General features: G+C 35.1%; 2 protein-coding genes across 2 annotated transcripts in view; both read left to right on the top strand.

The window, feature by feature from the left end:
• Positions 1-5,927, top strand: part of LOC138693449 (glucose dehydrogenase [FAD, quinone]-like) — an 18,985-nt gene extending 13,058 nt beyond the window's left edge. Inside the window, exons 2-3 of the mRNA XM_069817418.1 lie at positions 3-78; positions 1,487-5,927. Coding sequence (XP_069673519.1) covers positions 1,498-3,369 — 1,872 coding nt within the window. The 5' untranslated portion in view covers positions 3-78; positions 1,487-1,497 and the 3' untranslated portion in view covers positions 3,370-5,927. The remainder of the gene's footprint in view (positions 1-2; positions 79-1,486) is intronic.
• Positions 5,928-38,604: 32,677 nt separating this feature from the next.
• On the top strand, positions 38,605-63,448 carry LOC138693328 (glucose dehydrogenase [FAD, quinone]-like). The gene is made up of 2 exons (XM_069817227.1): positions 38,605-38,736; positions 54,950-63,448. Exon 2 carries the CDS (start codon positions 54,961-54,963, stop codon positions 56,830-56,832), a length of 1,872 nt encoding a protein of 623 aa, XP_069673328.1. The 5' UTR covers positions 38,605-38,736; positions 54,950-54,960; the 3' UTR covers positions 56,833-63,448.
• Positions 63,449-72,089: the final 8,641 nt, after the last annotated feature.

Raw genomic sequence — 72,089 nt, 5'->3', positions numbered from 1 at the left:
AGATAAATCCGTTCAAGATTATAAATTCATTTCACTAGGCTGCGGAGCAAACAGACGTCCACACACCAGACGCTCAAGGTAAGCGTTCACTACATCGTTTCGCACTCATCGGACGAATCGCACGGATCGGAAAAAGACAAACTTTGTTGTAATTGTTACGTAACCGCGTTCACTACATCGCACAGTACGCATCAGCTCTCGGCAAATCCGTCCACGTTTCTGGGATGAGCAACTTTTCCGATGCGTGCGATCATGGCCTTCTTTGATAAATCAATTTTAATTGCTCAACTGTTACTATTATGTTGTGCCAAAATGGCAAACGGAAAACTTATTTCGCTTGTAGAAAATTGCGAAGAATTATATAATCTGAGGCGCTCTCATTACAGAATCAAGTCGTGTAACTAATATCTCTTTCGTTTCTTCCTCTTCAATTAAGACGCATGAAGGAATTACAAATTCTTATTCGCTAACACTCATAACTAATAGACCTAACCTCAAGCTCCTCTGTTTTCAGCAATGTCAATATCGTACGACGACATGTTTTAAACAGCTAATAGGGAATCCGATGAGGCGATGAGGTAGAGCCGTTACAGTGATCGCTCTGCACTTAAAATATCCGTTGTGTGCAATTCGCACAAGGAGTGCGATACGATGTAGTGAACGATTACCTCCACAGTTCGACTTCGTTAATCCGGACTGTGGGGGTACGAGTTCACCGAATTAACTGAAGTCCGGATGAACTGAAATAACCTAAGTACCAGCACAAAGTGCAATAAGAATCCGTTTGAAGTAACAAAACACGTCTAATATATATTTGAAGGGCACATACATAATATAAATAGCATATAAAGTAAATTTCACACGATGATGTGCCTGACGGACTTGTCTATGCATCACTCGAAACGCTTGAGACAGAAATTTAATTACAATATTGGGCTATATTCAGTGGAGAAATTTTTAACTGGCAGGGATATATTATGTGAATTATGGGATTTTTTACTTCCAGCTGTTTTTAAACCTCGAATTCTAAATTTGTAAAAAAGTTTCTTTTTGTTTGGATTAACAGTCGTGCAGTAGGACTCAATAAATACGCGATTTACGGTACTACTCAGCAAAGTCAAATTCCTACGTGGAAGATATTTTCAAGAACGCTGTGACGTCATCGCATCGTAACATAAACGGATATCTCGTCCACTACAGAGCCTTACCATACAAGGCCAAGTAGGAAGTCCCACTTACAGGATAATAAAAGGGACCCCTAGCTTTCGTAATTAAAATCTGTAGTTGTGTTCTGTAGTTATATCCCTTATTCTACATATACGTAAATGATCTGCTAATAAGACTTTCATATGTAAATATTGGAAGATTTCCCTGTTATTTATTCTAGGAATTTTCAACTAATAATGACAGCTACAGTTAGCCGTTTCCCATTTTGTTCCAAGGGATCTTATTCAGAATTATACACACAACATTGTTTTTGTTTCAGGAAACAAAATCATGGAACGCTGGACGCTACTGCTGATAAGCATATGCATTCTGAACATGTGTCAAAGCAGGAGCATGAATAACCGCACATTGGGACTCACAGAAGGAGTAATGAAGTTTATCAGAGAAGGATCAAAACATTTCGGTCAAGAGCCTCCGGACACAAAACAGCTACTTCCAGAATACGACTTTATCATCGTGGGGGCAGGATCTGCGGGTTGTGCTCTGGCTAACAGACTCTCTAAGATTTCAGACTGGAAAGTTCTTCTCATTGAAGCGGGACGACAAGAAAACTATGCAATGGACATACCTGTATTAACGACTTTATTACAATTCTCCGAAGTTAATTGGAAATACAAAACAGAACCATCTGATAATGTTTGTCTCGGAATGACGAATAGGCAATGTTCGTATCCGAGAGGGAAAGTTGTTGGCGGCTCTAGTGTGATAAATTTCATGATCTATACCCGAGGAAACCGTAGAGATTATGATAATTGGGAGAAGCTAGGTAATCCGGGATGGGGATTTAAAGATGTTTTACCATATTTCCTGGAGATAGAAGATATGAACATACCGGAACTTGCAAGAGACAAACGTTACCATTCTACAGGAGGAGAAGTGACTATCAACTACAATTCATATCGAACTCCAGTAGGTGAAGCTTTCGTTGCCGGTGGAAGAGAGCTGGGACACCGAATTGTGGATTATAACGGCGAAACACAAACTGGGTTCAGCTTTCTACAAACTACGACGAGAAATGGAACAAGATGGAGTGCATCCAGAGCGTTTCTACATCCTATACGAAATCGAAAAAATTTTCACTTAAAGAAGAATAGTTTAGTTACAAAAATTCTTATCGATCCTGTATCTAACTCTGCTTATGGTGTGGAATTCATTAACAACAATAAGAAGTATATAGTTCGTGTAAAAAGGGAAGTAATATTGTCTGCAGGTGCGGTGAATTCCCCTCAGCTCTTAATGTTGTCAGGTATAGGACCGAAAAAACATCTGCAAGAAAAGGGTATCTCAGTCATACAGGATCTCAAAGTAGGTTATAATCTTATGGATCATCCAGGCACATTAGGTTTATCTTTCTTTTTAAACCAGTCAGTTGCGATGTTGTTTGATGAAGTAATAAACGATGGTAAGCATACAGTAGACTATTTGTATCGTCACGAAGGCCCTTTTTCTGTACCAGCAGGATGTGAGGGAATAGCGTTCATCGATACAAAAAACCCGTCAAGTATAGACGGTGATCCTGATTTAGAACTACTCTTTTTCGGAGCTAGCATTTCAGCTGAGAAGACATTTCATACATCTTTAGGAATTAGCGACAGTTTATATAACTCTGTTTATAAGCAATACGAAGAGGACTATGCTTGGACAGCAGTTCCGTTGACTCTAAAACCAAAAAGCAGAGGTAGAATATTACTAAAATCTACAAATCCATTTCACAAGCCACTTATATATCATGACTTCTTTGAGCATCCTGAAGATTTAGAAACTCAGGTTGTGGGCATTAAGACACTTTTGAGACTTAGCGATACGAAAGCATTTCAGAAATACGGCTCAAGAGTTTTCGATGAACCTTTACCCGGATGTAAACATCTGCCTTTCGGTTCGGACAGCTACTGGGCATGTTTTGCCAGAAATCTAGCTACAGGGATATGGCATCTGAGTGGCACATGCAAGATGGGTCCTACATCCGACCCTGATGCCGTCGTGGACTCTAGGTTGAGGGTGTACGGAGTGAAAGGACTGAGGGTTATAGACGCTTCGATTATGCCAGTTGTCCCTGCAGCACACACTAATTATCCGTCCATGATGCTGGGAGTTAAAGGGGCAGACATAATCAAATCAGATTGGGGAATGTTTAATATGTGAAGAAATACCTGAATTAACAATGAAGTGCTGCAATTTCATGGGAGTTATGTGTTTTTATATCATTTACATTCACAATTTCCACTTATTAGTGCAAAGAAATTAAGCAAATTATTTCGATTAGTGTATAAGCCGACACTCTATACATTGTCACAGTTTTGGAATTAAAATGTGCTAAACATAAGGCTATTTTGAAGTTCACTTCAGATTCCTTTCTTAAATATAATGAGGAATTTGAATCCTGAGGAACCAAAGACGTATTTAAGCTTAATAAAAACATAATAGGCACTAAACCAAAACGACAGTCATTTATAGTTCTCTTTGAAACCATTTTTCAAGAGAGAATTCTATATACTCGTATTTCGAATAATTGTTTCACATAGGGGTAGGTGCCAATATCACAGCGCCACCAAACCGCACCACTATGAACTGAAGGAGAATGGTAAATGTCAGCGAGCTCTAACGACTTTATTATAACCTAAACGAGTTTCCTGCCACAAGTCCTGAGTTTTACTGCCATCCACCGAACGGCTTTGTTGTTATCTTTTTTTTTTTATTACAGAATGAATATTTTGATGTAATTTTGAGCCATCGACGTAAGTCTCTATTCTTTCTGCCCTTTCCCAACTTTCGGTCCTTTATTTAATAATTAAAAACTGTCTCACAACGGAGTTAAACTTTTAAGCCCCAATTTACTAACATATGATTCACAAATATAAATACAAAATAGAATAAGAAGAAAAAAAGAAATTGATAGAGAGAGAAGAATCCAAAAAGGATAGCTGCCCTTGAAAAAGGGGTACCGAGCGGTAACAGCACCTAAATTAATTGTAGATCAAGAATATTCTATTTTAAATTTAAATTTTATTTTTATTTTATTTTAATTTAATTTATTTTTGGGGGGCAGCTATCCTCGACATGAATAATTTATTTTTCATATATAGAGCTGTACAGATGGTTATTTATAATTAACAAGGAATGTCTTAAAACATTAATGGCTATATCTTGAAGTTCCAAAGGATCGATATGGAAACGATGAAAGAAATTGATACAAAATCTTGATATAGTGCCCCTTGCACCAAAATTTAATTTAATTAAAATTAAAATTTAATTGAAATATACCTTAACAATGTAAATAATTATTTAAAATTTGACATAACCTTTTCAAAACTGTTGTAACAATGTCATCTATTTGAGATATAGGTAAACCAAATTATTTCCTAAACGTATTGTAGAATTTTGGAATAACAGCACCGTTAAAAGGATCAATCACGTATATATGTTTAAGATGATATTTTTCTTAAAAGTACTCAATGTTACAAGACTAGCATCAAACGAAACATTTTCTATATCAATAAAAATAACAACAACCGTTGGTTCATAGAAGTCTTTATTCTCTTGAACTTCCTCAGGCTGGGCAACGCTCCGTTCATATTTAATTGTAGGATCTGTAGCAATTAAGGACTTCACATAATGATGTCGAGCATTACGCAGTAACAGTTCATGATCACATTGGCCTTGGACATGTGCAAGAGTTTCGTTCTCCGGGCATCCATATCTGCACCGGGATCCGTCCAAAGACCTACCAGGAACCGCCCTTAGAGCTGCAACGTTTACATTCATCTTCAAACAAGATACCCATTCTGAAGTAGATAATTCAGATTTAGTGGTGACCCACTTATTGGCTTCTGGAACCTCACTATATAAAGAGACACCCTTACCCTTGCCAGGTAACTTCATAATTCGTATTCTCCATTACGTAGTTCTTCACTGAGCTTCATTGTTACAGATCTCTGAATTTAAGAATGACAAGTCAGACCAAGTTGTTTGCAGGATGATTAAAGTTCAGCTTACAAAGGTCGCACAGTGTTTACATAGAGATTGTCACAAATCAATAAATTAATTACAATGATACAGTTTTGAAGAAATGCATCCTAAAAACCTCTTACAAAGCCCATGCCATGAAATTTCCTTGACGCATATACCATTTTGTTGGGTGTATCAGGTGGTAAAAGGAGCATTTCCTTAACAGAGCTAGGTATTAATGTCTATATCTTCTAAATATTTCATTATAAAATTATGAACATGTGCCATTTGCAAATTATATAGGCCTATAAATTTGGGCCATAAAAGATATTGACCAATTATGTTTAGTGTCTCGTCTGAACGAAACATAGGAATTAACACTAAATTTCGGAGATCATTTTTAAGACAAGATATAAATAACTCACAATCAAATATTATGTCTGAGTTAAAGGAAACTCCTAATGATTAATTTTTTTCTCCAGGTGTAATGCATCTTATAACTATAATAAAGAATTAGATCCTTATATACCAATTTGCCTTTTTCGATATTGATGGATGTCGATTTTTTAATATTTATATGGAGACCTATTGTCTCGATCAGATTTTTTTTCATCATTACCAATTCCAGTGTAGCCGACATATATTTCCCTATAACAACCAGGTCGTCAGCAAAAGAAAGTACGGTTAATTTTCCTCAATTATTGAAAATTTCAGAACCATATTTATCTGAAATTTGTTTCTCTGACAATTCTTTAAGAAGAAAATCTATAGTTAGTTTAAATAGAATGGGGGAGAGAGGTGACTCTTGAAAAACACCTCTTTTAAGCTCAATGGGATATGAGATTTTTTTATTATTGTGAATTCTCGTAAAATTAGACTTATTGTCAAATTTTTAATTACATTCCGCAATCTTATTAAGGATAGGGACCGACGGCGGCGGTCTTATGTGAGGACGGCAATGAACCTCCGGTTTCCTTAAAAGTCGTAAGCAAGTAAGTAAGTGAATAAGTAAGTAATGATGTTGGAATGCACTGATAGTCAAGACATTTATCTAAATTATGAAAGCTACAGAATCAAAAGCTTGTGACACATACAGCATTACAACCGAAACATGTTTCTGCTCATTTTTGGCTCTCTTTAAACACCCATCAACCAGTGAGGTATTGATAAACGTACCCGGCTGGGAAATAAATTCTCTTTGATTGTCACTGAGAGTGATAAACAGTCTGAGAATTGTATAAAGTGCTCTTTCTATTAACCATCAGATTACCGAACACACGAAAGTAGGCCGCCAATTGAAGGGTTTAGAGCCATAGTGGGCCAAGCGCCATTTATTAAAAAACGGAGAAAACAAGAGTTAAAATTAAGTGATTACCATAATTTAACGAAACATATATCAAGTAAGATAAAGTGTGCACATTAAAATTAAATGATATGTCAATCATCATTAAATTATAGCATTTACTTCACTTTAAACCTTGCTTTCCCCGTTTGTAATAAATGGCACTTGGCCCACTATGGCTGCGAACCCTTCAATTAGAAGCGTCACATTGCTCATCCTTATCCTTGTTTCTCCTTTCTTCAAAGGTTCATGCCACTGAATACATATTATTACGTATACCTAGTCAATACTAATCGAGTTTGTCAAAAAGATATAAATATATACTGCACAATATCTGAATATGTGTGTTTACGTAATCTTCCAACAAGGGTGCACTCAGTAACTATTAGCAACAGTTTCTTTAAAAAACTTACTCATTGCTGATATCAATTTTCTATGTGGAGAAAAGAATGAAATTCAGAGGGCTTTATATACGTTAAGCCATGTTACTGATAAAACAATTTAAACATATTTAACTTGAGTATTGACGTTCCAAGCGCTAAAACATACAAGCTAAAATCGTAGTAGATGCGAAAATAATGGAATAGATGAATGACTTTGGTCATCTATGACATCATTTCGTTGAAATAAACCGAATACAGTGAAACTTCTCATTTACGGACATCGAAGGGATGTAACAAATCTGTCCGCATCTGGGAAGTGTCCTTTATTAGGAGGTAAACTCCCCAATCTAACAATGAATGTATAATAAGCATTATGTATCTCTACACGCTTTAAATGAAATGTATTACTGTAGGCTAGTTTAATTCTAAATACAGTTTACTGTACTACAGTAAATTCTTTGCAACTTTGATCTTCAGTAGATAAGACCGAAAAAGGAAAATACAGTACTGTGCCATGCAATTTTGCTCTAGGTTTACAGTTATGCAGTACTGTAATTTATAGTTTTCAACTTAACTTTTATGGTCAGGTGCCATGTACCTCGAAACAGAACAACTGATTGTAGTGAAGAGAATATTCTTATTAACCCTATCATGTGTCGAATACAATTTCACGATCGCGGAAACCTTGGACCCATGAGAGAAGTCAAATTTTATGACTTTGTTTATTCATCCGCTTCTAGCTAACAAGGGGTAACCTGCTGGGCTAGTGGTGGCCTACGAGACCCTTATTGTCTTCTTTCATGTTAAGGAATTTCTGTACAGTTTTAAAAACTAAATTTTCCATTTTTGTAACACACTAGTGCCCGTGTGCACCATTCTCGATTAAAATTTGACCATGGTTAAGTCGGCACTTGATCATCTTCAACGCCAATTTGCGGAGTATCAATCTCGATCAAAGTTAAACAAGCGAGTTGATGATGATCAAATTTGATCACGGGTGTGGGCCCGATTATCTTGAATTGAACATGGTCAAGTCGAGAAAACCAAAATGGCGGCACGATTTGACGTGCTTGATGCAATTGAAGATGAAATTATGTACCTTGAACACGCAAATCACTGCGGAAATAACAGAATTGGTGTTATTGTAGAAAGAGTAAGTTTGTAGATGAATAATAAAAAAGGCCTTTTCTCTCAAAATAGACTAATATTTTATATATGTTTCTGCTCTGGAAAATCGGGATTTTACTTGAGGACAAAATATTATTTAGGCCTAAATGTCCAATTTTGTTAACATAATAAAGTAGTTATTCTATGCCAGTAATAACATAGCAAAACTAAATGACCATTTTGTAGAATGCGAGATTATCACTTATTAGCTATAGATTTGCCGTTTGAAACTATTAGGACCTACATGACTTTTGGACAATTAGGCTATTTATGCTTGAATTAAGAGAAATTCCAACCTTGTGAACACAAAGTAAATGGATAAATTTCAGAACAAGGAAACTTTCCTTTTCCTCTTAGTCCAAAATTCCAACCTTGTGCACACAAAATAAATTGACACTAAAAACTTCCTTTTCGTATGCATGTTGATGCGTATTCGACATACACAGACTAATTGCTTGTTGTTTTTTTTTTTTTTTTTTAATTTTAAAATAATTGTTAGCGAGGTATCCGTAAACTGAAATTTTCCCAAATAAATTATTGGCACTGAAATGTGTCTTTTCGTAAGAAAGATGATGAGCATTCTACAAACACATATAAATCAGCTCTTTTTAGTAGCCTATTTCAAGATAATTGTCAGTGAGGTATCCGTATACTGAAATTTTCCCAAATAAATTATTGACACTGAAATGTGACTTTTCGTAAGCAAGATGATGAGCACTCGACAAACACATACAGATCTGCTCTTTTTAGTAGCCTATTTCAAGATAATTGTCAGTGAGGTATCCGTATACTGAAATTTCCCCAATTATTATCAAAAATATGAAATAACCACTGTATAAATTATGTTACAAATTATGTGGAATTATGTAAACACGTATAACTCATGTGAATTGTGAGGTTAAATCCAACCAGGTAGCCTGCTTTTCTCTTAGAGAACTTCCGTCAGTACTTTTATTCTGTAATATGGATGCATAATTGCTGACGAGTTCTAAAGGAATTCCCACTTCGAACTGTGAGAAGTTCGGTGCTCTTTTCCTTTTTATTTTCCATAATTATTGAAACTTGTTATTTGAAAACTGCGAAGATGTTTGAAAGCAGTCCGGCAAACAAAAACGAAGCGATAATTGACAGAGTGCGTTCGTTCGCTGTTTTATATGCAGTAACCTAACGCTCAGATGATTCTTCTCAAGCGAGCGTACCGTCACCTGACGGTACTGAGTTGATCGAGGGAAAATGTCGGTGCACTGCATCTGTAACTTGATGATTGTCAAGAATTGACTATGTTTCCGTGATTGCTGATAAACGGGCTAGATGATCGAGAATGGTGCACACGGCCATAGGTCTTGAAATCCAAGTTCAGTCCGCAGTCAGGAGGTAAAGCAAGCTTTAGGACTGTGAAACAGCTGTCCGTGTCCGTGTCTGAGTGTGTAAACGAGAGTTGAATTTATCATTATTTCTATATTATTTCACTTGGGACATAAAAATCTGTCCGTATATGAGGAATGTCCGTATTTTGGAGTTGTCCGTAAGGAGAGGTTTCAATGTATATTGAAAGGAATCTATTGAACAATACAACGAACACGAAAAAAAGTGCGACAGCAAACATTACTAAAACTGTCCAAAGTCATCGCATTGCCATTGTTACTGCATGTATGCAAAAGTTGGATATTAATTTCACATCGTATAAGGAGAAATGAATAATTATAAATTAAATTTCTCCGTTTTGTAACAGAATGCAATTCAGTAGCTCATAATATAAGTACCGATATGATAAGGGAATTGCATTTCGAATTAATTGCATTTACAATAAATTGAAGATCTCCCCGAATAAGCGATGTTTTTGTTGAAGTGGTGGTTGTTCAGTCAACTGCCCGAAGAGATGTCTGAAACTCACAAATGATATCAAATGGCACCACTTATGATGCAACTAGTCCAGGAGATAATGGAGTAGTGTGTCCAGTTCCTTTCCCCCTCTATTGCATACATCGCCAACTAGCTGCACGTTACACTTATCTAACTTCAGATGTATACAATTTAATTTAATTTACTGGTCTGACACAATATTTTGGGTTTGCCCTGCGACACAGAATAGCTCACAATTAAATTAAAAATGAAAAATTATATAAACATGTTTCAGAAAAAAGTGATTAAGACATAAGAAAGAAAATAGAACCAAGTTCTTCCTCTGACACATATCGTCAAGTGAGATGTACTGCCTGATGAACATATAGATTTTAGCCAGAACCTCAATCAGAGATAAAAAGCAACAAATTATTTAAATTTGTGACTTAGGTGGAAAAATAAAATTGAAGCCTTCACTTATACGAATAAATTATTACAATCAATAGTTGAATAAACGGGTTAAGTCAAACATCCTGTGTAGTGTATATGTTAGTAATTATTTAGTATAAAAACTGAAGGAACAAGTGTTTGACCAGGGTAAGGCAAGGAGAGCAGGCAAAACTCTCTCAATTAGATTGGGTCGCCAATTAATAGTAATGGAGCCAGTCCTGTGCCAGGTGTTACAGAAGATCCTTGACCTAATGGGATTTCATGGGCTGTTCTTACTCTTATAATGTTCAACTTACTTAAAAAAATACAAATTATGCCTAACAACAAAAATTTTAGCACAATAAAGTATACCTTTCGTACACAGTTCAGAAAAATAAATTTAATTAGGCCTATCCGACTTGCTTTCATTTGTGTACGCTTTTCCAATAACAATTAAACGAAGTAAACTATAAATAGTGGCTTTAAAATCATTCGTAATATGATAAAGGAACTGAAGTTTGCAGAAAAGCGTTAGAAACATAGGTTGAGGAAGTATGTTTTCTTCTTGGAACGCACTTTTATATATCACATTATTATACCAACTGAAATATCCATCAAGAAGTGGCGGCTGACTCTAAAGAACTCTAGGACGGCGCCCCTCCGCCCGCTGAAGACAAAGAAAATGAAGTAAGTATAAAGATTCATATTATGAAGGTAAAAATATATATGCATACTTTCCTATTTTAGTTCTCACGTTTTGGTTAAAATGTCTTCACAACGCTTGATATAAATAATAAGTGAATGTTTTCAGCATGTAGGTCATGCGGACTCCGTGAAATCTGTGCGGGGCGCGGAGTGCAGAGAGCAGCGTATAGCATTGATGTCAAAGCAAGCGCATTTTATGACCTTGACGTCGTGCGCGGGCATTAAGCGCTAGGTATGCTAGGAGGAATAAGCAGCCTGTTGGATTAAGAAAACAGTGTTGCACAAACTTCAAACGGAACGTGAAAATTTATGTCGTTATTTTTATATGGCTTCTTCGTGTTTGTTATCTTCTATATTGTCTGTAAAACAAAAGTACTAACACCTATTTCTTAGCCTAATATTGCAGTTGTGTTTTAAACGTTAATAACATAATAAAGAATAAAGAAGGGATATTCACACAAATCCCATACTAACTAGTAGCAGCAGTAGTAGTAGGGTTTAAAAAAGTGCGCGTCAGCTACTATGGCTATTTGCGCCCTTTCCATACTAACTACAACTATACTGTACTACGTGAATTAAACACATCATTCATAAAGAAAGTGTTATCCCAAAGAAAGACATTCAATATGACGTGATTAGTTGAAATTGATATTGATGGTATCCTTAGCCTTATAAAAGTAATCAAAACAATATTCTAGTACAAAGCAAAGTTGTCTAGGTATATGTTTTAACTGTAACTAATATTAGAGGGTCTACATAATAAAACTATTATCGCATTATGCTTTTAGCCGATATTGATGCGCAACTTTCTGTTATCAGAATATTAAATTTTCCCGAAATCTGCTGAAGCTATAGGCACATATCTTTTGTTTGTGATGTAACAGTATTTCCTTTGTTAATTCATTTCCTTACACACATTTTCCATGCGAATATTTTCAAAAATTTTAATACACTATCTTCAGTAATACTTATTTACGATATATTAGATTTACGAAAACATTGTTTTAGTACCTGTAAGGCTACTAAACAAACATAGGCTATCTGAAAATTTCACTTTTCTGCAAAAAAAAAAAATTGAGAAAATATTCCTTTTGAATAAAAAAGCAAACTTGTGAAAAATGAGCATTTAAAAAATTAAAACTTACATTCTTATAATGCACTTATACGTCTCAGACAAATCTAAAAATTAACATGAATACAATTTTAATAAGTTCTCTTCCCTTTATCCATTGAATCAGTGCTGGCCATCCCTGTATATAGCTCGACCAAGCGGCATATACCACCTCTTTCGTCTGTGTCTTTCCTTTCCGCTGTAAAGCGCTCAGGCTCTCCTGGGCTCTATAGCGCGCGCTTGCTCCTATGGGCATCAGTTGACATCACTGGTGTATAGTATTAGGTTGAGAGAAAGGGGACGACATACTTAGGCGGCAGAATCCTAACTCTAAGATGGCTGGTTCTTGTTTCCTGCTGGTTCATTTCTCATTACAGATATAAGTTTAAATGTGAAACTAAGACAGGCTTTACACCACTGTCATAAAAACATTCTCGGCCCAATCTAAAATATAATTTATTTAAGCTATATGAAAGGAAAATAACATTAGATACAATGTTTTTAACACTTTAAATACGAGTAACAATATTTTTAATTACTAGTTTGAAGTTACCATTGTATATTTAATGTTAAGGGAAATAATTCATAACTTTAACTGAGTTGGTGGTATTGATTCACAAGTGATGCTTAATAATACTACAGTTTAGTACAGTGGTCGTCGGCACTCGCTGAAATGTGCAAAGGGTAAGCGGAGCCGTCCCGTGTGCCCCGTCGTGTAGCAGCAAGAGGTAGAGAGCATACCCGCTAGCAGCTACGAATGCACCATGGTGCACTGTGTTCTTCGCGGGTAAGAGACGTTAGCCCCAGAGTGCTCTGTGCTGACGACCGCTGGTCTAGTATATAGTCACGAAGCTTGAGTTTATGAGGGTACTAGGAACAATAGACTGTGTAGGTACTATTTCGCATTGTCTGTAATCAGGCGATGTAGCGATCATAGTGGGTAGCAACTATCTAGGAATGCATATTTACTACGTATTGAGCTTCGTGACTGTATATACTAGACTGTGATAATACGGTAAGTCTGTCAGTATCATGTGGCTGTGGTATGTGCTTGTAGAAACTAGTTTGTGTAAATAGTAAATTGATTTTTATAATGAATTTTGGAAGTACAATTTTGAATAGGCTACAGGTGCTGATAACCTGGGTTTCGAATAATTATAGGTTGAAACTCAAGAGCCTCGGGCCTCCAAGATCAAACCTAAATATAGTTAAGGTTCAAAATGCTGATAAAACAACAGCGGTTATACCAGGAAATTTAACCCTTCATTTTACAAATGTGCAGATTGGCTGTGCGGATGTCATTATAAAAATGCCTTTTTCTGTTATACGTGTTTAGTTATGAATGTTAGTGAACATGCGTGGACTTCAATTGTTGTTTCGGACATAAAACATCTCGGTAAAAAGTTATACCAGGAAATTTAACCCTTCATTGTACAAATGTGCAGATTGGCTGTGCGGATGTCATGATAAAAATGCCTTTTTCTGTTATACGTGTTTAGTTATGAATATTAGTGAACATGCGTGGACTTCAATTGTTGTTTCGGACATAAAACATCTTGGTAAAAAAGTTATACCAGGAAATTTAACCCTTCATTGCACAAATGTGCAGATTGGCTGTGCGGATGTCATGATAAAAATGCCTTTTTCTGTTATACGTGTTTAGTTATGAATGTTAGTGAACATGCGTGGACTTCAATTTGTTGTTTCGGGCATAAAACATCGTGGTAAAAAAGTTGAAAACATAAACTGAGTGGAAAACATATAAATGCTGGTATTGAGTTCGAAATGCTGGGTAAGGCAGATATCACTTTGCCTACAGGTTACAAATAAAACAATTTAATGAATAAGTGTCAAAGAACCGCTACATTCTTTGTAAACTAATAGATTGCATAAAATGTTGCGGGATATTTGAGTTCGCATCAAGGGGGCATAATGAAACAGACATCTGAACAGTAGCGGACGGTGGGTTTGAGAGTTGAGGAGGCCAAGATGAGAATGATGAGAATATAAAAATATAAGGCCTGTGACATACCTCATTAGCAAGCGCAGAATTTATAGATTTTAAGAAATTAAAATTAGGTTTCCCAATTTATGTTTTAGGATTTTAAATCTTATGTTTAGGAATTTATATGATTTTACGGGGAAAAAAAATAAATAAAAATAAACAACATTACAACGGCTTGGTAAAGATTGCTACTCTTTGGGACACTAAGTCGTAACCTACGAATTAGGTCTTTTTAGGTCATATTACATTTAAGAATGTTACTCTTTGCTACATAAAACGAACAAGAAAACCAATATTTCGAGAGTACCGGTAACGAGATAGCAACAAAATTGATTCGAACCTAAGAATCCGGGGCTTGCTCATTACTATTACATAGTCTAATTTTACAGCAAATTAACTCGACGATCCTCTTTCTTCCCAAACCGATCAAATAGGTCACAACATACTGAATAACTGCTACTAGAAGAAGCTAGAGACAAATCTGAATTTGTTTCTAAACTCTCGTTGTAATTAAAATACTGTATAAGTAAATACATCTCGTAACACAAAATAATAAAATAACAAGAACACCCGCAAACAAGAGAAAGAGAGAGAGCTTCCCAATACAGCCGAAACCGGCAGTACAGTTGTCAGCGGTGGGTAGGACGTCTCCAAATCGGCTCCCTTCGCGCGTTCTAGTCAAGTTTATACACTCTTCTAACCAGCTATCTTATTGGTTGAACTGCTGTTGTCATGGTTACCGGGGAGTAGCGTCATGTAGCCGACTCCTCTCTCCCGCTCTCGCATAGACACTGCAAGCTGCTAGATATCGACTATACAGGTTACAGAGATATCGACTATACAGGTTACAGCGCTATCTGTTATTTTTCAGTACGAATTATTTGTACTATCTACAGTATAGCGAGCGGCCATCACCAACTGAATGTGGTCGACTTTACGTAACTTACTTCTTAGTCGTAGTGAATAGTCAAATTAATATAAAAGGAAAAATGTTCATTTGCTGTAACTTGTCTGTGATCTTAATTCAGCTAAAATTATTACTTACTGCCATATTGTGTTCTGGTAAAATATTATGGGAGGCTCGGCCTCCCTTACCTCCCCTGAAAATCCGCCGCTGCATCTGAAAATCGTGGAATTTTTCGTGTGTTGATTAATTTAATGGCTGAGATTGATAGTACCTTAAAGCAATATATTATTGTGCCCAATGATTATGATAAGAATCATAACTTTGGTATGACCATAAGCAATATATTTTCACTTTATTTGAAAGTAATGACATCGTACTTATTAAAATATTCAGTTGAAAACATGCCTTTACATGCGACAGAGATCGCTTCCTGTTTCGACAGATTACACAGTACAGTTTAGCTAACTCAGCAGTAGCAGAGTCCAGTCCTTGAACAAGACCAGAAATGCGTACGCTTGCATTTTTAGCACGAAGTCAGTCTTAGCAACAGCTGACATAATATAACGAAAGATATATAGATTATGCAGCGACTCTCGCGAGACATTTTAATTGGCGAATCATTCCGAACTCTAACTTTCTATTGGTCAAGTCCAAAACAAAGATTCAATCGTGAGAGTTCCTTAAATCTGTATTGTTCTAAGTGACTACTGGAAACAACGATCTGAAATAATGGTTAAGAATCAGAAGCGTGGTGTTTAGTGAATGCAATACCGTCTTTTTAGAAGATTCGCGGGCAAAATAGCGTCAGTCTGTTACGTCACAAAGGACGCGGTTCGAGAACTTACAAATGGACATGAAACGTTTAAATCGCGGTCGTTAGTTATTGGTCAGGACAGCGATAATGCAGTGGCAGTCGTAACTTCCCGACAGCACCAGGGTTCGCCCTACAGCCAACTGTAAGTAAAGTCATCAGTTCAATTCCTGTACTTTATATTTAACTAGTTCATTTCAATACTTTAAAATTAACAGCAAGTTTGATTCTTCTTAAATCGTTCAATTTCAATATTCAATATTCTATCTGTAATAAATTGATATCTTATTAATAAACTTAGTATTAGTGAATTTCTACACTTGTGATTATTTTGAAAGCCTGAGATCACATTCTAAGTAGGAATCCCTCCTATCCATTAGCAAGTACTGTTTATAAATTATCATAGAGTTAGGAAGTATAACGCAGTGTATGATTCGTTTGTGTTGTCTTAATGGTAAATTATAACTCGCGATTATCTCAAAGATAAGCCATCCGCCCTTGCCGTGGCAAGTGGTACAACAAAATATTGGTAAACGTTAAATGTTATGTTTTATTTAACGACGCTCGCAACTGCAGAGGTTATATCAGCGTCACCAAAATATTGGTGTCAGATATGGTACAACAATATTGAAAAAACAAACAATCGAGTTTTTCTGGGATTTTCTAAGTCTGTACACAATGAATTGTTAGAATCTATCAATTTTGTGTGTTTAAAGTTCATTCGCGAAGAAACATCTCGGGCAGATTACCTATCAATGAAGGTACTGTAGATGAAACGATGGACTGCACTACATTATCACAACTAGTGTTTTTCGGTACGAGTTGTATGGTAAAATACACGATATGTTTATTATGTTCGTTGTGCCACAAGATCACGTAGCCGAGGGAATTACGAATGCTATATCCAGTGAGTTAGATAAACTAGAAATAAATAAATCTCCTAACAAACGGATTGCCCAGAGCCAGGGTTGCCAGATGATTCCAGACCAATGTCGCCAACTAAACACCAAGAAGGCGCCAGAAACTAGCCAATTATCTCTGAAGTTGATAGTGAAAGTAGTAATAAACTTGGAAAAAAACCACAGTGTAATTATGAACATAACTATTTATGCAAATCTAGCTTTCAGGTAAAGCACCCTGTGAAGCAGACTTAAATAATTTATTTTCATTCCTAAATTTGTAATTTTTTATTGTTAATATTATTTAAAACAAATATACAGGATCATTAAATGGCATTATTCGGCTATGATGTGTATCTTTGATACTTGCATTTTGCTGTTTGTTTAACAGCTATTCTGTTGCTTACAGAAATTACGAATACATACTTTACAAATTGCTTCATTGGAATTTTGTTTAAAATCTGTAGTCCTTGAAGCCAGCCTGAAAATATTAATTTTCTGCTTTAGGTGTGTCTGTAGTCTAATAGTTCATTTCTTAAAACTGTAGTGATTGGTAGAGTCGGGCAGACTGCCTCATATTATCGCCCGTTCTCGGTTGCGTAATCTCCACAGTCTCGCTTAGTGCGCGCGTACCGAATGTAGCCAAATGACTCATTGATAGAGAACACGAGACTCTCTTGGTCCCGAGATTACCGATACTAGATCACTCCCGACAGTCTCGGAGGTCTAGACGGGACTGTAGTACTGATAAGCAAGCGATATCGCTCGGGCCGCGCTCCTATAGGAAGCATCATGTCATGTCGTAGCTCCTATAATACTTGATCAATCGCGCTGTAATTTTTTGGATTGATAGCTCAATGTCTAAGGAAAACATAGGAAAAAAATCGAACTGAAAATATTTTTTGGAAAGTGAGAAAAAAAATATTAACTTCGATGGAGATTGATGTGTTCAGAATAGACATTTGCAACTTCACCTTTGTAGGCTGAAAACTTTTTTTGTTTTTCACGTTAGATGGGGGGTCAAAGCGAGAGAAATGTTGAGAAAGGATGGAAATTACTTTTAAAAGTGATGGTCACTCAAAATTTTTACTGGTTCTCGAATAACGGCGAGTTAACCTGTTAGCGCAGGACTCATGACTCAAACGTTTGTTCCGTAAAATTTGTACGGAACCCTTCAACGCATGAAAACTCGTTATTGTACGGAGAGTATTAATTGGTATTTTAATAAAGGTAGTTGAAAATGAGGCTATATAGTCCAAGATGGTTTACACTTTATATTAATTAGGTTATCTTTTATAGCAACTAAATAAAAAAATTGTTTGTAACACAATGATATGAAACATGAAAATATTAAAAGCTGGTTCACAATAAACCGAGAACGGAAACGGCAACGAGAACTAGAACGGAAATATTTTTAAAATAAATGTATTTAAAGGTAAGCATTCACAATTAACTATTCTGAATGCTCACATTTAAATACTGCACATTTATTTTAACATTATTTCCGTTCTCGTTTCCGTTCCCGGTTTATTGTGAACCAGCCTATACTATAGAAAACTACACTTTCTATTGGTGTGCACGTTATAAATTATTGTTACAGAACACTCATTATTGTATTCTAGCCATGTTACAATATAAAATTATATAGGCCTATATGATTTACAATAATTATCCTATGTTATAGGAACGAGAATAACAAATTAAGAATTAATCAGATTTCTAATACTTGTACCTAATGATAACTTACAAGACCGTAATAAATAATAACCATCATAATAATCCTGATAATCATAATCTTAATCATCCTAATGATTACGATAATGATGATGATAACAGTAATACTAATAATAATAATGATATAATAATGATGATAATAATAATACTAATAATAATAATAATAATAATAATAATAATAATAATAATAATAATAATAATCGCTGTAGAGTAACGGTTGGCACACCTGACTGTGAAACGATCGGCTTCCGGTTCGAATCTTGGTTGGGACAAGTTACGACTGGTTCACAATAAACCGAGAACGGAAACGACAACGATAACTGAAATATTGTTAAAATAAATACATTTAAATGTGAGCATTCACAATTAACTTTCACGTTCCCGTTTCCGGGCTCCGGCAATCTTCTCGTTAATTGTGAATGTTCACATTTAAATACATTTATTTTAACACTAGTTGTACCCGTGCGCTCCGCTGCACTAATTAGAAATAAATATAAAGTAATTACATAATTAAAATAGAACATTGGGTCCAGGGAACATTCGTGTTTGATAGAAGAATAAATCGTTTAATATGTTACTTAATTTAAATTGTATTTAAATAATTAAAATGCTATCATTTTGGTCCAGAGACCATTCATTTGGTGCAAATAAAACTCGTTTAACATTTTTCTAAATTAGTCTTGAATGCATCCTTTAATAAATCACTCCAAATTAATAGAGTTGATTGTGTAAAAATGTAAGAATTCACGATCTCCTATGCACTACTGCCATAGAACGAATAAATTTGTTTTTCTTCCTACTAAAAAATTTAATAGTTTGCACATAGCAGTTACGGAACAACGACGCTATAATCTGAGGCGGCGGTGAAAATGTATTGTATTGTTATTTTAAAACTCTTTTATATTCTTAAATATCAGACCTATCAAAATTTTGCCTGGAATAAAACTTATCGACAATCATTTTTGAAGAACCTTCTGTTATGTAACATTTTTCACAAAAATCATAATAAGCGAGATATTTCGGTTTATTTAATTCAGGCCACCTTACAACCGCCCTTTTAAATAAAGTATTTTGAATGCTACGTAGCCTAAAATCTAAGTTACAACGAACTTAATTTATATTCCAATTTTCACTGAAATCCGTTCAGCCATTATCGCCTGAAAAGGTAACAAACATCCAGACAGACAGACAGACTTAAATATCAGTTCTATCAAAATTTTGCCTGGGATAAAACTTATCGGAAATCGTTTTTAAAGAAATTTTTATTATGTAACATTTTTCACAAAAATCAATAATAAGCGAGATATTTCGGTTTATTTAATTCAGGCCCCCTTATAACCCCCCCCCCCACCTTTTAAATAAAGTATTTTGAATATAGCCTAAAATCTAAGTTACAACGAACTTAATTTATGTTCCAATTTACATCGAAATCCGTTCAGCCATTATCGCGTGAAAAGGTAACAAACATCCAGACAGACAGACAGATATACAAACAAAAATTTCAAAAAAGCGATTTTCGGTTTCAGGATGATTAATTAATTATATATGTTAACACCAATTATTTTTGGAAAAGCGAAAATTACCAGAAAAATTTCGCTTACAGATTTATTATTAGTATATATTATTTCTCGTTGTCGTTTCCGTTCCCGGTTTATTGTGAATCAGCCTTTACCTGGCTGAGGTTTCTCGCCTCAACCCATTGAGAGCAAATGCTGGGTAACTTTCGGCGCTGGACCCTGGACTCATTTCACTGGCATTATCATCTCATTCAGACGCTAGATAGCTATAGCAGTTGATAAAGCGTCATAAAGTAACTAATTTAATAATAATAATAATAATAATAATAATAATAATAATAACCCTCTTTTATTCTCTGTTGTTATGATAAAGCAAATATAAATGACACTCAGGAGGAAACGCAGAATAAATATGAGGGGAAATGCCTGTTATTATTCGGTAGAGAAGCTTTTGTCATCCAGCCTGCTCTCAAAAAACTTGAAAGTTAGAATTTATAAAACAGTTACATTACCGGTTGTTCTGTATGGTTGTGAAATTTGGACTCTCACTTTGAGGAACAGAGGTTAAGGGTGTTCGAGAATAAGATTCTTAGGAAGATATTTGGGGCTAAGAGGGATGGAGAATGGAGGAAGTTGCACAACGCAGAACTGCACGCATTGTACTATCACCTGACATAATTAGGAATATTAAATTCAGAGGTTTGAAATGGGCAGAACATCTAGCATGTATGGGCGAATCCAGAAATGGATATAGAGTGTTAGTTGGATGGCCGGAGGGAAAGGACGTTTGGAGAGGCAGAGACGTAGATGGGAAGATAATATAAAAATGGATATGATGGTAGAGACTGAATTAATCTTGCTCAGGATAGAGACCGATGGCGGGCTTATGTGAGAGCGGCAATGAACCTCCGGGTTCCTTAAAATGCATTTGTAAGTAATTATGATCAATTTGTGAAAGGATCTACTCTGTTTCGTAATTCTGTCCTTCCTCTTGCAAAAGTGTTTCCATTTCACATGCAGCATTTTATCAGTTGGGAAACAAAAATATCTTTTGTCAGAGTCTTTGGTCCTTTATAATAATATAAATAAGTATTAATTATTTTATTTCGTCCTTACACAGCACAATAATTACCCATGCTGATGAAGATGCCCTTGCATTACAACGAAACATCCAGATGTGAACGCGCAATATAATAATACAGTCGTGTGTTATCCATTACTATAGCGTATACAAAACACTATCGAATGATTAAATATGCAATGTCAACGAAATGCTGATAGCGAGAAAGTATATCATAGCTCCAACCATAACTTGTTATTGTTTTAGACTAGCTTAGGATTAGGTAACGACTGAAAGTGCTGCATTATTTTGCTTCTCCAGAAAGGCAATAAGTAGTTCATTAAAATAGTGTGCCTTCTGTAAGAATGTCGACAATCATAATGTGCTGTATTATTGCATACCACACTGCTGTGCCTTCTTAAATTACTTCATGAACATTAATATTTTTCAGAAAGAGTCACGAATTTCAGTGATGAGCGGCAATTAAGCCGGCAGTCAGTGTACGCATTTCGTAACGATAAGTCGGCCGTGCGATAACAGGCCGGGACCCGGTATTCCTCGTTCCCGAGAGTGCCAATCTCGAGAATACGATTCTCGGAACTGGCGTTATCGGCCAGCCAGTCTCGCCTACGAGACGAGCGGGAGTAAGAGGCTGTTTGCCCCACTCTAGTGATTGGAATTATGACTAAATACCGGTACCGAATTTTGAAGCTTGAATATATAATTTTTATTAAACTACAATTATCATTAGCCCAGGGCCGCTTCTCCAACTCATTGTTATACTTTCTGCATCTCTCATATTTCAGCATCTTCTACATAAACGTCATCACAGTTAAAGACAGCAACCAAGAGAAAGAATCTGCTAAATGCTATGATATCCAGTAAATCGCTGAATTCCCGCTATTATTACGCCTAATTAACATCGTTTCTATTAATTAATTAACGAAGTTTAGAAATAAAGCACAGAAATAATTGCATGTATTTTAAACTAAAAGTTTAATTGATAATAAAATCCACTTATTTAATCCATTAATGTAATATATTTACGTATATGCATTAATTCTACTTAATTATATTATAAAAACATCATTGTAAATCACAGATCATACACATTGTAGATTCCCGTGCCAGAATGTGGGGAAGTTTTCTATGCAACCTTGAACGTTACTCCGTCATATTTTGAAAAATAACGGGACTACAATAACTAACGAATATTTACGTTCTGAAGAATATTACGTACAAGGGATCACAGTCTTGTGAAAAAAAAATGTTTTAATTAAATTATTTTTCTAATTTTAACATTAAAGACGCCAGAAAAATAGCCACGTTGCCAAGTGGAAATTTTCATCGCCACAAGGAACATAAAAGGCGCCAGAATGGCGACAAGTAGCCACATCTGGCAACTCTGCTCAGAGGCGTGAAGGAACCTCTGTCATGAGCGGCAGGCAAACAGTGAGTTGTCCAGGCAGAGTTCGTGCCGTGTAGAACAATGCTAACTTTAAACATTGTTATGCCCATTAGCTGAATATGATAGTAGAGCGCTGTACGATTCAAAATATGCAAGTAAAATATTTTTCTGTAATCTTGAAGGATTCTCTTCATTTTTTCTAAATCGACAAAACGGAAGGACGTCCTTCGGGAAGTAGTTAAAAAACGTATAAAGTTACCTAAGAACCACGTGATTACGTGAAATCTTAAGGGCACAAGGTAGGCTAGTCAGAATTATAAAAAATTGAATTTTTTGTTTTTAACGGAAATAAGTTCTCTGAATCTTCCTGATCGAGATAACTTATGTAGTTTTATAATGTTGTGATGTGTCTAACCTACCAAAAATAGTATTTAATTGAAGCAGGTGTCTCATTAAATTAGTGCCACGCCCCTTCACTGAAATGTGAAAGTGAAAACGTTGTGCAGGATTTAAATACCAGTAGTGATAGTGTTGTAAGTTAACAGTAATCATGTAGGCCTAAATAGTAATGGTAATATTATATACTCGGCCTGGGTAGCGAGCTGGTATAGCGCTGGCCTTCTGTGCTTGAGGTTGCAAGTTCGATCCCGGCCCAGGTCGATGGCATTTAAGTGTGTTTAAATGCGACTGGCTCATGTCAGTAGATTTACTGGCATGTAAAATAACTCCTGCGGGACAAAATTCCGGCACACAGGCGACTTTTATATAATCTCTGCATTTGCGAGCTTCGTTCAATAGAAACCGTAATTAATAATTAATTAATATTTTAATTAGTGTAGATTTGTAAGTAAGTCAGGAATTGATGTTAATTTTTAAACGTGGTTTTCTTAAAACAGAAACTATTAGTGTTACAGAGCTGAAATTTTTCACGCTCATTGTACATCATATAATGACTTAATTGTAGCACTTTTACATTAATATAATATCTATTACAAGATTGAGATATATTGCTGTGTTAAAAATTTCAGGTTTTCCTCGGTAGAATTTTTATGAAAGTATTTTTTTAATTGATAAAATCGATCCAGATCTATAATTTTGTTAGTGGACATAGAAAGTATATTGCAAATATGTATAAAACATTTTAGCCATGTACATTAACCAGTTTTCAAGAGAAAGTTGCATGAAATTAACAATTTCTTCTTTCATTCGAATATAATTTTTTAAAACTCAATTATAGCAATTAATACAACAAACTAACCACCAATACAATCCTAAAGGCATGTAGAGTAACATGTAAAAATTTGAAAATAACACCTTGTGTACTTTCTGAGATATAACCACTTAAAATCAGAATTGCGCACTATGAAAATACCTAGACTACCTTGCCGCCTTAAAGAAAGATACAATATTTGAGTACAGAAATGAGATTTATGATTGTCTACAAGTTATTGTCGATGATGAAACTAGTGACTACTCAACAAGCAGGAAAGCAACTGGTCTTCAAGATATTTTAAAAGATCAGAATATTGTGCTTTGTCTACAATATTTAGTCACCTTGTCCTCTCAAGTGGACAGTTCATATATGGAAATCCAGTCATCATGCTATAAAAAATTGGACTATGCGCAATTCACAAAACATTAAATGGAGTCAAGAACAAACAATTAGACTCTTCCAAACAAAAAAACATAATTCGTCACTGAAAGCGTTTTATGCTCTTCAAAATGTCATGCACTGTTTCCGTTACATTTGAAAAATCGTGCGAATTTGAAACATCCATCTGTTGGTGACATCTTGCAAATATTCAGAGAACTACGTCTCTGGAGAGGACAGCGTGAATGAAAGGATTAACCAGTAGCAGCTTCCCCCTACTTGCTATCGTGCTGAAACACGTCACAAAATTATTTTCGAAATTATATTTTGAACAAAAACTTACATAATACAAATTTTACTTATAATAAGTCACTATTTTCGATAATTTAGTTCTATAAACTCAATGGAATCCGTCCTTAATCTCAAACGTTTCCAACGTGCTGATTCCCAATTCATTACCTCTATCAGTGTCTGCTCATGCGCAGAACAGAACTTCACCTTGCCTTTCCATGATATTTTGTCCTGATTTTTCACACAACACCGTGCTCAGTATTGTGCACAACGAGCACAGAAGACATAGAGTAGGCACTAGCACAGAGGTCTCCAAGAAGCGTATGAGCTATTCCATCTCAAATCGACCGAAATATAGAGAAAATTGACCTTACAATTTCCAAATACAATGAAACTTTTTTTGTACGTAGAGAACTCTGATACAATGCTTTGTGCAAAGTTTGAGGCATCAGAACTTCATAGTGTTTAAATTAAAAATATTTAAATGTATCGTATTTTCATAAAATTAGCAAATTTAAACTGTTGTAGCTCCGAAACCCTTTCACCCAATGATCAAAATCATGGTTTATTTTGATGCTGAGAAATTAACGTTTATATTGACATATAAACAGATTTTCTTACTTTTTATGGAAATGGAGAAATTTGCCTTTGCCTAGGAAAAAATATTTTAAAAATATATAGTTAGATTCCGCATTGAAAGTACAAATAAACACACATTTTTACTGATGGTATGGTGATAAGAAAGTATTGAAAATATCAAATAAAGAAAATAAATAGTACGCACGTGAACTAACCAGCTGTCTGTGAGACGGGAGCTAGCCGAGACAAGCAAGGCCAGGAGACAAACACTGGGCTGGCTTTATCACAAGTTTTCATAAACACAGGAGTAAAATGACGCCCAACGCTAGCTTATCTTCAGCTCTCGGCCAGTGCGTGCGGTACTGCGCCATTCAAGTCCAGGCGTGTGAAAATAATCTATTTAATACTCTCAAAACTCATTGCCATACCACTAAGCAAACAATACCGAATCCCTCTTAATAACGCAAGGTTTTCCTCAAAATTTTTTTTACACTTTTACAAATTGGCAAAAAGCCTAAAAGTAAGTAAAATCAGATTATCTGTATCTCTGTGTACAATAAAAATAAGGATTACTTCTTAACATAACCTACCAAATGTCAGCTTCAAAATGAGCTCCCGTTCAATGTTCTGCAGTAAATGGTTCCAGAGGTCTGAGCGCTGAAAGAGGCTTGTTTTTATAAAATACGCCAAATTTGTCGCTCAACAATATGAAAACCGTTTGGCTTTCGATAGTATGTTTTGAAAATGCACTCTCCTCAGCACCTTGTATAAATAGGGAAAAAATTAGAGTATAAAAAATGCGAGATTTTTTACTGATCGATTTCGTATGGAATAGCCCGTATAGTCATTCGTGATCCCGATGCTGTCCGCCGAACAGAGTGTGCTGTAAGTCTAGAGAAGGGGAGAGACTTGTATCTGAACAGGTGGGAGCGGTCAGTGAGGGATTGCGGCATCGATCTGGTTATGTTTACAAATAATAACATCAAAAGAATAAGAAATATCATACGATTTTATATTATTTTGGCATACTATGAACCTTCTGCTTTTGATTGGGGAATATTCGTGAGCGAATGCAAACATGGAAAATGGAATAATTCATTTCGAATAAGCTGCACTTTTCAAACATCTAACACTACCACAAAACGTGTAACACGATTGTACATGTCGATTATATTCTGATTGTGTCCTTGCAGATGACAATTCAAATTTTTGAAATGTTCCGAAATATCAACAAGAAATGTTAAATCAGTAACAAACATTTCATCTACCATCTTCTGAATGTTCTTCCCCTGTAAATTAAAGGAAACAATCAGTTGCAATAAACAATGTAGATATACTAAAACAATATATACAATAAAGCATATGCATAAAAAAATTTACCTAATCTTCATATTCCTCTCTTAGGCCTAATTGCCCTAACAGCTTACGAAATTTGCGATATTTTAGGAAGGAACCATTAATTATGTTGACCGTTCGTACGACCACATCCATCACCTATTTCATATTTACAACTTTACTCCACAGTGCTTCCTGGTGAATTAAACAATTCATATATGTTACCTTTACAGACACTCCCTGATCACTCAACCATTTGTTTAGCCTGCCCATCTATCCTTTCCGTTTACCAGACATGGCTGAAGCCCCATCTGTTGCTATTGACATAAGCCGTTGCAAATTCAACCTTTTCTGTTCTATGGTGTCTTTCAGTACCTGGAAAACATCTTCTCCAGTTGCATTTTCCTCCAGAGTAATTACATCTAGAAGACATTTAGACACAGTAAAATTGTCATTAACTCCTCGGATGAAAATGGCTAGGTGAGGTTTGTCATTTCTATCTGTGCTTTCGTCCAATGCAAGTGAGAAAGCTACAAACTGGTTAATTATGGTTTCGACTTCAGATTCAATTACATTTGCAATATTGCAAATCCTCCTCTGAACTGTGTTTGGAGACAATTTAATTTTCTTTAACTTGTGACTTTGTTCTGGACACAGTATTTTAGTAACGTCCTGTACGCACGATTTTACAAATGCTCATTCAACCACCAGTTATACAGACGTCCCAAAATAAATTATTTTCACATGTTCAGCATACCTGTAATTGTATGATATCCTTTGTGAAGAGTCGAGTAGTGTCGTTGCATGTTGAATTTTAACACACCCTTACGAATTTTCGAACAAATTAAACATTTCACATTCTCCCCACTAACACAAAAAAATATATTTCTCTTCCCTTTCATCCATGAATGTACTACGTCCATGCTTAGAAAACATTGTGAAACGGTCAAACACTCCGACCAACACAATGATAATGACAGTCCGCCACTGCTCTTCGTTTGCGCATAAACATTGAGTACAGTTCAGATCGAGATGGGTGAGGCGGAGAGCGGTCATTACGTACTGGCTTCGGTTCCGTTTAGGGACTTACTCGCGAGAAGGCTTTTGGAGACATCTGATGGACTATTTGAATATCCTGAGAAATAATTTACATAGTAGCGTAGAGAAACTAGATATAAGAAATATTTTCCGTTTGTATCAGGACAACGATCCGAAACATAGGCTTATAATGTGAGGGCTTGGCTACTTCATAATTGTCCAAAAGTGATCCCCACTCCACCCCAGTCACCTGATCTCAACCCTATTGAAAATTTGTGGCAGGAACTAGATGCCAGGATCAGGAAATTTGAAAGAAAGAACTCAGCAGAAGATTCAGAGAACAATGGCACAAAATTGAATCGTGCAAATATGAAAAAATTAGTCGCCTTCATGCCGAAGAGACTGGAAACTGTGATAAAACAGAATGGACATCACCAAATACTAGGGCTTATTTCTTTGTCACAAGTGTGATCTTGTATTTTATTTTATTCAATTTTGTCTTACATTTTGCCCGAATATCAAAGTGGTGTGATAAATATATAGCAAAGAAAAAAACCATTTCAGTATGTATATATTATATTGTAATATAGAATTATTGTTTATTATGTTGTGAGGTGCATCACAAACAGAAGTTACATTTTATTTCTTGTGATACAATTTTTTGTATTCAATTTTTGTTTAACCCGTATAAAACTGATTAAAAAGAGGTTGCCCGAATATTCAGGTCAGCCACTGTAAGTAACTACCAATCTTAGGGTCTTGAGTTCGTGCAAGAAGGCAGTGATCTCGTATTCTCCCAGGACGAGAAGTTATGAAAGCGATAACAGGGAAAACCTGTTTGTTTTCTCCTTCTTTTCTTTCATTTTTGTACAAAATGGCAGGTATAAAACCGGAATGGAAAAGTTTCTGCTATATAGTATATTGTCTCGGCGTGACGATGGAAATAGCGGCTATGCACTAGAGTACAAGTTTCAAATACAACGTAACATATAAATGACGATTATCTTTAGAAGTGTAGATTTACATATCAATTTTAACGAGTGCTACTTGAAAATATTTCAAGCTGTTAAGGAAAGAAGAGGAATCATTTCGATTGAAACTCATTTATACATCAGTGTTCTTCGCTGGAACTAACATCACTGTAATAGTGTAGTACCAATATTATTATAGAGAAGAAAGTTATTTCTTTCGCCTTCTTTTCGTGCAAAGTGTCGAATATGTTTACGTTTGGCCCAAGTTCCTGCCAGCACTTCGTCTGGATCTTGCCATGGAGATACCCACTTCAAACTAGAATAAGTATGTATTACAGATAATATATTAATGAGGATATAGTAACTACAGATTTTGTACTGCATAGTGATAATTTAGTTTCGTAACAGATGTGTGATACTGAATTAAGTATTCATAATAGTAGAGAGATAAATAAATAATAATATTAATATTAATGACTACAGCTCGGAAGTTGAACATATGTCACCTTCTGTTGAGTCAAAACACACAATGCAGGTTGTCATATAAACTCGTTTCACTTCCACACGTACCAATATAGCCTAGTTTTATTTTGCATTTCCTTTGCATTTGCATTTTTTGGTCTTTTATTATATATTGGTCTCTTTTTTTTTTTTTAGAAAATGTTCTACTTTTGTCGCACTTTTAACTCTTTTCTGCTTATGAGCGGATTTTCTCTACTGTGTAGTCGCAGTCTGCATATATTCCAGAACCTACTGCAGATTGCTTACAGCAGCCGTGGCGAAAATGTAATCGTGCGCCGAGCCACTGTGTAACCTGCAACGTGCATAGCACCTATGGAGGGAGGCGGACACCCGAAGGGGAAGTGAAGTAACTGTCTGACTTATTAACGGATATTCCTCTTCCTTACGTCAAGTGCTTAAATATAATTTTATACAGTACAAGGCTACAAACTAATGTTTAGTACATGTAACGAAGAAAGAAATGAATAATAAATGAACAATATCACAACCTAAAATTAACTGTCTTCAGAATGTCTCTGCGACAAAGTTTCAAAATCAGGAATTATGTCACTTACTGCCAGTCGTAGTTGATCACGAAGGTATTTGTCTGTCAGTCGTGTTCTAAGTTTGGTTTTTACTATTTTCATTGTTGAAAATAATTTTTCACAAACGTAAGTTGTAGCGAACATGGCTTCAACAGAGCAAGCGAAAGAACGAAGCTTCGGATATTTATTTTTGACAAAGATTTGAAAGTTTTGTAAAGTCCTTACATCTAGCTCTCATTTGACATCACATAGTAAATCAGTGAGTTCAAATTGAAGAGCTAACCGCATTATTCGTACATCAGCTGAAAGAGGTTCGACGTACAGAGATATTATTATTATTATTATTATTATTATTATTATTAATATTATTAACACCTAACTTTTAATGTTTCATGAGTAACATGTAGTATAATGCCGTTTTATGTTATACAACCGTTTTCCTCGTAATACTTAATACAAATCATACATTTAATATTCTCATCATATTGAAAGCAAAAAAATGCGTCCTCCCATCCTATTTGAAACTTTCGTTTTTGTAGAGGTACATGGTTTCGAGAGAGCCATTTGCCACTCGCAGGTCAGGGACAAATACAAATGGAACGGAGTTTGACTCCAGTGAGTGAGAGGGTGGGGGTTGGTGGAGGTTAGCAGCAAAAGAAATGCATAGCTCTCGCTGCGAGCCACAATGTCTCGCGAGTCGCATTCTCGCCACGGCTGGCTTACACAATTCAATTGCATCATACACGAATTTTCCTTATGGTTCTATTAGTCCTGACAGAACAAATAGGTACTACGCTCGCAGTGTGCGCTGTCAGCATACTGCATCTCACTTATGAAGACGTAAAAATACCGAAAGTAACGCAATCGGCCATCCTTCAAATCCGACACTCCACAGATGACGATGACTGTTTACTACAATGTTGAATATGAGGTAGGGTAAAGAATGATAAATTATGATACTATTAATATTATGATAGTTATTTTTGAGAATTTTTTATAATTTTACTGAGCGAGAGGAAATCCGGTTTTTTTTTCTTACTTCAACGTATTAAGGGAATGTTCGTCGACAAGTTTCTGCACAAAACTGGTCCTTCCCTCGCTCAGAAAAACTGTAAATAATTTTCAAAATGTTCTATCATAATATTATTAGTAGGCCTATCACAATATTACCAACCTTTATCCTATGTGTAGGAATTTCATTTCCTCCAAATATTCAAATGTGCACTACCGTGATTTCGGACACATTCAATATATATGAATATTTTAATTAAATGTCAAGATAGGACTGAACCTCAGAAGTGTTACCAAGAAGGCACCATTTATGAGACAACTAGGTCAAGAGATAATGGTGTAGGGTGGCCATTGCCTTTCCCCCTCCATTCCATATATCGTCGACTAGCTACATACATTAATAATAATAATAATAATAATAATAATAATAATAATAATAATAATAATAATAATAATAACAATAATAATAGGAGACGAGCACTTTTGCCACGTTTTGGACCTGAAATTTGGAACTAGTATGATCTGGAAATAAATAGACGCAACGCACAAACATCTATGTTTATGGTTAACATTCTCGTTTTCAGAAATGTTAGTTACACATCACGCATTTGTGTGGAAATTTCTAGAACACATCCAGAAAGGTGAAAGGGGTAATTGAGGAGATCTGTTTCAAACCATATTAAGTTCAGTAATGCAATTTTTGAGGAGAGAAGAAAACTGTTTATGTGTTAACTAAGGAGGGTAGGCCTACCTAAATTAAAATAATACAATTATTAATTACTGGAAGAACTTAATTTATCAGAATCAAATATATTTATTTACTTATTTATTTATTTATTTGCTAATAACTGTAATATAAAACATAATAATATCTCGCCCCTGAAAAAGTGGAACTCGTGCTCAGGGGCGGATTCCTGAATTGAAATTAAGAAGTAAATAATACAATTTGTCTTATGTTTACTACACAATATTTATTTATTTATTTATTTGCTAATAACTATAATGTAAAATATAATAATAGCTCGCCCCTGAAAAAAATGGAACTCGTGCTCAGGGCCGGATTCCTGAATTGAAATTAAGAAGTATTTAATACAATTTGTCTTATGTCTACTACTCAATATTTATTTATTTATTTGTTATTTATTTATTTAATGCAGAGCTGTAGAGTTTATGTTTAGCCGTGATAATAGCAACATACAATACTCATAGTCTACAACGCAATAGGAATATATAAATTTAAATTTACAATTTTTCAATTCTTATAAAATCCATACGTAACTTTTTTAATTTAACGCTACGACTATTTGAATTGACATGATTAGGATATTTAAATGTAAATTTGTTTTATATTCTTGGACCTAATTGCTACTATGATTAAATCTGTATCAGTGTTGCAATTTAGTTCAAACAATCTTAAAGAATTCAAACCTTTTCTTTCATAACTATGAGAATACAATTCAAAATTATTTAGATTTTTATGTATGAAATTTATTAGTACAATATAATAAATTTGTCTAATTTTTAAGAACATTAAAGTCTAAAAACAATTTTTGAGATGGAAAATGAATAGGTTTATGAAGACATGTTTTAGTTATTTTCTTCTGTAATAAATAAAGTGGATTAAAACTGGATTTAAATAAGCTACCCCATCCTATAATTCCATACATAATTACCGATTGAAATAAAGTTAAGTATATTGTGCGTAATAAACTTATTGACAAATAATTCCTCAATAAAACAAAATAATATATTATTTTACGTAATTTATTACAAAGGTAATTAATGTGTTGGCTTCATTTTAAATGATTGTCGAAAATTATGCCTAAATACTTAACTTCAGATAACTTTTTAATAATCGAACATTTACACTGTATAAGGCAACAATTAGAGTTATGTAATTTAATACTTAATATAGATGTAGGAGATTTGTTACATTTTTTTCAGGTAATGGGAATGGTATAATTATGGTTTTATTTTCGTTCATAGAAAGATAATTTATGTCAAACCATTTTTTTTTATTTAAGTCCATTATTTGAATTATTATATGCATCATACCAGGTTTTTCAACCAAAAAGCAAAACTGTGTCATCTGCATAAGAATAATGAAGACCATTGTATTGTTGTAGGTAAATTTTTAATAATTAATTTATATATATATATATATATATTAAAAATGAAATAGAGCCTACTTTACATGAGACTGTTCTGGAATTCCAAAAAATATCATGGACATAATACGGTTTGACGTGAGCATGAAAAAGAAAAAAATTCTTCCTCATTATTTGTAAAAATTCAACTAAAGTAGTTGCGTAAGTAATAAGTAACACTCCTTGATTTACTCCTATGTAATATTGAATCACAAAGGTAATGTTCATTAATGCTAAATTTGTACATTACTATTACCAGGACCTCTCAATATAGTGTTCACTTAAAAATGTGCAGTTTATCGTCTGGAAAGAAAAAACTCACGTCATGTTCGTTAAGATAGCAAACAAAAGTGCAATATTTAATATTAATTGATTCTGGACAGAATATTGTATGAGCGGAAAAATATGTTTGCAACGAACACCCAGTTTCATCCATTCTTTTGAAGGGGACTTAATACAGTTAGACCCAAACTGACTTCACAGCATGATAGAGCATTATTCAGAACTACACGTAATCATATAAAACTCAATTTCGTCCATGAATGCACTTAATACGGTTTGCAACAGGCCTCCTCATTATTCTATGTTAATAATGCAAGTAACTGTAGGTCATGACAGTGCAAGATATCCTATAAAATAAAACCTTACATATTGTCAATAGCAAATTGAAAGAACTGTTGGCAGATATGAAGAATATAAAACAACGATGATATTCAATATTGTACTTGAGTGAAATGTGTCATAAAATTAAATTATATACACTGGAACCTGAAAGAGAAAACCACCAACTTCAAGAAACATAAACTAATTGCGAAAAGTTCCGTCTTGTATTAGTAAGAAACATTACGAACTCAGGGTGACAAATTCCACTTTCCATTACAATAGCCTAGTATCACGTATAACAAATAAATTATGACTAATTAAAAATGGTGTGAGCTAAAATAAATTGTGAACAAAAATTCATTTACCAAAAATAACGTGAACGAAACCTACAGTGGACATAGATTTAGTGATCAAAAGTGGCGTGGACAAAAAATAAGATGAATATAAAATGATGTTAGTGGACCAGATGCTGGGTGAAAAAAAAAATTAGTTACCCCAATGTTTACTACCTAATTGTCTAGGGATCGGAAAGTTCAAATGCCACTTACAATATTTTTTTTTAGTTAATATTATGATTTACCAGCTTCGCAAGTTTGTCAGATAATGTGGTTTTTATTGTGTTGATTGTAATGGTTGTAGGGAAGATAGTGCTACAATAGCAGGTTCCAAAATGTAATGGTTGTAGGAAAGATAGTGCTACAATAGCAGGTTCCAAAATGTAATGGTTGTAGGAAAGATAGTGCTACAATAGCAGGTTGCAAAATGTAATGTACAAAATCCTACTTTCTACCATTTATGAACTATTATTTTGTAAAAATTATCCTAAATTTATGCACTCTATGTATGTGTACATAACAAAGAGAAATGCCTCAGTGTATAAATTTATCATTATGAAGAAATAGAAGATCAGCATTTAAAAAATCAAAGATATATACTTAATTAATTCATAATCCCCCTTATCTTTATAGTGGTAAATTGATATACTGAAACATTCCTCTTTGTTCTGTTTATGAATTTAAAAAAATATATAAATTGTTTGTACGTTTTGAGACCTGCAGTAACCAAAACTGTGAAAATAAAAACATAGTACCATTTGGAAAAGCAAACTCATTGGCACGCACTATATAAATGGTACACAAGGATATGAAAATATTTTCACCCCTATAACTTTTGTATAATGGAGTTTCTTCATAAAATTAGAAATATGAAAGCTAAATTAGTATTTCTTAGTTGTTGCTCACATGGTATCTACTGTACAAGTATTTTATGTAAATTAGAAAATATAATGCATATATATCTAACATTACTTAATATTTTTAAATGATTTCGAGGGCTAATTTTAGTTTAACAAAGAATATAGTTCATTCCTAGTTAAGAAAGCAAAATAATTGTCATATGTATAAATATAATATATTTCCTTTTCATTTACCATACTTATGTAGCCTATGCCTTTCAAATAACAGCCCCAAGTCCAAAGAAGCAAACTACAAATATTAATTTCATTTGTGACATTATGAAGGAACTGAATTATTAAAAAAAACAAAACGTTAAATGCATATTGACAAAGTATGTGTAAACGATTCTTACTCTTACATCAACAGTCCCTGTAAAATGTTCAAATTAATCAAAATAGGCCTATCTCTACGTTACGGTCATAAATGTGTTTATATTTCATATTTTATTCTTTGTTTCATGTTTTGTTCTTTATTGAGCCTAATATATTTCAAAGACAGCATTCTAGAAGTTCTTTTTTTTTTTCATGAACAATCCTATGAACTGTTAAAACTGATGAAATATTTTATATAATTGAAATACATACAGTACATAGGCTTGCACAAATAAGAGGTCATCAAAGTTTAGTGGTTAAAAGCACTATTGTGAATTTAAATAAATATACTGTAGGCCTGATGTGAATTAACTATGCATTCCTTTCATTCACGAAATTGCTTCACCACTATCACGAAATTAGATACCCCTATCATGAAATTACCTACCAAACACGCACATTTTCAATCCAATTTTCTATTAATAATTAAAATTTAAATAATAGAAAATACACCTCTCTGTTATATATGTTGTTACAACAATGCCATAGAAATAGAAAACTATAGCATCATTCCCAAAATGGGGAAAAACTAGCCATAATATTAAAATTATCAAGAAAATACCTTTCCTTACCCTACAATACAATTTCACCAATTTAGACATCCATCAAAGAAGCAAAATATTTGCAACTAACGTAAACTCTACATATCTATATACTTGCAAAATTATATCACCGTAGATTTTTCATTTACTGTTCAGCCCAAGGGCAGGTCTTTCACTGCAAAACCAGCTTTCTCCAATCTTTCCTATTTCCTGCTTCCTCTTTGTCTCATATGATCCATATATCTTAATGTCGTCTATCATCTGATTTCTTCTTCTGCCCCGAACTCTTCTGCCGTTCACCATTCCTTCCAGTGCCTCCTTCAGTAGGCAGTTTCTTCTCAGCCAGTGACTCAACCAATTCCTTTTCCTCTTCCTGTTCAGTTTCAGCATAATTCTTTCTTCCTCCACTCTTTCCAACACACCTTCATTTCTTATTCTGTGTGTCCATTTCACACGTTCTATTCTTTTCCATATCCACATTTCTAATGCTTCTATTCGCTTCTCTTCACTTCATCGTAATGTTCATGTTTCTGCCCCATACATTGTCACACTCCATGCAAAGCACTTCACTAGTCTCTTCCTTAGTTCTTTTTCCAGATGTTAGCAGAAGCTGCTCCTTTATCTATTAAAAGCTTCCTTTGCCATTTCTATTCCGTAGATTTTAATACTGTGATATAACACGGTTCCTTGATTCGAAAAAAAAAAAAAAAAGTATTCATCACCACTGTATCTTAAAACATAACTTAAGCGTAAAGCTTGAGATGTCAAATTAAACGGCAACAAGAAGAGTCGCATTTAGGAGGTCCGCGGTTCAAACCCTCAGACCGACCAATCTGTGGTTTTATATAGTTAATTAGGCAAATACCGGGTTGAAATTTTCATTGCCACAGTCCATTTCCCTTCCTCTTCCCTGTAGAAAAAAAGAATTTCTCGAAATTTTTCGAAACCGTTCACACCATACTGTTCTTCGCTACAAGTAGAATGGAGTGGAATTTCGGAAGGGGCCACTATGACTCAGCACTGCGACCTTTCACCATCAATTTCGCTAAGTCTCAACCTAGATGCATTCCCAAACCCACATCAGCTAACTATATTTTTTGTGAAATCTCGTAAGAAATTGGATTAGTTATAATTGTGATAGGCCTATGATAATTATGATAAATATAATTTATGACAATAATAATAATAATAATAATAATAATAATAATAATAATTCATCTTCATCATTTCATTCCATAGGCATATTCATGTCATGAAGCATGTGTTCGTCCGCTTGCGGGAGGTGCATCCTCTCTGAAACCGTCTCTGGGCTCCAAGCCTTCCGTAATATCTCTGCCGGTATTAATTCCTTAAGAGCTTTGCACACCTTGAAAGGACCGTCGGAATGGATCCTCTGCTGCTTGGTTATCTTGGCGGTATGAACTTAGGGCGGGAGGTGTACGAGGCTCATTGTGTGAGCGGATGAGGTGTCTCATGCGGCCGGTGCGCTGGTACACATCATCCTCATTCATCCCATAGTTCGGGGTGCAGAATAAGCGCCAGTCTGACCGACGTGCTGAAGGGTCGTCCCTAACCCCTTCCTCCATCTACCATTCCCTAATTTCCTAATCCCCTAATTTAAATAACCAGTGTTCAAAGAGATGTCCTTTTTTTTAGTATTAGTTGAGTTTTCTTTAATTTGATTTTTAATTGTATTATATTACACCAATTTTTGTTTGTGAGGAGAATTTATTTTATATTTGGAAACAAAGTACATATTCAGAGTGTTAGTATTAAGTGTTCTGTATTTGTTCCTTCACCAATTTATATCACACACAGTATATATGAACTGCAATAACGTACGTCTGCTCTCATTGAAATGTTTGTTTTGTTTATAGACGCAGCTGAAACAGACTGTACAAATGAATGGCTCATTCCAACATCTTGTAACTGCCGTAAGTTGGAATGTTCAGAGAGTTGAAAAAAAGTTTAACGAAACAGACACACTCTACAAGGTTTAGTTGTGTATTATAATTAAAACCACATATTACGCAGATTACATTATAATACACTTTCAGAATGCGAATGTTTGGTTAAAAATTATTTTTACAACGTTCTGAACAATCTAATTTATAGCGGTTACAACATTGTTGGAGTGACACTGTTAAATATTTGCTAGAATTCCGCAGTAGCTTTCAACTCTTTATTATCCGAATTGAATTAGAAGAACGGAGTTTGCTCAAAACAGATTAAAACAGTCAACTCCAAATAAGTTACGAAGTAGGAGGAATCATTTCCATTCGAAACCGTTCATACCACACCATTCTACTAAAAGTAGAATGGAGTGGAATTTCGGAAGGGGGGCACTATGACTCAGCACTGCGAACTTTCACGATCAATTTCGCTAACTCTCAACCTAGATGCATTCCCAAACCCACATTAATTAATTATATTTTTTGTGAAATCTCATATGAAATTGGATTAGTTATAATTGTGATATAATTAAGATAAATATAATTTATGACAATAATAATAATTATTATTATTATTGTTTTATTATCTTATTATTAGTAGTTTTTTTTCTTTGCAGATTCAAACTGTGCACAGTTATAAAGCACGAATGGTCGTACAGGCTCGTGCGAAGGTCTTGTGTACAGGTGTTTGTATTTATTAAGTATAAATCGTCGTTGTTCCTGCAATAGCTCCTATGTGCAAAATATACAATTTTTCAGTTGAAAGAAAAAACACATTTATTCATCCTATGGCAACCGTACATAGGAGACTGTCAATTCTTACATTTTCGAAACAAATATAATTACATATAGGAGATTTTATTTGCTGTATCACTATTTAAATTGTTTAATAGAGAAATAATTTGAAAATCGATAAATATGTCACATAGGAGTTATTGCAGGAACAATGACGAAATGCACTTTATTCATTCGCATTAAAGTTTGCTGCAACCCTCCCCACCTCTTCCTAGGCCAGCCCCTCAATGCGTCGCCAACCGAAGTTCAGGGAATGCTATGGAATGATGAAATGGAGAAATGTTGACGGAATTATGTAGATGCCTAATATGGGAAAACGTGAGAACCCCGAGAAAAAACCCATCTTTGCCTACCACAAGTGTGACATGAATTTTTCAATGAAAACTCCAGGTATGTCCGGGACTGAAACGCGGATCGTCTGCGTAACAGACTGAAGGTCTGATAACTTGGCCACCGCAGGGGACTCGCTGCATCTAACATCACCACACCGCCAATTACAGAGACCCTGAGATCTTGCTTGAAGAGTAATGCTTCGTAGGCTGCACTCGTACTGCCTTATTTTCTCAGAGGACAGCGAGTCGACGACCGGCAAGAATGCTGCTTCTTATTTCTTTTCTTCTTGCGAAGTGGGGGAATATAAATACGTTTAGCACAAGTTCCTGCCACTATTTCGTCTCGAGCTTCACTTGGAAATAGGCCTGCATACTTCAAACTGGGATACATGTATAAAACTCAAGGTAACATATTAATGAGGACATAATTAAAATTTAGATTCTAGACAGTTACATGAAAATGTATTTAACTGAATTGAATATTCCGAATTGCGGACAAAGGGGAAGATAAATTAAGCAGTGTTACTAATATTAATGACTATGTCTTAACTATGAGCAAACAACCAAAACTTCATAACTTCTGCTACAAACATCCTAACTCCTAGTAAATACAGGTATTGTTACACAAGGTTACTTCATAGTGGAGTGTCAGTGGTTTTAGTGAATTTAGTGACGTTGTTTGAGGTTATGGTGATTATTACAGTGATTGTAGTGTTGTCACGGTGCGTGGAGTGAACAAACTATACAAATTCACCCTCGTTAAAAAATCTATCGGATAACTGAAAGGTTCAGAACCATAGTGGGCCAAGCGCCATTTATTAAACCGTAGAAAACAAGGGTTAAAATGAAGTTATTACCATAATTCAACGTATAGCAAGTAATATAAAGTATAGACATTAAAACTAAATGATATGTCAATCTTCATTAAACTATGGTATGCACTTAATTCTAACCCTTGCTTTCTCCGTTTTTAGTAAATGGCGCTTGGCCCACTATGGCTCTGAACCCTTCAATTGTAGCAGTTATATTACATTAGATCCTCTTACATTTCACATCGTATAATGACAATTCCTCTGGAATCTACACTTTCTCTAATTAGTTGTTCCCAGAAGTTCGTCTGCCACCTGGAAGTTACAGTTATAACAAAAGTTAAGATATTTTATTATAGTAGGCTCCGCTTTATTATATTGTTAAGTTTGGCAGCTTATATGATTGTGATTATGGTGGCTTTTATATTGATGATGATGGATGTAGGAAAGGTAGTACTACCACATTTTGAGCAACGGATCTGAAAAGTAAAACACCTATTAACCTATTACACTTAGGCTGAAATTTTACAAAATGGAATAACTTATTTCTACGTTCAAATAAACAACAATGAGAGTATAGGCTTAGTCGTAATAGTTCTGGCAAACGTTGTGACAATGTTGGACGTTATAGTGATTATGTTAGTGAACATAAAGATAGTCATCTTAATGTTGGAATCGGGGAATACTAAAACGTTCTAAGTCATCCAACCTTGTTTTTTGGAAAACTAAAAAAAACTGTTTCTTTACTTTCAGGGTTTGTTTAAAAATATGAAAAAATTACATTTTAATATATGACCTAAACTTGAGCTAAAGCATGACCAAAATCACCTTTTTTTTTCTTCTATAAACCTAAAAAAATCAAATTAGGGTGTCTGACTTAGAACCTTTTAGTTTACTTTGAGGAAAATTAATAAGAAATTGAAAAATTGTTAATGGAATATTTATTTTGTATAAACTGTTATGTGTACGAACAAAAGTGTCAACTAAAACTCACATTTTAACAAAGTGTACTGGATAGAAACGTATTTTAGGCCAATTTTTATTATTTTAATCAACTTTTTCTCCTACGCGCCGCTATCTACGCCTCCAGTGGGCAAGTTTAACAACTCCATAAAAGTCCGTGTACGCTAGAGGTACATATGGCAATAGTGATCTAATGTCTTGTACTTTTTGGGGTTTTATATGTACTTTACCTGTCTCGTACGCTAATCGCATTGGAAAAGATGGTCGAGGGTCACTGTTGTGCAATAGCTTATGCGTGTTTACTAATAACCCATCAATGTGGCTTCTTGTGACTATGGTACCTTTAATAGCTGTGTCACCATCATAAGTACAATGCATTACAGAACTTACACCAAATTGCACTTCGTTTCTTTTTCTGTACCTATCGCCCTCTTGTTTGCTCGGATACACATGTTTTTTTGTAAAACTCTTTCCACCAGTCTTCAACATTTTTAATGTCACATATTTCAACTTCTACCACTGTAAAGTTTCTAGATAAACTTGAAGTTATAATAATTTTGGTCAACTGATGCATGCTGTAAAATCTGTCATGTTTTTTCATGGTCCTTTTGACGATTGCGAAATCCCTATCATAGGGAAAAAAAGAATGCCCTCTGAGAGGACAGAATTGTTCAATTTTCTCAAATCTCTCCGAATCTGTGAAGGCCAAAAATACACTATTAAGAGCGTGGCTTTTATTCTGACCTCCACAGTTGTCACAGTAAACATGACCTTCTTTTATATCATTTAGGGCAGAGCTAAGGTATTCAAAAACGAAAGAACACACCTCATTAGGGCCTTTTTTGCGATGACTTCATTGTAAATGTACAAAGTTGCATGGTTTTTCTTGACATCATGAATGCAGAATGAGTTGACATTTAGCTGTCTCAGACAAAAAGTGCCTTGAACAGGGACAACTGGCAATGAAATGTTCTGCATATAATCGAATGCAATGGCAAGAACATGATGTTGATCTCTAGATTTGTCAGGACATACCTCAGACTGAAGCCGTGAATAAAACTTTTTTGTTTGATTAATTCTCCTTATATTTTCTTCATCATTTTCAGTCTCTTACTAACACTGAAATCTTACAAAACAAACTCATTTGTCACCGTTTCAATTTACCGGGAGAACAGTCTAGCCAATACAAACAAAAAACTTCTGAGTCAGTCTGGCCAATGGAAACAAAATGGTTCTGTGTCACTGACTCTGAACGTTTTTGTTTTCACTACGCAATACAGAACCCTTATATCACCATACAAAGAGACTTGAATATTTTTGGATACATAGTTGTATTTACCTTCAAAGAATGACTTCCCGCCATTAAATCAATTTCGTAAAAATAGTGACTTAGAACGTTTTAGGATTCCCTGATTTTGGTGTTATGGGTGGTAGCATTTTAATAACGATTATCCACTGTAAGTTATATAATGTAATTGGTTTATTTTACGACGCTTTATCAACTGTTATTGTTACCTAGTGTCTAAATAAAATGGAGGTGATAATGGCAGCGAGGTAGGTCCATGCTCCAGCGCTGAAGGCTACTCAGCATTTGCTCTTAATGGGTTGAGAGAAAATCCCGGAAGAAACTTCTACCAGCTAACTTGTCCAAACTAGGATTTGAACCCGGACGCAATCGTTTCACGGTCAGACATGATTATTTGTTTATTTACTTTATTATTTCATTATGATTTATTTATAATTTATTTATTTCCTATGTACTCATTTTTATTTTTACTTACGGTATTTATTTAATTACTAATTTACCTATTTATTTAATTACTAATTTAATTATTTAAATATGTACTAATTTATTTATTGATTTATTTGTTTCTTTCCCTATTTATTTATTTATCTAATTTTCATATTTACCTTATTCATTTATTTAATTACTGACTTATAAAAACATTTAATCTATCCAGTATATGAAAATATATTTCTGATGCCAAAAATGAAAATCTCCGCAATGAACACAATATTTTCTGTGGTGAAATATTAAAGATATATGTTTTTCAATCCATCAATATAAATTTTTAACGAAGAAAAATCCTCCTTATTACTGAGAGACATATTTGTAGCATTTTGTAAAATGACATGTTAAGTATGTATTACAGTATTTGAATTCGAATTTGAATTGGTTTAGTTCGCCAAATGACATTACAGCATAATGTGGAAACGTCACAAGTAGAACATCACCACGTGATAACATAACGTTCATTAACATTATAAAGGGGGTTTAATTTGTTTCGATTTTGCCTTCCCTGTGAATGTCAGGATAGATAAATGCTTAATGATAATAGAGGAGCTATTGAATAAGTTTATATACTGTACATTATATTCTAAACTGTTTTGTGAAAGATAATATTTAAATTTATCCAAATAAACAAAGTGAATAGTAAATGCCTTCTTCGAGGAAAGCCTACCTGTTCCTGAAATGACTGGATTTCTTGGCTTCAGCGCAAGAACGAATAGGATCCTCTTGGCAAGAAGTGAGAAGAAGATAACTGTAGGTATTTAATTTGTTTTCAAGTCCTGTCCTGCGAATTCTCTGTACAGTGTCCCAGTTCAAACCGATGTTACAATACGTTTCTGTTTCGCATTGTGAAATAAGGTAAGCACGTGATATTTACATTGCATGTCAAGCAGGTGCCGCATAGTGGTCCGAATCGCTAAAAAGCCGGACGAAAGTTATTTTTCGAACTTCATATTAAAAACACAAAATTACCACAATAATAATCTTCAATAGTCATTCTGATAAGACCAAGTGTTTTTCGGAGAATACTTCAAAGATTCTGATCAATACTTATGGGCAAAAGTGACACAAATCTTTCCTGATTAATTCTGAATTTTTATAAGTGATTTCTGAACATTGTGTCTGATTTAATCATGCAAAGTAAAATGCTAAGTATATTTTTGTGATTGTGTTATGGTTTTATGTATTACGAACAATTACAGTTTTCAGTATTTTTTGTTTCTAAGTACTGATAATAAATCAAGATTTAATGCTCGTGTTTTAGGGAAAAAACAAAATTGTTTTAGAGTTTAAAAAAAATACGCAGAAGTGTACATCGTGAAACTGAAATATTAGTAGTATTTAGTAGTATTTATTTATTTAACCTGGTAGAGATAAGGCCGTCAGGCCTTCTCTGCCCCTCTATCAGGAGATTCCAACTATAATAAGAACAATAAAATTACAATTAGTATTAAATTTATAATTACAATTACAAATAACATTACAATTAGTATTAAATTTATAATTACAATTACAAATAACATTACAATTAGTATTAAATTTACAATTAAATTACAATAAAATCAAAGTACGAAAATATTACCTGAATAATTAAAGCTAGATAATTTATCATAGAGAACCAAGAATATTTTATATTTACTGAATTACAAATTAAATCTAGAATAACAAAATTGTATAGTGATGAAATTACTGAATATTGAAATATTTTGTGATAGATTAAAGAAACTATTTACAAGAAATCAATCATTGACCAAGTGCCCAGTAAGTTTTCGTTTGAATTCAATTTTATTTCGACAGTCCCTGATGCTAGCAGGTAGCGAGTTCCAAAGTCTTGGCAGGGCTATTGTGAAAGAAGATGAGTATGAGGAGGTGCGATGGGATGGTATTGTTAGTATTGTTTCATGACGAGAGCGTGTGTTGAGATTACGGTGGGAAGAAAGGTAAGTGAAGCGAGACGACAGGTACGAAGGAATAGAATATATATATTGGTAGAAATTTATAATTTTGTCACTGAAGGTTTCATCTGCAACACCCCGCAACACTGCGAATTACGATCTCTAAATCATATCCCTGCGCCTGGTCCGTCAACACGTGTCGCGCCATACGCACTTACCGAGAGTTATGTTTGATTACCGTACTTAAAGACTGAGGAGTGATTTGTTTGAAGTAAACAACAAAGGTCCTTAGTTTTTTTCCATATCCAGAGGACTTTTGTTGGTTTCAGGTCATTGTATAATGTGTGCATAATGAATTTACGTGTTAGTTGCGAAGAAATGTACGAGAAAATTAAAGAAAAGAGTAATAAGACTCTTGTGCAACATGAAGAATATGTTGTGCAATATATAAAGAACAAATGTGAATTAAATTTGGTCAGTCATAGCACAAAATCACTAGAAAGTGTAATAAGAATGTGATTTTTCCTTCAATATTATCAGCATTAGAACAAAATTAGGCACTGCAGCGAAACCACGGATCTTCGTAAAAATTCTGACTGATAACAAATTTAGTTACCATTTACAGACATATCTTCTACTTCTTCTTCTTATTCTTCTGAAAAGTGTTATCAATGATAGTAAGTATGGAAATTTTTCAAAATGTCAATGCTGTATGCCACCCAAGTACATAAAATTCTTCTTCATGGATCTGTAATTGTGCAGGCAACTAAGTTATTTTATCGGTTGTAGAATTATTAGAAGATGCCATTCAGTTTAGAAACTAAGGTAAAAAAAGGTAAAGGTATCCCCGTAACATGCCATGAAGGCACTTGGGGGGCATGGAGGTAGAACCCCATGCTTTCTATGACCTCGGCACTAGAATGAGGTGGTGTGGTCGGCACCACGCTCTGACCGCCTTTTACCCCCGGGAAAGACCCGGTACTCAATTTTATACGAGGCTGAGTGAACCTCGGGGCCGTTCTGAAAGTTTGGCAACGAGAAAAAATCCTGTCACCACCTGGGATCGAACCCCGGACCTTCCAGTCCGTAGTCAGCTGCTCTACCAACTGAGCTACCCGGCCGCCTAGAAACTAAGATGTGACAAAATTTCGAGAAAGTTTTATTGGAAGAATTTCAAAACGAGACGACAATTTAGACCTCTTTACCAGGTTAGTTTTGACTTCTGACCTATTAATTTCCAGTTTTAAAAAACTACCAAAGGAAAATAAAAATTTAATATATCTTCGGAAGTGCTTGGTTTTTTGATAATATCCGAAGAAGAGAAGGGGGAAGAAAGCGACGAATTTGAAACATCAGCTAGAGGGGACGAGTGACAGGCTGGAGATCTAAGTTCCTTTAGAAATTCTTTACTTTATCACGTAAGAATACTTTGTCTTTCTTTTCTAAATCCGAATCACTCTTGGTGTTTGAACTGCGACCTTCAGACAGTTCTGTATTTCAACTTGTCTGCATTTACAACAATAAAACTACTCAGTGCATCCAATACACACTTCTCAGATGCAAATGCTCAACACCTTCGTAAGTAGCAAAATGCATAAATTATTTTTGCTTAGTCACAAACTTGAAAACAAAATGTATAAAATGTAGATATTCTAATATAATGTAGCACAAAACTATAATGGTATTTACAACTGTGCAAGTTCATATAAGTTATATTAAATGGTACGTAACATTTTGAATACCCCTACAAAACTACGAAAATATTAACTGATTATTTATGTTATTAAATGAAAGAATGTACTCATCCAGAAAAATACAATCCTTAATTGAATTGGATAATTTATATGTAGGTTACATATAATTTTAATAATATAAACTTGTGGATTACATAACTTATGTAACTTTTCAACCCTTATATTAGGGGTTGCTGATGAAATCGTGTACACAAAATGACTATAATTATGGAATTTATCGATTTCTGCAAAAAAATACCTAATTTGGCCCTTATTACTGAAAGCATAATTATCTCACCCCTCAAGAGGAGTAGATATTCATTTCCAAATATCATTAAAATTTGCACACGTCAGATAATAGTAATATGCGTTACAAGAGCGGTATGTTGATGTTTTCATGTTCGAGGAAAAGATTGAAAAAGCGAAACGTGGATGAACTTTTTTAATTTCCGAGAACATGAAAACAAACATACCGCTCGTGTATCGTACACTATTTTGTGCGAAGATCGTTTATTACATACCTGAAAGAGGAATTTCTAATTAGTTGCAATGAAATCTCCATTTTGGTTTCTGTTCAATGACGGCAACTTTTAAAAACTTAAATATTTATCTTCAACATTGTTGCTATAAAATTTTTTCTGTATTGACTATACTCCAGCAGGCCGTGATATAGTCTGTCTTTTTTCCCCTCAGTCTATAAATGCAACTTAAAACAAACGGTAAGGTTATGTAATGATTTATTTTTAATTTTAATATTTTAACAATATTATTTATATAACATATTGCAGTAATAGCATCGGCATCTGGAATCTTGTTGATTTTTTCACGGCTTCCTTAATATTACTTGCATCACGAATGCAATAACTTTACTGGAGTAATAGAGTTTACTTAATTTTTGCAAATATTTAAAAACAATAATTAACAGTGCAATTTAGGTGAAATTGCAGTGGTAAGTTTCCAATTTATAATTATTACTATGTTAAACGTCTCTAAAAATAATATGTTAAAAGCCTAAAGGAGTAAAATGAATATATCTCTTAAGCGGTAAGAAGAGGGAAATTGTTATGTGTGTTACGTTGGGAATACTGAATGTGGTATTTCACACTTACCGCGTATTGGTTTTGTGCGGAAAACAAGCAAATACGCACGATCTCGCACAAATGTTATTAGTAATAAGTGTACCAAATTTCAAGTTAATATGAACATTAGAAAAGGAGTTATTACTTTTGTCCTGGTTTTAAGCGATTCGAACTACTGTGCGCCGGTTTTCAAAGCGTACTGGGCGACCTACCCGTTGCCCGGCCTTGAACTAAATCCTAGCAAACCTGTGTGCGCGATGCTTGAAATGACGAAAGTGCAATTTGAAAGTGCAGGATGCTCGACGATGACATGTGGCAGTTAAAGCCCGGGCTTAAACCCGTGTATACGGAACAGTTATTCACTGTAATAATTCTTGGCCCCTTTAGACATTTGGGAAAAATTGCAAGATAGAGTATTGGTTCCTATAATATTTTAAGCATGTTCTGACGACGGAATGTAGTATTCACTCTGTATTTTATAATTTCTACAAGTAAAATGATCATCAATATCATGAAACTTTTTTAAATTATCAACATTTTTCCTGACATAATATAAAAAACAACCCATGACACAAATAGCAGGGCAAGGTAAGAATACCTCTTTTAATGAAAAGTGGATTACAATGCTCATTATGGCGAGCTCTACATACAATTTTATTCTAACAGCTCTATTCTGTAATACAAAAAGCTCTTGGAGGAAACATGATTATCCCGTAACAATGTTTTATAGCTGAAAAAAAAAACTGTGAGTGAATACAAGCATAATCAGTAATCAAAGCATCTATATATATCATTTGAACTAGTACTGGAAATTACGGAAAAACGGCTCAACGGATTTTAATGAATGACCCGTCATTTTGTAGGTTGGAAACCAAGGATTTTGAGAAAAATAGTAACTTTCAGTGAAGCGTTAGTTTTCCTACATAATTTTCCTATTTTCCAAAATCCTTCTTTTGTGAGTATTCAGAACTCATTGCATTTCAATATAAAACAAAACACACTACAATAAATAATAGGATATTACACGGATGCCATGACCTGCAGGATTGCTGACTTATTTAGAGCTCAAATTCAATTGGTTATTAAAATCTTCAGGACTTACCAAAATAATTTACAGGTCTGATTCTACGGTGTGTAATTTTTTGAGTACAGCTGTGTATTGGACATTAAAATCTACAAAACTTGGGGTGGTTTGATGACATTATTACCATTAGAAATTTGATTATACTTAATGCCATGATGTGACTATTTTTCATTAATTATACATATAAATGCTATATTGATGATATGAAAGTGAAACGTTTAGGGGTTGTGTAAGTAGATGTAGAGAATATCTTAAATTAGATCTTCATTTCTATAATTTACTCAGTAGCGGCTATATAACATATAACTACAAAACTTACGTAAGATAATAATATTGTTATTAAAAAATCAAATATTTTATAGTTATTAATCAAGTGGAGTTGGGTCTTTTTCATATACTTAATGGAGGTCTGGTGTAGATATTTATATGCGTCATTCTCTTCAGTATTGGCTCGAGAGAGCAGGTTTCCGGTGGATGATCAGCGAACTTACGTTTTTCGTATTCATAAACCAGTGTTAGCGATATGATATGATATGAATCCCGTACAAGTACCCAGTTGATAGCCGGGGCTAGTTTAGCACGCTCTTAGCAAGAGCTAGAGAAATGTCTATGAATAGCACCCTGGTTGTTTACCATTCTTGTTGCCGACATTCTTCGTCTTACTTTGATTAATAGCTTATTAGTCTTAGTGGAATTTGATTTAACACTAATGTCGATATTATTAAAGCAAATTGTATTATGAAACACTGAAAGTTTCACTACCAGCATACTCCTTTTTTTAAGTACAATAAACCGGGGTCACTTTGAAATAGTTTTAAGAGTTTTTAATGTAACTCTTGTAACTTTCGTTTATAAAATGCAAAATGTTTTTAATCACACCAAATGATCTTTCGGTTATTAACCTAGTATGGTATGATTTTTGTAAAGTAATTCTAAATGTAGTAAAATGTTCCCAGTTTTGGTGTCAAAGTTTTGGGGTTACTTTGGCATGCCATTTTCTTTCCTTAAAATTATTTATACTTAAAAGAGGACAAAATCATTGCTTATTTTGGACTTTTGTGGACTTTATTAACAATGCAACACAGTCAAAGTCATTGGAAGGGTTTATAGGAAGGAAAACTAGTGAAACGAGCACATGAGTAGAATGAATAGAAGCGGAATGTAAGAACTGCAAGGAACAATTAAGAGGCAATTATAATTATAGAGATTAAACTGAACAAATCATACTGAAACACATATAGAGCATCACTGTCATATTTCATCTTCACATTTTCCACATTCATAATATAGATTTCTTGACCGCCTGTTGCACACATCACACATTCACGATTTGCATGTCACCGCAGCGAATCCAATTCTTATCCTTACCAATCTCATGGATAAACAATTTCTGGAAGCAAATACTTCCATGAAATATTTACCAGGAACATTATTTTCCGTCCACCGCTGTGGAGTAACGGTTAGCATGCCTGACCATGAAGCGTGCGGACACGGGTTCATATCCTGGTTGGGACATATTACCTGGTTGAGGTTTTTTTCCGGGATTTTCCCTCAATCTATTAAGAGCAAATGCTGGGTAACTTTCGACGCTAGACCATGGACTCATTTCGCTGGCATTATCACCTTCATCTCATTCAGACCGTAGCAGTTGATGAAGCGTTACAAAATAATTTATTAAAAAAACATGATGTTCTCATTGGAGAATATTTTTATTCTATTACTTCACAAATTTGCTCATAACTCTTCATACACAGCTTTTGTCAATGCAAACTGTTCCCAATGTATAAGCAATACATTTTTCTTCTTCTGATGTTAAAACGCTGGGACACTTGCATTTCAAGGGTGATCATTCCGTATCTTGTACATAAGTGTACTTGTATTTATGCTATACACTTTCGCCGCATTCTTTTCTGATATCTGGTTATTTTCTACAGTCTTCTAAGTATTATCGAGAATTTCCCTAGTATAGGTTTCGTATACTCGACTTCCAGGCTTACTTTCATAATATCGAACCATTGTAATTTAGGTAAACGTTTCTATTAACTTCTTCATTCAGTGTAACTTGAACTAAAACTGTCATATCAACATAACTAGAAACTCAGTATCATACTAAACCAACTGGCAATATAATTACGCACAAAGATTATGTACGGGAGCTTATAAAGGAACAATTATTCCAGAAATTTATAGTTACCTGCATACTGCACTGAGAACACTATATCAGCAACAAGAAACAATACATTGCATTTGAAAAGCATAGTGTCAAAGTGGCCGCCAAAACTGTCAAAATATCCCGGAAAGTGCGGTATTCATTATTGTTTCTATTATTTTAATTTTGCCTTTTAATAATTCAATTTCAAATCGCAGTTCATTTATTATTATGTAATTTTATTCCAAAATATGATTCAGATGTTTATCACTGTCTTTACTACTATCATTATCTTTATCAAGATGTTTTCATGATTGTTCCTTTCGACATTACAACAAACATTAAAGTCATCATAAATGTGTTGGAAATTAGGCTATTATTTATTTGAGCACAGTTGGGTGATAAACATTATATCATACCCGGCATTTCAGTCTCTAATTACAGTTTTGTTTTTAAACCGCTTACATATTCCAAGTTTCTGAACCAACTTAATCTCGTTCATTTTAGAATTCATTTTATTACAATTAATTTTTAATTTTCAGATAAATCTGTTCAAGATTATAAATTAATTTTACTAGGCTGATGGGAGCGGAGCAAACAGACGTCCGCACACCAGACGCTCAAGATAAGCGTTCACTACATCGTATCGCACTCATCCGACTAATCGCACGGATCGGAAAAATACAAACTCTGTTGTAATTGTTACGTAACCGAGTTCACTATAACCTATCGTACGCATAGGCTCTCGGCAAATCCGTCCACGTTTCTCGGATTAGCAACTTTTCCGATACGTGCAATCATGGTCTTCTTTAATAAATAAATTTTAATTGCTCAATTATTACTATTATGTTGTGTCATGTTCAGTGCCGCGCCAAAATGGCAAACGGAAAACTTATTTCGCTTGTAGAAAATTGCGAAGAATTACATAATTTGAGGCGCTCCCATTACAGCAGGGATACCAAAATAGAGCTGGGGACGCAGCGAGTGGAACTGTTGAGTTACTCGGTTCTATCGGTTTATGTGCTTGGCAGCGGAGCACCGAAGTTATTCGGTTAACCTTAGCCGCTACCGGTCAGTTGAAATGTTCTAGCAGAGTTCACGTGTTTTACTTAATTCTAGTAGGCAACAACGTAGGAACTTTTGTATTTAAATATTTTCTGCTGCAGGACAAATTATTTCCTTATCCACAAGGAGGGCTGAAAGGCCTCTAGTATTGAAGAGGAGATCATCATATTATATGACGTGTCAAGTGGGCTTAATGAACATTGACAGTCTGAACACATTACTGTACATAATAATAATAATAATAATAATAATAATAATAATAATAATAATAATAATAATAATAATATATTATTATTATTATTATTATTATTAATATGATTATGTATTGTGGGTCCCTATCACCACGGCATGGCGCGTCCTCAGGTTGCGGATAGAGGAGACGGCCTCCAGTTATGGAGAGTAGCTGCGAATATATTGAATAAGCAGTCGTGGACAGCCGATAAGGGATGGTCCTCCAACTTGGGGATTGGGCGAAGGGCTAACAACCAATCACCGTAAAAACAGCTTGTTACGAATCCTTCAAATAAGCCTCGGAATGGGACTGATTCTCCGGCACGACCACAGCAAAGGAATAAGGTTATAAGATTTGGTACATGGAACGTAACTAGTCTTTATAGAACAGAAGGGGTAACATTAGTAGCAAAAGAACTAGCTAGATATAGAATAGACTCCGTGGGAGTACAAGAGGTTAGGTTAGATGGAAATGGCATATCACAAGTAGGCGATTACTTGCTGTATTATAGGGAAGGAAACATTAATCAGCAATTAGGAACAGGATTCTTTGTACATAAAAGAATAAAATCAGCAGTAAAAAAGGTCGAATTTATCAGTGACAGGTTATCGTATTTAGTACTTAAAGATAGATGGTGCGAGATCGTAGTTATAAATGCTCACGCCCCTACAGAAGAGAAAGACGACCATATAAAGGATAGCTTCAATGAGGAATTGGAACACACTTTTGATCATTTACCTAGATATCACATGAAAGTTTTATTGGGAGATTTTAACGCTAAAGTAGGACGGGAGGATATTTTTAAACCTACAATTGGAAAAGAGAGCCTACACTAAGTACTAATGACAATGGAGTTAGGTTAGTCAACTTTGCCACATCAAAAAATTTAATTGTCAAGAGTACAAAATTTCCCCATATGGATATACATAAATATACTTGGACTTCTCCAGATGGAATGGCACACAATCAAATAGATCACATCCTGATAGATAAACACAGACATACTAGTATAATAGAGATTCAAACTTTCAGGGGGGCTGACTGTAATTCTGACCAATATTTGGTAATTGGAGAATTATTACTTTAAAATAATTAGTACCTATTACGTAAAATGAAATACTTGTTCGTTTCTTGTTGTTTCGAAACTACTGTAATATATTTTCCCTTCAAATACTGTATAAAAATCATATTAATAAATTATGCTTTACAAACCACTACTTTGTGAAGTATAACTGAGTAAGCCTGAAGTTTCTTGTATTACAATTGTCAAATATAGACAATGATAATAACTGTGCTTTTTTTTCCTTCTGCTAACTGTGTTTATAATGTCCAAATGTCTATTTAATCCATCCCTACAAGCGCAGAATAGAATATTGTACACCCCTCCAGCTAAGAACGGGTAAGAGCAACGCTTGATTGATGCAACCTGCACAGACCGGTGATCCGCGCACGTAACTGCACTTTTAGAGTCTGATTTCTGGCATGCCTGCATAACAGTAATCGAGTCGTGTCTCACATATGTATATTATGTAACCAACATCTCTTTCGTTTCTTCCTCTTCAATTAAGACACATGAAGGAATTAAAAATTCTTATTCGCTAATACTCATAATTAATAGCCTTAACCTCAAACTCCTCTTTTTCAGCAATGTCAATATCGTACGACGTCATGTTTTAAATAGCTGATAGGGAATCCAATGAGGCGATGCGGTAGAGACGTTATAGTGAAAGAACTGCACTTAAAATATCCGTTGCGTGCGATTCGTACGAGGAGTGCGATGCGATGTAGTGAACGCTTTACCTTCACAGATCGACTTCGTTAATCCGGACTATAAGGGTACGAGTTCACCGAATTAATTGAAGTCCGAATGAACTGAAATAACCTAAAGTACCAGCACAAGTGCAATAAGACTCCGTTTACAGTAACAAAACACGTCTAATATTTATTTGAAGGGCACAGACATAATATAAATGGCATATAAAGTAAATTTCACAGTACCTACACACGTGATAACACGACGATGTGCATGACGGACCTGTCTATGCATCACTCGAAACGCTTGACACAGAAATTTTATTATATTATTGGTCTATATCAGGGCCGGGCTTGAGAGCGGCTCCATTTAGTCAGCCAGAGCTGCTCTCGCTCCGCAAGGCACTTCAATTCCAAGCCAGAGCAGAACGCTCACGCAGTGGCGGACTCGCATTACAGCTACCTTCCCTGCATTAATATAACAAGAGCCACGGTTGTTCTAGTCACTCAGTCTGTTAGTACATATTAGTTTATAAGGATATTACATCAATCTATTGTACAGTACAAACTTTATAACACTCTTATTAATTTATTGGAATAAACTTCGCTCTATGCACACACACAAATCATTAGGCTTATTTACATAACCCATACGCACATACTGCAATCTCCTCACCACGGTTCTACGAGACAGGCGTATGGCTTCCACTTCCTCTACTTGCTGTGGATAGAGTTCACCTGCGATTATAATTAAACATTGCCTGATGAATTCACCTTCGTTGAATGTTTTCAATTCCTTTGCAATTTCGTGGCAAATTTTGTAGCTAATTCTCATAGTCGATTCACTAAGTGCATTATTGTCATCCTATTAATACATAATATGATATGATATGATATGATATGATATGATATGATATGATATGATATGATATGATATGATATGATATGATATGATATATGACATGATATGATATGATATTATATGATATGATATATCATAAACTGTATAACATACTATACTATGATATAACATAATACTTGTATAATTTAAAATTATATATTACTAAATGTATAATAACTTATAATGCAATATAAATATCAAATAAATACTCTGATATAAAGTACCTGAGAAACATTTTCTTTAAGTTGTTGTATTAATTTATGGTGTTCATTACCAACATATTTGTCATATTCAATAGCATGTTGTAAAGAATAATGACATTGGATATTGAAATTCTTAATCGATTATATTAAAAAAATACTGCATTACTAATGTTATTTCAGAATATTCTGTGATACAGTACTTATCATCATCATTATCATGTGCATCACCCGCTTTAATGTAACAGCGGAAGCTCCGTCTTCAAAGTTCGCCATCATATTGCAGAGTCACCACTATACCGACACTGAATGACGTACAATATGCATACGTCACCACGCTCGCAAGAACCGCACTTTAAAGCTCACAGCGCTCATTTCTCAGAATCATGTAATGTGCCCAGCCCTGGTCTATATTCAGTGGAGAAATTTTTAACTGGCATGGATATATTATGTGACCTATTGGATTTTTACTTCCAGCTATTTTTAAAATTCCAATTCTAAATTTTTAAACAAGTTCCTTTTTGTTTGGATTAACAGTCGCGCAGAAGGGCTCCATAAACACGTGATTTACGGTACTACGAGGCAAAGCGAAATTCCTACTTGGAAAGTATGCTCAGCAACTCTGTGACGTCATCGCATCGTAACATAAACGGACACCTCGTCGCCTACAGAGCCCTGACCTACAAGGCCAAGTAGGAAGTCCCCCTTGCAGGATAATACAAGGGACCCTAGCTTTCGTAATTTAAAATTTGTAGTTGTGTTCTGTAGTTATATCCCTTGCTCTACCTACACGTAAATTATCTTGTAATAAGTATTTTGACATGCACATATTGGAAGATTTCCTTGTTATTTATTTCATCAAGAAATTTTAAACTAACAATAACAGCCACAGTTAGCAGTGTTCCGTTTTGTTTTAAGGGCTCTAATTCAGAATTAAACACACAGCAATTTTTTTTTGTTTCAGGAAACTAAATCATGGAACGCTGGACGCTACTGCTGATAAGCATATGCATTCTGAACATGTGTCAAAGCAGGAGCTTGAATAACCGCACTTGGGGACTCACAGAAGGAGTATTGAAATTTATCAGAGAGGGATCAAAACATTTCGGTCAAGAGCCTCCAGACACACAACAGCTACTCCCAGAATACGACTTTGTCATCGTGGGTGCAGGATCTGCGGGTTGTGCTCTGGCTAACAGACTCTCTAAGATTTCAGACTGGAAAGTTCTTCTCATTGAAGCGGGGCGACAAGAAAACTATGTAATGGACATACCTGTATTAACGACTTTATTACAATTCTCCGAAGTTAATTGGAAATACAAAACAGAACCATCTGATAATGTTTGTCTCGGAATGACGAATAAGCAATGTTCGTATCCCAGAGGGAAAGTTGTTGGTGGCTCTAGTGTGATAAATTTCATGATCTATACCCGAGGAAACCGTAGAGATTATGATAACTGGGAAAAGCTTGGTAATCCGGGATGGGGATTTAAAAATGTTTTACCGTATTTCCTGGAGATCGAAGATATGAACATACCGGAACTTGCAAAAGACAAGCGTTACCATTCCACAGGAGGAGAAGTGACTATCAACTACAATTCATATCGAACTCCAGTGGGTGAAGCTTTCGTTGCCGGTGGAAGAGAGCTGGGACACCGAATTGTGGATTATAACGGCGAAACACAAACTGGGTTCAGCTTTCTACAAACTACGAAGAGAAACGGATCAAGATGGAGTGCATCCAGAGCGTTTCTACATCCTATACGAAATCGAAAAAATTTTCACTTAAAGAAAAATAGTTTAGTTGCAAAAATCCTTATAGATCCTGTAACTAAGTCTGCTTATGGTGTGGAATTCATTAACAACAATAAGAAATATGTCGTTCGTGCAAAAAGAGAAGTAATATTGTCTGCAGGTGCGGTGAATTCCCCTCAGCTCCTAATGTTGTCAGGTATAGGACCAAGAAAACATCTGCAAGAAAAGGGTATCTCAGTCATACAGGATCTCAAAGTAGGTTATAATCTTATGGATCATCCAGGCACGTTAGGTTTATCTTTCTTGTTAAACCAGTCAGTTGCGATGTTGTTTGATGAAGTAATAAACGATGGTAAGCATACAGTAGACTATTTGCATCGTCACGAAGGCCCTTTTTCTGTACCAGCAGGATGTGAGGGAATAGCGTTCATCGATACAAAAAACCCGTCAAGTATAGACGGTGATCCTGATTTAGAACTACTCTTTTTCGGAGCTAGCATTTCAGCTGAGAAGACATTTCATACATCTTTAGGAATTAGCGACAGTTTATATAACTCTGTTTACAAGCAATACGAAGAGGACTATGCTTGGACAGCAGTTCCGTTGACTCTGAAACCAAAAAGCAGAGGTAGAATATTACTCAAAGATACAAATCCATCTCACAAGCCACTTATATATCATGACTTCTTTGAGCATCCTGAAGATTTAGAAACCCAGGTTATGGCCATTAAGACACTGTTGAGGCTTAGCGATACAAAAGCATTTCAGAAATACGGTTCAAGAGTTTTTGATAAGCCTTTACCCGGATGTAAACATCTGCCTTTCGGTTCGGACAGCTACTGGGCATGTTTTGCCAGAAATCTAGCTACAGGGATATGGCACCTCAGTGGCACATGCAAGATGGGTCCTACATCCGACTCTGATGCCGTCGTGGACTCTAGGTTGAGGGTGTACGGAGTGAAAGGTCTGAGGGTAATAGACGCTTCGATTATGCCAGTTGTCCCTGCAGCACACACTAATTATCCGTCCATGATGCTGGGAGTTAAAGGAGCAGACATAATCAAATCAGATTGGGGAATGTTTAATATGTGAAGAAATACCCCAGTTAAGAAAGATGTGCTAAAATATCATGAGAGATATGTAATTTTATTTCGATTAGAGACACAATATCCATTTATTAGTACATAGAAATTGAACAAATTATTTTTATTATTGTATACAATCTATACATTGTCACAGTTATGGCCTTAAGGAATAAGTTGAAGTTCACTTCAGATTCCTGTCTTAAATCGCTATAATGGGGAATTTGAATCCTGAGAAACTAAAAACGTGTTTAGGCTTTATAAATACATTACAAGCATTTAAATCAAAATCAGTTATTATTTATAGTTCTCATTGAAATAATTTTTCAAGACAGAATTTTATACACTTGGAACAATGATGTCCCCAGTTTTAACAAGGAACAGCATATTTGTATTATTTATTATGTCCGTCTGTCTAACACACAAGTGTTTTCGTTAAAACTTCTTAACTATTTATTATTCGTTGTCACTGATATATCTCCTTCGTTTTCACAGAATATAATTGCAATTATTGTCAAAAACAATATTCTTTTATGATATATTGTTCTGTACCCGGAACTTTAGTTAGGAAGCATGAAAATATCTTACATAATTCAGTTCAAAGGCAAGGCAATTTGATATGCTCTTTCAACTCCACAAAAATTACCAACTGCTTTAATATCTAAAGTAGAACTAAATCTTGCTAAAATTGTATAATAAACACACACAACAGATTTGAAGACATCTTAACAATTGCATGATTACTCATAGTCACTGATACATTGCCTGTAACTTTGTGGCTAAATAGAATTTCATATTCACCGTAAATTTCTTCTTATTAAAAAAAACGAAGTAGAAGTAAAATTCATCAAATCCATTGTTGAATCCGAGAGAATTGTGGATTCTTTTTTCCAACAGGCTAATAGTGAATAAATTGTATGGTAACACAATTTTGAACCAAACTGCATACAAATCGTCATGTACATCAGACAATTCCAAGCGAGCTGCGATGCCGCGTGGCTGCCCTGGATTTGGAGGAACTGTACCGAGTCCCAGAGAGAGACAGCAAGTGAGTAGGAAAGACGAAATACAGATCGCTGAGAGGGTTTCACGCGTGCAAGTGTAGGAGTGAGCCACTGAGGTACATATATGGATGGAACATTTTATGACACATCGGAAGAATTCAAGAATTACAACAATTGGCCATTACAAAATAATACAACAAAATAAAATTGTCTTTTTTCTGTAGACAGGAAGACAAATGACATTTCTTTGATTTCTTTCCATTTCAGCTATATCAGGGAAAATTTTTGGAGCAGAATGCATGCGTAATACCGCTTCCAACGCAACATCGGACAAACCTAATCTAGTTTTATTCTTATTCAGATTCATGGCTGAGAATATGTGTACACAAAGGTACGCACAGCCAAACATAACAATTATCTTCCATGTCAATGCGTGGGAAAGCGTGCCCTTAGAGTACTTACTTAGTTGAAATGATATTTATCTCGTAGTAAGAAGACTGATTTTCGAAAATTAGTTTTGTTATTAATGGCTTCCTCTTTTCGCCGATAATATGAGCGTGGGTACCAGAATGCTTAACTTCAATGTGACGCCTAATGTTGCACGTTTTTGCCCGTATATTGTTATGGATATTAAACATAGAACATTGTTGTCGTCAGATTAGACAAGATACAGGCCCTCCTAAGAGGGTTTAAATCCTGAACCGACTGTCGACGCACTTCTCTTCATTCTTATTCAAAACAGTTAAGCACAAACGATAGTACACCATATGGATGAATGAATGACTGATGGAACGCATAATCCAGCAATTCCTGCAGAATATCATCGAACAGAGAAGAAGAGTTTATGATCGCATGCATTCGTACACCACCAGCGACAGAGAGGAGTGGAGGCCCCCTCTGTGCAGAACAGGGCAGCGTCCTCAAACGCTGTGTTGGAATGATCTGATGTACATAATCTCGTATGTAAACTTTAATCAATCTACATGACTCATGGTCTCCACTGAGACCTCACGGACAATCATAAGACAAAGAAAAACGTCTACTTCCTTTAATGGAAGATAAATTTCTTTCATTGCCCACACCAGGAATTGAGCCTCAGTTCACTAAGAGACACGGTGAGCGAAGGTTGTGAGCGTAGCAGATAAGCATCTGACCAGTGTTATAGTGGAACCTTAATTTACTTCTGTTTACACCACGACGTGATATTAATTTTGTTTTTTTTTTCTACTTAAGTGTATTATTCCAAATTATTAATATTAATAATAACCATCAACGAGAACAGTTTTATAGTGTTGTACTGTAAACATGTCAACATATAAACGTGTCAACACAATGAAAATCAACTTCGAGCCTGGAGCTACAATACCCGCGGCATTAGAAATTCACCACTGGCTTGTAAACTACATTGGTTTGAACATCGATCAAGTGGACACGGTACAACTTAATAGCAAAGAACGAGTAATTTATGTCAAGGTAATGTCTCCTGTTATATATGAAAACTTGTTACATAAATATCAACAACCTCAAGACTTTTGGTATGAATCGGGAGAAATAACCAAAGTTACAATATCGGCGGCAGAAACATATTCGATAACAGTACGATGGTTTAATCTCCCACCAGATGTACCTAACTGTGTACTTACAGGAGTTCTTAGTAAATATGGAAAAGTGCTAGATATCAAAAATGAAAAATGGAGTTAATAATAACGGAATAAAAGCAGTTTCAATGGAAATTCAAGACAATATTCCTGCCATACTGAAAATTATCAGGTATCTCTCTCATATCCAGGACAAGTTCAGACATGCTTCATCTGTCACGAATCAACTCATTTAAAAGAGCAATGTCCGAAACAACGCACTATACTCCCCATACAACCCCGACACACTAAATTACTCATGAGTGACATCCTTCAATCACACTTACCTTCTCAGAGTAAAGAAGACACAGATAATATAAACACCCCGCAAGAGACATATGCAATGGAAACTGAAAACAGTACGACTAAGAGAAAACACACCGCGGAACTGGACTTACAAGAAGAAACGGAATCAGGCTAGGAAGAAGAGAGAGAATCTGACATACTATCAGTCAAAGACAAGATTAAACGTAAACAACATGACAACAAAGAAATTGTATTGTTGACAATCGATCCACCATCGGGAAGATCAGCATCCAAGTCGAACATCAGTGGGAATAATATTCTGTAGTGTCGAATGACAAGTCAATGGAAAAAATGGACACACTTTCATTATCAGGAATTATTAAAAAAATCTACCCAGCATGACTTACAGCTAGAAACACAACAAGGAACAGAGCGTATGAAGCAAAAAGAACAATAATGTGGCCGGGAGGAAAAAGGTGTTACGTCATTTTTAATGAGATTTTTATAATATAAAAAGTAATAACGTTTTAAAATAAATATTCTTAAGTCCTTTATTCTGTGTGTGCTAGATTCAAAATGTACTTAGACATTTGGTAAGGCGCTATAAATCCAGTCAGGAGTCTTATTAGACTTTAACCGTTTTATCAGATTGTAGAGAATTGTTTCCGCTTTCAGAATATATAAAATTCTCATTTTCACAAAAAATTGACTTAAGACCTTTTTCCCCCCGGCTACATATTAATTCCGGAATACAAGGTACTGTCTAAAGACGAAAAAGATAAAACAAAATATCGACCACATCCTTAACAACGATCGAGTAAAAACTACAAGCTGAAAAAAAGAAGAATGTTTTGATACATGGTTCAACCAGTCTTACACAATAAACAACAAGCAGGTTCATGTCACACGATTGTAATGTTTTCTAAATCCAGCGTCGTGTATATTCTATTAATGGCGATATTATTAAGAACTATTGCCACCATCAACGTCAATTCTATCAGGGAAAAACATAAACAGATTATGTAACGAGACTTTTTTAGTACACAGTGATATCGATATTTTACTATTACAGGAGGTAAATACTGACAACCTTAGTTTTCTCGGTGCCAACTTTAATTATGTTGTAAACACTGGCGAACACCAACGAGGGACCGCAATAGTTTATAGGAACGAATTCCATATTTCTACAGAAGAATTGCATCCCAGTGTTATCCCAGTAGAATAACATCAATCACAGCTAACGAAACATTGATAATAAATACATACTTACCTTCTGGAACAAATAAACGGCAAGAGAGAGAGCATTTCATTGGAACCGAACTACCATATTTTTTCCGCCATAGGTACCATAAGTTAATTTTTGGCGGAGACTTTAATTGTGTACTCAGTGCAAAAGATCAAACTGGAAATTTTAATTTTTCGCCAGCGCTAGATACTATGGAAACACGACTTCATTTAAAAGATGCCTGGGAGCAGAAACATCCTTCTCAAACCAATTGCACATTTCATCGTCAAAACATGGCGTCTAGAATTGACTCTTTTTATCTCACACAAGGAATGATACAATCCGTACGTCAAGTTTATGTCCTTCCAATTCCCTTCTCTGATCACGATAGTGTCATCATGAAATTAACCACTGATAAAGTCTTACCGTTATATGGTAAAGGATATTGGAAATTAAATTCTGCACTCTTGAATGATGAAAATACAAGACTACAATTTCAAGAAGAATTGTATCAAGTAAAACATCGACAAGAATTTAAAAAAATTAAATTGACAAAAGGCGATATGTGGCAACAACTTATAAAACCCAAGATACAATCCTTTTTTAAATCTGTAGGATATATGCATGCAAAAAACAGGAAAAATTCTCTTAACTTTTATTCTAGTGTACTACAGGAATTGCATGCAAAACAATCTCAGGGAGAATGTGTCTACGCAGATATGCAAGAAATTAAACATAAACTCTGTGCAATTCACAAGACAGTGATGGAAGATACGGCAATCCGAGCAAGACAATTATCTGCGGCTGCAGAAGAAACAATTGCCCTATAGCATATAGTAAAAGAAATCAACGAGGACAAATGCATTATATTACTAATTTAAAGAACAGCAATGGAGACGACTTAAAAACAACAAAACAATTTTTAAATGAAGCCAGGAACTATTACACTCATCTGTACCAGAGGATGCAACATCTGATGAAGCTAGTAACTTTATACTTCAGGATGTAAAACATCATATAAATTTAGATCAACACGATGCCATGGCACAACGAATAACTCTGCAAGAAATTGAGAACGCATTGAAGCACACGACAAGTAACACTGCTCCCGGTCCAGATGGTTTAACGTACAACATTTATAAATCCTACTGGTAGTATGTTAAAGATTCATTATTAGAAGCATTCAATGAAATTTACATTGAATATACGATCCCCTCTGGTTTCATCGATGGTATCATAGTCCTAATTTCCAGACGATCTCCGAAGATAATTACAGATTTTCGTCCCATTTCTTTAATAAATACAGACTATAAACTTTTAATGAAAGTCATGGCCAATCGTTTGAAAAAAGTTTTACCTCACATCATTCAAATTGGACAGACGTGTGGCATTCCTGGACGAAATATTTTCGAAAATTTGGCAAGAGTACGCAATGCTATTATGCACTATCATATCCATCTTAACTAACAAGGAGCTCTGATTTCTTTGGATCTCGAAAAAGCCTTTAACACAATCGACCATCAGTATATGTATTGAGTCCTAGAACGTTTCAATACTCCCATAATAATGTTAGACACAATTCGGGCTTTGTATGAAACAGCACAGTCAAAAATATCTGTTAATGGATATCTTACGACCCCAGTGAAAATAGAGAAAGGTATTCGACATGGATGCCCCTTATCAACTATACTTTTCGCTATCACTATGGAACCCTGTATTAGATTAATACACGATTATGTTTCAAACATTAGTACCAACAAGTATCTACAAACCGTACGAGCTTATGCTGATGACATCTCTTTTCTCATTCAAGATCCGAACCATATACATCCAATTAAAAAAATGTTGCCTTACCACATGGAAGCTTCAGGAGCAAAAATAAATTATTTAAAATCATCCTTACTCCCTCTTGGTAAATGGCCCGTGGAAGCATCACTTATAAATATAACTACCCAAGAACAAATTAAAATTTTAGGTATTGTTTTCACACGCAGTCTTGATGAAACACTAGAAATAAACTGGTCTAAGATTGTGGGTAAAGTAAAGGGCATTGTGTTGCAACAATTAAGTAGAAATTTAAATATCATACAAAGAATTTGGCACATAAATACCATAGCCCTTGCAAAAATTTGGTACACAGCAAGAATTTTACCATTACCTGAAAAATTTGCCCAACAGATTGAACGAGCTGTAGGAGTGTACTTATGGAAAGGCCATCTGTATAAGGTGAACAGATTGCAGATAAGGAACGACTACAAGCAGGGAGGTCTTCGCCTCACTGCGGTCAGTAATAAGCACAAGCGATAGTGATGCGACACTTCATAACAACACTGCACGAGGGGTGTTCGGAAAGTAAGTGTCTTCACTTGTTTTCACAAAACTTTATTGTTAAATAAAAAAATACACAATGACATCATGAACTATAAATCTTGCACTATTTTTCGACATAGTCGCCACCGACATTGAGACATTTGTCTTAGCGTATAATCAGTTTGAAGAAACCACTCTGATAAAACTCGGTGCCCTGCGATGCAAGGAATTGTCGCACAGCCTGCTCCACATCATCATTGTTTTGGAAGTGACGTTCCGAAAGTGCGGATTTCAATGCAGGGAACAGGTGAAAGTCCGATGGGGCAAGATCGGGGCTGTAAGCCGGGTGATCCAATCTCTCCCATCAGAAGCGACGAATGTGATCTTGTGTGAGTCTTGCTGTGTGTGGTCTTGCGTTGTCGTCCAAGAGCAAAACACCTTCACTCAAGAGCCCTGTTCTCTTTCGTCGAATGGTGGACCTGAGTTCGGTGAGGGTGTTGCAGTAGCGTGCCGCATTGATAGTGCCTTCATGGAGGAAATCCAGGAGAATGACAGCTCTTGCGTCCCAGAACACTGTGACCATAACCTTTCCTGCGGAGGATGTCACTTTGAATTTTTTCTTCACTGGTGAATTGGGATGCTTCCACGTCATTGAGGCGGCCTTGGTTTCTGGGGTAAAGTGGTGCACCCATGTCTCATCGCCTGTGGCGACTCTGAACAGGAATTCATTTCCCTCTCGCGCGTACCGCATCGTGTGATCGAGGCTGATTCCCATTCTTGCACTCTTGTGATCCGGAGTCAGGTTTCTCGGCACCCATCTTGCAGAGACTTTTTGGTAACCCAGCACATCATGTAGCATGTGATAGATCTGAGCACGACCAATATGCAATATGCGCGAGAGGGAAATGAGTTAATGTTCAAAGTCGTCACAGCTGATGAGACATGGGTACACCACTTTACCCCAGAAACCAAGGCCGCCTCAATGACGTGGAAGCATCCCAATTCCCCAAAGAAAAAATTCAAAGTGACATCCTCTGCAGGAAAGGTTATGGCCACAGTGTTCTGGGACGCAAGAGCTGTCATTCTCCTGGATTTCCTCCAGGAAGGGACCATCAATGCGGCACGCTACTGCAACACCTTCACCAAGACCAGGGCTCTTGAGTGAAGGTATTGTGCTCTTGGACGACAACGCAAGACACACACACAGCAACGCTCACACAAGATCATATTCGTCGCTTCGGATGAGAGAGATTGGATCACCCGACCTACAGCCCCGATTTTGCCCCATCGGACTTTCACCTGTTCCCTGCATTGAAAGCCGCACTTTCGGGACGTCACTTCCAAATCAATGATGAGGTGGAGCAGGCTGTGCGACAATTCCTTGCATGGCAGGGCACCGAGTTTTACCAGGGTAGTTTCTTCAAACTGATTGTACGCTACGACAAATGTTTCAATGTCGGTGGCGACTATGTCGAAAAATAGTGCATTTATAGTTCATGATGTCATGGTGTATTTTTTATTTGGCAATAAAGTTTGTGTGAAAAAAATGATGAAATTTATTTCGGAACACCCCTCGTACAAAGGACTCAATACAAACTTCCATGGAAAAATTCCACAATGTACATTGGTCCAATATATGGCGAAATGTCAATACGCCACGTATACCACTTGACTTGAAAGAAAATGCATATTGTGTAGTGAATAACACCATCCCCATTGAAGAAAAAAAAGTATAGTTACAACTTAACAGAATCACCGGCCTGTAAGAAATGTGGTCACATTGGAACGCTACATCTCCTTACAAACTGTATGAACACAGCACCCATATGGAGATGGACTAAACAACTCAATAAAATGACCATCTGAAATTAACAAGATTTTTTGACATGGAAAATAATCCTACTCGATTTGTTCAACTTTGGCTAGCAATGGGTGTTAACTACTATATGCTTAAAAACGAAAACAGTTAGCGAGTCTGGCCGCGAAACCAGGTGGCCCGGGTTCGATTCCCGGTCGGGCAAGTTACCTAGTTGAGATTTTTTTCCGGGGTTTTCCCTCTACACAAAATGAGCAAATGCTGGGTAACTTTCGGTGCTGGACCCCGGACTTATTTCACCGGCATTATCACCATCTCATTGCGACTCTAAATGACCTAAGCTGTTGATAAAGGGTCGTAAAATAACCTACTAAAAACGAACAACAAAACCTAGCAGAATTAAAGACCTTTCTTGGTGAGAGGAGAAGATCTTATGTCAATAAATTCGACAAGAAAAGTACATCAAGACAAAAACAGTTAATGTTATTAGATCTGTAAAGACGTTAAGTAGCCTACTCGAATGTGTTCTGTATCATCTTCCTTTGTGTTTTCAGTGTTTTGCAGTCTTTATTGGTGGACAAGTGAAATATATTTCAATGGTGCAAGGATTTAAATTTATAATATTACGGAATGGCACCATCACTGTAAAAATCTTATAACAAGTTAACATGAAACTATAATACAGCTATTATTCATTAGCAAACTTGGAAGCGTTTTCCTCGCTTCCAGATAAAAGTCGATTCAGGGTATCTTGTGTGAACTCCTTCTGAACCTTTTCTCGTTTTTTTTTCTATTTTTTTTTTTGTCCAAACTTCATTTAATAGTAATGTGATGTAACAGTTTTATCTACAGTCATATATATCTTTATTAATCTTATTTGTTTGACACTTTAAGAGATGTAATTTGTATTGTACAATAAAAAAAAGCATGGAAGTAAAAAAAAAATGGCGTACACTTGGAGTCTGAGAAGCACCGTCAAGGGCTCGCCTGGAAAGGCAAGGCAGTTACGAGATGTGTGTTATGTCTTAAAATTAAGGCACAAAGAAAATAATAAAGTTATTACGAATAAAAAAAATGTTATTCATTAATCTATAGGCCTCTATGATATGTTGTGCTTTATATATTACGTAATTGCATGTACTATTTCCAGTGTTTTGTATTACTATTTAGCATTTATTCCTACATAAGATCTTAATATATAAAATTGTATGTATGTATGTATGTATGTATGTATGTATGTATGTATGTATGTATGTATGTATGTATGTATGTATGTATGTATGTATGTACGTATGTATGTACGTATGTATGTATGTATTTATGTTTGTTTGTTTTCTATACAAATCTACACGCTTTGACCGATATGTGCCAAAGTTTGCACATTTAACCTTCATAACCAGGAGAAGAACATAGGCTACATTGTGAAAATGGAAGTTAAATTAATTAAAAATATAAAAAATAAAAATACATAGGTCAAATACTCATGTACTACGCGACCAAGGCGGGATCCGTCGTGGCAGAATGAGGAACTCCGTGCTCGCTGTGGAGTGTCGTCACATCCAATTCCTAGCGTTTAAATCTGGTCGCAATGCCGCATGTTGGAAGACGTATATTTCGAAGCCAAGCGCGGAGCATTATTTATAATACCATAAAGTTTTGTGATAAAGAATAAACAACTGGTTTAGTCCTACCTCTATACGTATATAATTTAATTTATGTTTTAAGATTTTTTTATTCAAAAGCAATATTTTTTCAACTTTTCGTATAGATAAGTGAAATTTTTAGGTAAAGGCCTATTTATTTAGTAGCCTTACAGAATGGTTTCGTAAATTTTGAAAATTTTCGCATGGAAATTGTTTGTACGGAAATGAATTAACAAAGCAACTACTGTTACATTATAAGCAAAATATATGTGCCCATGTTTTGTAAAAATGTCAGCTCTATAACTTCAGCAGATTTCGAGAAAATAATTTAATATTCTGATGATAGGAAGTTGCTCACAAATATCACCTTAATAGCATAATGCGATAAGATTTTGTTATGTAATATTAGTTACACTTAAAACAGATACAGTACCTAGGTAACTTTGCTTTGTACTGTAATACTGTTTTGATTAGTTTATTGATTACGTTTGTAAGGCTAAAGATACCATCAATATAAATTCCAACTTATCATGTCATACTCAAGCTCTTTCTTCGGAATATCACTTTCTTTATGAAAGATGTGTTTCATTCACTTAGTACAGTATATTTCTACTACTACGGAATTTAAATGAATATTCCTTCTTAACTCTCTCTTATGTTATTAAGATTTAAAACACAAGTGCAATATTAAGAAATCAGTGTTAGTACTTTTGTTTTACAGACATTACAGATAATATTAAACAGAAAGAAGCCATATAAAAGTAACGACATAAAATTTCACATTCCTTTTGAAGTTTCTGCACCACTGCTTTTTTATTCCAACAGGTTGCTTATTCATATACACAAACCTTCTCCTTTCCATACTTAACGCTTGCTGTCCGCGCACGAAGTCAAGGTCAGAAAAATACGCTTGCTTTGACATCACTGCTCTAGAGTATGCCATTAGGAAAGTCCAGGATAACAGAGAGGGTTTGGAATTGAACGGGTTACGAGTACATCTGCTTCTTGTCTATGCGGATGAGGTGAATATGTTAGGAGAAAATCCACAAACGATTAGGGAAAACACGGGAATTTTACTTGAAGCAAGTAAAGAGATAGGTTTGGAAGTAAATCCCGAAAAGACAAAGTATATGATTTTGTCTCGTGACGAGAATATTGTACAAAATGGAAATATAAAAATTGGAAATTTATCCTTTGAATAGGTGAAAAAATTTAAATACCTGGGAGCAACAGTAACAAACATAAATGACACTCGGGAGGAAATCAAACACAGAATAAATATGGGAAATGCGTGTCATTATTCGGTTGAAAAGCTTTTATCATCCAGTCTGCTGTCAAAAAATCGAAAAGTTAGAATTTATAAAACAGTTATATTACCGGTTGTTCTGTATGGTTGTGAAACTTGGACTCTCACTTTCAGAGAGGAACACAGATTAAGGGTGCTTGAGAATAAGGTGCTTCGGAAAATATTCGGGGCTAAAAGGGATGAAGTTACATAACACAGAACTGTACGCATTGTATTCTTCACCTGACATAGGAACATTAAATCCAGACGTTTGAGATGGGCAGGGCATGTAGCACGTATGGGCGAATCTAGAAATGCATATAGAGTGTTAGTTGGGAGGCCGGAGGGAAAAAGTCCTTTGGGGAGGCCGAGACGTAGATGGGAAGATAATATTAAAATGGATTTGAGGGAAGTGGGATTTGGTGATAGAGACTGGATTAATCTTGCTCAGGATAGGGACCTATGGCGGGCTTATGTGAGGGCGGCAATGAACCTCCGGGTTCCTTAAAAGTAAGTAAGTAAGTATATATTGATTCTTTGATACGACCGATACAGAGAGAAAATTTGGCTCACGATGACACCCCAATGGGTTCAGACTGGGAACAAGGGAATTCCCTGTTCATCGTTAGCTGTCTCTGAAATTTAAGTGAAAGCATACATAGACACAAAGTTACGTGAAATGCATGTCAGCACAGCATAGATCAATGTACAGAGCTTATCTCTGCTTCTGTGCAACGTCACATTTGCGGTGAGTAGGAAAGGTGACGACGAAAAGGTAATGATTTTTAACACGCTGACTCCCACAACTAAGATGAGCCATTTGAAATTGAACAGTCACTGACCGGCAGAGAAAAAAATATAAGATCTGTAGAACACTGAGTTAACGTTAAGTGGGCCGAGGGGTGCGTTTTTTTGTTGTTTTTATTTTTTTGCTGATCTTCAAGGCAATGCTGGACGTGTACTGCGGACAAGAAAGATTGGACGAGAGCTGTAGGAGAGGCCAGGGTACTTCATGAAGAATGAAGAATGAAAATCTAAGCTATGCTAACTCATTTAAAGTTTGTTTGGCTGTAGCCTCTATATATTTTCGTTTGGTTTTATTTTATTTATAGTTTACTTTTTCTATTATTTTATTTGTATTTCTGGTGATGTGAAAGAGAAGATCTGACGGCCTTAACTACGCCTAAATAAATAAATAAATAAATAAATAAATAAATAAATAAATAAATAAATAAATACATACATATATACACACATAAATATTTAAAAACATTTGAACGTATGGCACGTGATGAAATGTTTTCTTTCGCTGCCTGACCTACAGTTGTTTTAAATTGAGTTAATCCTTTCAGGCTTTTGGCTAAGAAGTATATTAATTCATGTAAATGACACTATGTAAAGATTTCAACTTTATGGACGAGGAAATCTTAGTAAAGACAATTCGTTTTGGTTCTCTATAATTGAGTTTCTGAGATTTCCGAAAAGTTTAACAACCAGTTTAACTGAAAAAAAAAAAAAAAAAAAAAAAAAAAAGAAGCAGAAAGGACAACCCGGGCAACGCCGAGTACTTTCAGCTAGTACTAAATAAATTCATATTATTTACACAGCGCACACCCGTATGAGCAAACTCATGTTCGGTGGCGGTTCCTATAAATAACTATTTTGTACTAAATGAAAATAACAAAGATTCAATAACATTACAAAACCAAAACAATTATAACAAAACAGGGATAATTACGAAGATAAAAGTAGACAATCAAGTCAGGACAGAATATAAGTTGGAATGAATAAATATAATAATATACTGAAATTAAGAAAAAGAGAATAGGAAATTGGGACTAAATAATTTGCTTAATTTTTTATTAAATTCATTAAACTCAAAATAACATAGATCAGAATTTATTATCAAAATAGATTGTGTAACCTTGGCCCGTAACTCTGGTTATGATTTATCCCAGTGGTTATGTAACATTTAGGTTCAGCTAAAGGGCATGTCAAATATCGTCTAGTAGCATAAATATATTGTTCTTCTTTGTATTTCAGAGGATTTGTATAACATTTTAATAATGTATATTTATATTTGTTCAATTTGGAAAACATTGAAATCAGAATAAATCAAATTTATTGAGTAAAAAAAAAAAAAAACTCAGACCGCTTGGTTCGAAAGCGCATGCGCTATCCACGTGCTCCAAATCAGCAGTGGATTTCCATAACGATATCTAATTTAAATAGCTATGTAACTTCCAAGTTTATCTTCCGCTTTGCATATTAGCTTTCGAAACTAGTGGGATATCAACGCAAACCATTCTCTTTCGTCAATGAATGAGGTGAAGATTTTCGATGTTCTTTCGTAACAAAATCGTTTATTCATTTTATTTTCAATCAGATTCATTTCTGCAGGATATGTTGTACGTTTTTGCCCGTATATTGTTATGGTATATTAAACATTGAACATTGTTGTCGCCAGATTAGACAATACAAGAGGAGTTAAACCCTGAACCGACTGTCGACGCACTTCCCTACATCCTTATTCAAAACAGTTAAACACAAACTATAGTACACCATATGGATTAATTAATGACTGATGGATATTTAAAGGAAGAATGTTGTGTATAAGTTTGTCGTACAGACTTAGCTATGGTCAGTTATCATTGAAAAGGTCCTATTTATCCCTTTGACAAGCTTGAAAGCGAATTTTGTTCCTTCCAGTTATCTGCTGGCTAAATGAAAGTAGTCCAATGGTACAGATGCTAACTCAAAGCGTTTGGAGAAGCTTCAGAAGCAAGATAAAAGTCAAAATGGAATGATACTCTAGGCCTCGGATACACTAATACCGTGTTCTTTTGAAAGGATAACATGTGGCTTACTCGTAGATAATTTAACCTGTATAGTGCATAATTACAGAAATATATTTGTAATAATTTTTTTTTTGCATGTGGAAATTTCCATAGAAATATATTATTTTTGTACTTCTTGATATTAATTATATGCTTTGTAATCCCTAATAAATTTAGAATAATATTTTTAACTCTCCTAGTTACTAGTAAATCACGCATTTGCTCTAGTTGAAGAGTACATCATCTCTGAAGAATGGATGACAAGGCCATAATAGTTGAAGTGACATGGTAAGAGCACTACTCCAGGTAAACACACTGAAAATCATTTCTGTTCGCAACAGTTTGCTCTGCGGTTTGACAGAATTTTACGAATACAACATGTTATAAAGCAAAGTTTGTAATTTCTTCTCAAGAGATAGATTAATAATAATCCGTAGGGCAATATCCAAACCAGAATACCTCCGATATCACGTCCAAATGCTTCAGCAAAGGTGAACGGTCATCCAACGAGGTGGTGAGTAACGCATGGTAAGCACGATGATGGCTTACAAAATTTATTCAATATAGCTCCCTACATTTCCTTTTGTTTTATACCATTATAGAATTCAGATCTTTTGTATTATGATAAATAAGATTTTAAAATACATCTTTACTGATTTGGCTCTCTGCATTTCATCGGCGGTCTATATTCATATTTCTGATCCAAACAATACAGCCGGAATCATTTTATGAAATTGCAGACATATTTCTCTTTTCTGTCAAAGGTTCATGCTGTTGAACACATATTACGTGACACTTGGTCAATGTGTCTTCCATACTATTCGAGTTTGTCAAAAAGGTGTAACGATATACTGCACATTATTTGAACATATGTGCCTAAGTAATCCTCCAAAAAGGGTACACTTAGTAACTATTGAAATTATGAAATGATTCGCCCAAAAATGTCCCGTTAAGGGCAAAGGCCTCCTCCTATAGAGGGAGAGATCTATTCGTCTTACGCTGTGAGCTACTCCGCGTAAGAGTAGCTGTCAGAAACATTCATTTTAAAAATTTACTCATTGCTGATAATCAGCTTATTATAGAGAGAACTAAGAGTGAAGATCATAGGACTTTACGTACGTTAAGCCATGTTACTGATTAAACAATTTCAACATGTATAAATTAAGCATTGGCGTTCCAAGCACTAAAACACACGAGCTAACCTCGTAGTAGATGGAAAAATAATTGAATAGAGGAGCGACTTTAGTTATCTATGACATCATTT

The sequence above is a fragment of the Periplaneta americana genome, chromosome 17 (genome assembly GCF_040183065.1).
Source record: "Periplaneta americana isolate PAMFEO1 chromosome 17, P.americana_PAMFEO1_priV1, whole genome shotgun sequence".
In the NCBI taxonomy this organism is placed as follows: Eukaryota; Metazoa; Arthropoda; class Insecta; order Blattodea; family Blattidae; genus Periplaneta; species Periplaneta americana.
This window is presented reverse-complemented; position numbering and strand designations above follow the sequence as displayed.

Excerpts from the sequence above, each read along its gene's own strand:
- LOC138693328 (XM_069817227.1), top strand. The coding sequence starts at position 54,961 with ATGGAACGCTGGACGCTACTGCTGATAAGCATATGCATTCTGAACATG.